General features: G+C 42.4%; 2 protein-coding genes across 6 annotated transcripts in view; one reads left to right on the forward strand and one right to left on the reverse strand.

Annotated features, from left to right (window-relative positions):
- The first annotated feature begins 10,272 nt into the window (after positions 1–10,272).
- On the forward strand, positions 10,273–39,555 carry mybpc2a (myosin binding protein Ca). The gene is made up of 29 exons (XM_077525735.1): positions 10,273–10,276; positions 11,363–11,521; positions 13,101–13,115; positions 14,088–14,171; positions 15,187–15,335; positions 15,811–15,928; positions 16,109–16,157; positions 20,475–20,531; positions 20,605–20,777; positions 20,843–20,975; positions 22,557–22,681; positions 25,053–25,158; positions 25,237–25,406; positions 27,907–28,072; positions 28,756–28,862; positions 28,942–28,971; positions 29,564–29,703; positions 29,775–29,934; positions 31,328–31,432; positions 31,512–31,700; positions 31,859–31,993; positions 35,921–36,088; positions 36,163–36,251; positions 37,074–37,269; positions 37,598–37,737; positions 37,803–37,962; positions 38,140–38,276; positions 38,340–38,526; positions 39,420–39,555. Exons 1-29 carry the CDS (start codon positions 10,273–10,275, stop codon positions 39,449–39,451), a joined length of 3,483 nt encoding a protein of 1,160 aa, XP_077381861.1. The 3' UTR covers positions 39,452–39,555.
- A 14,543-nt stretch (positions 39,556–54,098) lies between these two features.
- lrrc4ba (leucine rich repeat containing 4Ba) overlaps positions 54,099–72,089 on the reverse strand; it is a 47,745-nt gene continuing 29,754 nt past the window's right edge. The window contains exons 3-5 of one of the 5 annotated variants that reach the window (XR_013284918.1): positions 63,139–65,890; positions 55,905–55,995; positions 54,622–55,819 (exon numbers count right to left, since the gene is read on the reverse strand). Coding sequence is in view for 1 of the 5 variants with exons in the window: in XM_077531787.1 (XP_077387913.1) it covers positions 63,962–65,890 (1,929 nt within the window). In the remaining 4 variants the exon portion in view is untranslated. Of the gene's footprint in view, positions 54,133–54,621; positions 55,820–55,904; positions 55,996–59,931; positions 62,499–62,758; positions 65,891–72,089 lie in introns of those variants that run through there. The other 4 variants (XR_013284920.1, XR_013284921.1, XR_013284919.1 and 1 more) reach the window with 4 other exon arrangements.

The following is a 72,089-nucleotide window of genomic DNA, read 5'->3' on the forward strand; positions in this document are numbered from 1 at the left end:
CCCGAGACGACGGAGACGCTTTGGAAGTGACTGTGACAGACATGCCTGAGCTCCAGGAGCCTGGTAAGATGTCGCACCAAAGCTGCCGGCATATCGACACAAAGGAACAGCTAACTGCTAACGTAGCCTGTCAATCACCTTCCACCGCTCGACTCACGACAGGCCCACCAGGAAGCGCGCAGCTTAAGAGAGGATTGGAATTGTACGTTCTATTCTATGGTTTAATAAACCATCAGAGCTTAGTGTAAGGGATTCAGATGGCTATGAAAAGTAGACGTTGAATGCATTTGAATGAATGCAGATGATGACTGGTCTCGTCTGTGGTTGAATTTTTGAACTTTTCTTGAATTAATTTGCTTGTATTGTAGCGTTTCTGCCAAGGTAATCAAACAATTTTTTTTTTTTGTAATTTTGTGTCGTTTAATTTTCGATACATGTGTCTATGTATTTTTTTTGTAATTTGTCTAATTTTTCATCAAAATTTTATTTGCCCAATTTTGTCAAGTCAAGTAGTTGCACGAACCTAACGATGACAAGTATTGAAAATGGATGGGTTTGCATTGTCAGAATCATCATTTTTTTTGTGTTTTTTTTTTATGGTCCAAATAGTTCTCTTCTTTCCCTGTATTTGTTTTTGTCTAAAGTTTTCATCTAATTATATATTTTTTTCATCTATTTTGTAATATTTTTCCTAATATCCTCCTGACTACCAGGAATTCTTTTTTTATTGTCCATTCATGTTTATTTTGATGCTCCCCAATCTTTGTGAAGTAACTGGAATACTGCAAAATAATTTTTTGGGAAAAAAAAGTTTGTATTTTTAAACTATGATGTGTCCACTACAGAGGACATTTTTTTTTAAACTTAAATGATCGTCTCAAATACAGTTAAAATCATTCAAACAACACTTTAATGTGTTCTTAAGAATCTTATAGAAAACATGATAACGACATTTAAAGCCTAAATTTGTTGAATAAAAAGTGTTATACACTTAGTTTTCCTCTTCCCTAAAAAGTGCTTGCAATGAGGGAAGCCATTTCCTTTTATGATGCATTCAAAGGTAGCAAAGCCCCACCCACCCGACCCTACACATCTGGTATCATTGGAAAGCTCTGAATGTCTTCTATAGAGCACAAAAGGAGTTTATTCAATCGTATGCACTTGGTGGGAGATATTCAGGTTTAAAAAGGTCCACTACAGAGGACAAATTTGAATTGCTGGTAGTTAGGAGGATATGTGGTGATCCCCCTCCCACCAATATCCTAATGTACATTTCTTTTTTGCCCAATACAGTGGTATATTTTTACATATTTGGTTATGTTTGTTGCTTTACTGCTTTGGCTCTGGTATGCTGGCATACCATGACTTGTTGCACTCCCAATGGGAAATCCTTGATGTGTCATGTTGCAGTAAATTAAATCTGTTGCATTTCTTCGTCTTTGTGGTCATAAAGCGTGAGGTGTCGCGCTCAAGAATAACTTGGTGTGTTGTGACATCACGCCGCGGGGGCTGTAACGCATGTTGGTGCTGTCATGGTGACTAAAATATGGGCTGTCACCGCCTTTTGTCAACAGGCGCGTAAATCACAGCTTGAAACCTGAGACGAGATGCCAGCTCAGGAGGAGAGAGAATGGATAGGGAGGCCTCTGGCCGGGCAGGTGCAACCACCTTGTCCTTGCTGCCCTTTTTGTGTAATGTCCAGTAGTTGGTCACGCCACCTTTTCCATGAGCTAACTTCGTGCCATGTTTGTCAGTGTTTTTGTTTTTTTCATATATATATATATATATATATATATATATATATATATATATATATATATATATATATATATATATATATATTAGGGGTGAGACAATACGGGTAAACCACGATTCGATACTGTGACGATATTTGACTCACAATATCGATAATATCACGATACACGATATCTACAATTTTTGATATATTGTCAAAACAATTTAGCAATATATCACGATATGTGACTGAAAAAGCCAAACAAATGCCCATAAAAAAAGGAAAATGTCTAATTATGCATTTATTCAATGCCAAAACTTGTACAATGTACAAAGTTCTGCATTGTGCCTCACTGCATCTTAGCCTTTTAAGTATAAACATTGTAAAGTGAGACAAATTAAAGTGCATAAACATTTAGAACATAACAATGCACAACAGGACAAATGACATCGATATCTACTGTCAGTGTATCGATAATTTATTGCAACAGAGAGCGCAACAATATATTGCGATATCGATTTTTTCCCACCCCTAATTTATATATACAAAATCCAAGCTGATTGGTGAAAACAAAAAAAAAATTGCTGAATGCAAACATCATACGAAAACTGTAATTTATTCTAACCAAAGTCTACCAGCTTAATGCTAACGGGGCTAATGGAAAATAGCCTAGATGGTTGTGGCACAACTTGGTACTACATTGAAGGTGTCCAAAGCTAAATTCCCATAAACTCTCATAAAAAAAAGATTGCTTAAAAATCTGCGATAAAGCGAGGTGTGCAAATAATCAACCACCACATAGTGATTGTTCATGCATCCCACGTGTCAGATTACTGCCGTCTGCCAAGCAGGCACAGTATTCGAATATGCTTGAAGTTCATCACACCGTCTCAGTTTTGAAGCCCTCCTGGCCTCCTTGGCTTCAGCCATTCAATGTGACTCCCTTGTGCGTCTGGTGGTGGTGGGGGGTGGGGGCAATCTGGGAGGGGGCACACAGCCCAATAAACAGCCACCAGAATAGTTGACAGGAGGTGTGAGGCGAAAGCTTGGAAGCTGCTGTCATTCTATGGTTTCACCTCTCCAATCGGGCAGAGGATCATCATCCTGCCTCGCGACAGGTGAGAGGTGCGAAAGGCCTCTCGGATGGAGTCACTCGCCCAGTGTGGGGGCTTGTTGGTGTTTGCGGGGGAGCGAGATGAAGGCGTTTGGGTGCGGTGACCCTTCCAGGCCAAATAAGATGACAACTTGAGGACATTCACGTACTCAAAAACAAACAAACAAACAAACAAAAAAAAGAACTTAGTATATCTTCAAAAATGACCATCATGTAATGTTTTCCAAACACAACCCCCAAATCCAGTTTTTCTTCTGAGCATGAAATTTGGGTACACGTGCACATCATGATGACACCCACCAAAAAGTCTCAAGGTGCCACACCCAAAATTACAGAGAAAGTTATTTATTTATTTATTTTTAATTATTAGGGCCCGAGCAGCGACCGCTGCGAGGTCCCTATTGTTTCTATAAGAATTCTTCTTCTTCTTCTTCTTCTTCTTCTTCTTCTTCTTCTTCTTCTTCTTCTTCTTCTTCTCTTTATTCTCCGCAAACGATCGCGATTTTGGGTACCTAAACATTCACGAAAACTCACCGAACTTTGCACACTCTTCGGGCCCGGCGAAAAATTTGATATTCTGATGTTGTCATAACAACGAGACTCTATAGCGCCCCCTAGCATAAAAAAATAAAAACCAATCTCGGCACGTCTGACCTAGAGCTACGAAATTTGGCAGGCACTTGTAGCACCCCGGGACGCACAAAAAGTCAATTGGGACCATGTAGCAAAAATGTACAGGAAGTGAGTTATGAATTTTTGAATGTCCAATTTTGGCCCATTTTTGCACATTCACTGTGGTCATACTTTTCCCCCCTTTGCTAACAGTTTTAATCCCATTGACTTCAAACTCGGCATGTATCATCTCAAGACCTGAGACAACAACTGGGCAAAATATCTTGACTTTTCGGAATACTATATGACGGGGGCGGGGCATCAAATATTGGCTTTAAAATTTCATTTGTCCAGAAAGACAAAATGCTTAATAACTCCCATGTACAAGCTCCAAAAAATGTCAAACTTCTCATGCAACTTAATAGTCACGGCCTGAAAACATCTATACAATGAAATTCAGTTATACAGATAGCGCCACCTAGTGGTGACGATAAATGTCATACTTTACGTTTTTAGCTACTGTGCCAAGCTCGTTGAAGGGATCCAGTTGAAAATTGGTCAGAAAAGCCTTAAGATGTTGATCATGCCCCACACCGAATATTGTAACTTTTCGCCAAAGGGCATGGCCGTTACGGTGCCGCAAAGTCTGATGATTTTTCGTGACAATAAAAGCTGCTTTAACTTGACCCAGATGATCCTATCTTCTCAAAATTTCACACATTTGTATTTTTATCAGCCATTTCTGCTTAATAGTGTCTCCAAAATGTTGGAAAAGTTTCAGTTAGAAGACTGAAATTTGAAAGCCATGCCTGAAAAGAAACAAAAAGTCTGCCATTTTCATTAGAAGCAGTCATTTTGGGGGACCGGCGTGCCACCTACACCCGCCGGGTTGGGTGAGGCCCCGCTGGTCGCTCCTCTTACTCACTTCACTAGTTTTGCACTATACACTTTGTAAATATACACATAGGGCACACAACACATTTCTTGGTGGGGTGGGGAAGGGTGGAAACACCGTCTTGACCCTTCAACTCCCCTCCAATTTTAATGCACTTCATGTCCAAGGGGAGGGGTGAGTTGGGGCGGGGAGCCATCAGAGGGGATGGACTGCAGTGCCTGGCAGCGCTGTGGTCCCCCCCATCTGTGTCCCTGCCCCACCACTTTGTCCCTCCTTTTTTGGGGGGGGGGGATGCGGGTGTGTCGGAGTAGGGGAAATTTTTTCCCTCTGCTCCGACTCACCTGCTCCCAATTTTAATGCACCACACGCACACACTTGTATATACACCGGGTGGGGCCACATAAAAAAAAAAAAAAAAAAAAAAAAAAAAGAGAAGCAGTCATTTTAGGGTCAAAGCTCATTTGTCTCATAAAATGCCAATCATACTTTGTGTTGTAGCTCTGATAGCCTATGCCGTAAATATATTTTATTTAGCAGTTTATCAAAAAAGTGTAGCTGTTAGAGTTATACATGGCTGTGAACTACTACGACAATAATAAACTTGTTGTTAAATGAAGGATGTTAGCACAGTAGGCTAATTAGCGCCTATTTTTAGCCGCTGCTTGCAGCACTCCAAGTCCAATGAGATTCAAGGCAGCCTCTGCTTTTAAGTGGCTACAATTCCAAATGGAACTTGTTTAGCCACGGAATCACTTTGGAAGTGTCTCTCGTACCGCACCCCCACGGGGCAGAGTGGTTGTCACACCATGGCGTGACCGACATAACCCTTATTCCTGGTCTGATAGGGGGTGGGGCGGAAATTAAGATTCGCTTTGAAATGATCTATTCTTGAATATACGGACGGCTGCTTTCACTAGCAATAACGACACTTGGTCGGTGGCCATAACTTGACGAGGGGAGGGCAGCGCCATTAGGACCAGTACGCTTGACACATGAGTTATCTTGACATTCTCCCCATCGGCGCAAATGGTCACCAAAGAGATCAGCGCCTTCTATAAGAGGCACGCCGAGTCATGGATGAGGACACCTGTCCTGTCAGCAGTAATTGTTAATATTCTTGGTAATAACACAAGACTGCTTTCATTTCAAAGCTCTGGAACATCCCAAGATTTTTATTCCGGTGTAAGGGAATGGAACTAGATTAGAATGGAACAAGATGTTTGGATGACCTACTTTACAAATTTTGTCTCTGGGGGCCAAAAAAGTGAACATTTTCATATGTTTTTTTTAAATCGTTTCATGAATATTTAACAACTTTTGATAAGAGGAGGAAAGAAAAAAGGCAGTCATACTAATCAATTAAGACAAGTTTTATCTTTGAACTATGAAATGTGACAATTGGAACAGAATATGAAAGTTGATGAATTCATTCATCATCAGACTTCACCACCACCAAGTTTTCCCTCAAACCCCACAAAGTAGCAGACTTTTTGTGTTCTGTTGGACATGGCTTCATCAAGATTTTTTATTTTTTTGTCTAGTCATAATAGGCAAGCATTTCAAGTTTCATGAAATGGACTTCAGGGGCTGAATTAAGAAAAAAAAACAAAAAACAGGGTTTGTGATCCTAAAATGGAAACTTAAAGGTGTATTCAAATATCTTTTGTGGTGTCTTCCGGGTGGATCATCTTAACGATTGGTTGTCTCTCCCGTCAATCAATCTGCCGTAATAACATCTGTGTGCTCGTTCCTAGCTGCGCATGCACACTTCGAGTGTTTGTAGCATAGCCGCTGAGCTTCGGATTCAGCCATTCATCGTTGTAGCTCCAACGATCTCACCGCATACTTTGAAAATGCCTGAGAGCCTCAAAAAACATCCGTCTATATGACGTGAGGCCGGCTGCAGAGATTGATGAAGATGAAGATAACGATGGGCTCGGATGTTCCCAACATTCGACATCCGTGATGTCATGCTCTTCATCGCGGACATGTAATGTTAGCATGGGTACAACACAAATAGGAATATGGAAACTGAAAAACTCAAGAAGAGGCCAGCTTCAAGCACAGCCCAAACTCCAGCTCAGACTCCAAGAAAACTGAATTAAGTTTATTCAAGTGCACATACTCGCATGCTCACCATGCACAAGCTTGACACAGAGGCTGCACTTACTTTAAAAGACTCTTGGAAATGGCGCTTAAATGTCAGCTTTAAGCTAAAATAGCAGACTTCTTTATGTCTTTTCAGGCATGGCTTCTTGAATAAAAAAACTCATTAGAATTTTGTATTTCATGCTGAGTTATTAGTCTTTTTTTTTCACATTGTTTTCTGTGTCTACAGAACATTTGATCGGTACAATGTGTTTGTTCACTAACTATGGCAAAGACGCTAGGTCTAAATATGTAGGAAGTTACCCAAAATGAAAAGGCATCACTTCCATTCTTCACTGTTGTGTTCTTTCCACTGACTGTTTGATTAGGTTTGCCCCACCTCAGAAATGCGTTCGATAGTGACTGTGAGCAGACTCACTCGCTGGTACAGCGATTAGTCTGGTTACAAGGCTACATCTGTTTAGGACACCTATGGAAGTGATTTTAAAAAGTCACTTCAAAACAAACTAGCAGACTTCCTGTGTCTTTGCAGGCTAGCCTTCCTGAATTTTTTTCCCCCTGGTATACTCGTGCCTACCATATTCCATATTGCCAAATGAAGTTTAGATATTGTCTCATTTGAAATATTTATCATAATCTGGTGGTTTAGACCTGTGGTGCAAATGCAGCCTGGTTGTTTGACTGTCACTTCCTGTTTTGTTACCATGACAACCTTAACAGCAACTTCACACAGAGCTGCTAATATGAGTTAATATCCTGGGACTAATCACAAATCCAGTGTCCGTAAAGCACCAAAGTTGTTGTTTGTCTTGCCACAAACGTTCTTCCGGCCACGCTAACAGGTGCTAACGGTCTTGGATTCTCTCTCTCGCTGACATTCCGCCTCGGTCATGCAGGCATGCGATCCGTTTTGGAACGCCAAGGACGGGCTGTTTGGCTGCAGTGACAGAAATTACGGCTTGTTTGGATTTCGCCTGGGGTGTCTTCCCATGAGGATTTATGGGTGCACGAAGGGTATGCGGTTATAAGGCTTGTGGGATTAAAAGGTTGTGAAGTGAAGATTACATTTTATTGCCTGACTGTAAACAGATAATTGGAATTCCTCTAAAACGAATGAATGTTCAAAGCTACTTTGAATTGTCTCCATCCCCTGAGGAAGTTTTGCAAACTCTCCATCCATCAGTTAACTTGTCGTCCCTCGTTGTCCGTCTTTTGATTCTGCATCTGCCAGTCATCCATCAAGTGCCTGCTGCATACTCGCGGGAACTAGATGATGGCCAGGGAATGAGGTCAAGCTACACCGGAATGGCAGGAAGTGAGCGTCGGCCAAAAGGAAAGTGTCCATCTGCCGAGCCACAATGGCCTTGTGCTAATGGGAGAAGAGTATAAGATAGTGGAGATAAAGTACGCCACTTGTCAACTGTTAAGTACTGTAGGTTCTACTGTATTTCTAGTACATGCATGGTTGATTTTCGGAAACATGCATTGACCATACAGTAGGCTATACCTGTATGTCTCGTATACGTGGTTGCAATTAGGTAGAAATCCAACAAAATCACTATGAGGAATTTTGCCTTTGACGGCGCCATGGAGGCCGACCATAAACTAGCTTTTGCATTTTTTTTTCGGGATTCCTACGAGATGGGAGTGAACTTTAATCACAGGATTGGGACAGGACAGGATAAAAACTTCCCGGCAGCAGACGCGATCGGAGTTAATTCAACATCCGTTCGGGAAAAACCCTTGGACAGATGTACACTTGTGTAGCCATTTGTATTTTCCTTCCCTACGCTGTTGTGTTTTTTTTTGTTTGTTTGTTTTTTTAATGATGCAGTTGACCTCCATAATGTGAGCGGTACGGGAGTGGGAGTAATTCTGAATGAGAGCGGGATGAGACAGGAGTCATTTTCACCGGAAGTGGGACAGGACAGGATTTTTGTTTTTGTTAGCACAGGATTTTTCCTGTGTGAGTGGGATGGGACGGGAGTGAAAATCGATTCCCCTGTCACCCTCTACTTTCAACCAAAATAGTGGATTTCTTTTCAGGCATGGCTTTTTGAGATTTTTGTAGGTTGGCTCAGAATTCAAACTCAAACGCTTATTAGGGTTTTAGAAATCCCTCAACCTCTGACAAAGTGTCTTCATACTTTAGTGATGTGGTCCTGTTAGGAATGAGCAAACCTCTCGGCTGCTCTAGGTTAGACAATCTTGTATACGCCTGCTCCAATAAACACACGATGCTCGAAAAAGGCCACCACGCAGTTTAAGAGTTCAGGCGGAGGAGATACGATACCGCCCAATGGTCTGGCGCTCGGCCACGCCACAGACTGCTTCTGGTTAGCGAAGATTTGGACGGCTCAGGTGACATCATGTAAACACACGCACACACAGGAAACAGGTGTGTTGCCCCAGCTACAGTTACGTGACATACTGTACATGCATGATCAAATGTTGGACTTGGACGAGACGCGAAATGTCAGCAGAGATTAGGAAGGAACATTCCGGAGGGGTGGCCGAGCGGGACGTTTTATTGCCATTTGCTTCTCACGACCATCTAACTTGCTGCACATTATTAGATGATGACCAGTACATGAATTGTATCCCAAAAAAATCTTGTCTGTTGTGGAATTGCAGCCAGTGATGGTGATCCAGCTACAGCAGCGCCTCCTGCTGGTGAGTGGGGTCACTGAATTTAGAATTAATGTTAATGACATGACAACAAATGTTAATTTTAACCTGAAATCTTTTCTGTTTCAGATATCATAGGTAAGAAAATGAGCATTCAACCTGGTGTGTCTTTGCGTGTGAATCTTTGAAGAGGCAAATCTGGTCGTGAGCGTTCATCTAAGTCACCATTCTTCCTCATCATTTCACCTGCTTATGCACTAATTCATCTGGATTGACAGCATGCACACACACACCCACGCACGCGCACACTCTCATCCTCTATTAGACTTTGCCTGGCTAACACAAGCTCGTCTTAATCCGACAAGGTGAGCACACAAAAGGTGTTTGTGACTCTCGGGGGGCTCGTTAGCGATTAGCTGCTTCCTGCCTCGCGAGGCAAACATCTCCAAACATCTTTTAGGAAGCCTTCCTTCTATTTTACCTCCAGCGCCTCACACACACACGCTCACACGTGCCCTGCTGCTACTGTTGAGATGCCAGGAATAAAACATCTTGCTGGTGAAGGGGTGAGAAGGGGAATAAAAAAATATTTCCAGAAATACTTGAATACAAAATTCCCCTCCAGATCTTTTTAAGTTTCATACTAAAGTGATCAAAGGCCCGGACTGCAAACTTGCACAAAGGTAGCTGAAGGACACATGAAACATTCATCTGCTTGGCCCGCCATTAGGAAAACGCTCACAGACGTGCGTGCACACACATGGAGACACACTATATATGCATACACACCATAAACGTGCCTTTTTTCTGACGTTGTTTGCATTTATGATGCATCCCTGTGCTTCATTTTGTGTGACTTTTCAAATATTTTCCCTGCAAATGTGCTTCAAATGAGAATTGTTTGACTTTCATGGAGCTTGAAGTAAAACTTGAAAGTCACTTGTGATAAGACTCCGTGAGAATGTGGGTGTTTGTGTGTGTCTCTACCTGTGTGTCTCTATGTGTTACTTGCTAAACTAAAAGCATCCTTCTTAGGAAGAGTCTGGGGTTGAGCCTTAGGCAAAAAAATAATAATTCAATATAGAGGAATGGTTAAAATTAGCGGCAAAGTCGTTTGGCTTAAAATTATGGGCTAGTTTTAGGTTTAGCAAATGGGGATTAGGTTATTTTTAATGGGTTATGGGTGGGGGGTTAGGGGTTAAAGCATTATGTTTAGGGGAGGGGCTTAAGGTTAGTTAGGGTTATGATCAGGGATTAAAGGTATGTTCCGATGGATTTCTCTTGCTGTTTGTAATAACAACATTCCAAACTTGAGCGTGAAACCAGTCCACCAAACAGGAGTTCACGCAGCCGAATTTGTAAATGCAGACAATACAGGAATCAAACTCCTAACATGCCCGCGAAACCAGTCCATTCCACCAATCGGGAGCCGGGAGTTGGCACAACGATATTTACATATGCCACTGATAGTACCTGCAGCGCTTGGTTGGAGGGAAAATGTTTAATCTTCGCCCAGACAGGCCAAAACAAATCCGTCAGGCTATACCTTTTAAGAGATGGATTTGGGAGTTATATTATAAATTAATTAGGATTAGCAGTAATGATTAACAGTTAGGATTAGGGTTTATTTTATGGGTTAGGTTATGATTAGCAGTTTGGGTTAAGAGTTGGGGCGTTCAGAGCGGTTAACAGGCTAGGGTTAGTGGTAATGTAGTTTCAGATTAGAAAAATTGATAGGTTGGGTTATGATTAGGGGCTAGTGTTTAGATGACATATTTTGTTAGGATTAACAACTAGGGCTGTTTGAAAGAATTGAGATGAGGGGTAGTGGTGGTTATGGAAAAAGGTTAGGAATGGAACTAAAAACTGGAATTTGGGGTTTCAATTACAATTACCAGTTAAGGGGTTATGATTGGGTGTTAAAAACAAGTGTCAGGAAAGGTCAGAGTTAGAGTTTATTGGTTAGATAGGGTTGGCTCAAGTGACCCTAAAATTGGATAATATCAGGTTGCTGGCGAATCACGTGCTCATTTAAACACCCTTTAAAGCATGAAAAACATCCTTATTAACTTTGTATTATGTCAGTTGACAACCGATCTACACAGACATGAAGAAATTTTTTTTTTAGTGAGCAGCACATTGCAATTTTTTTGGTTGACTTGAAACATATTGAAAAATAATCACTGATGCTATTAGGCTAGCAAAATGTGATGCAGCTTTGGCTTTTGCTTGTCATCCATCAGCAGACGTCCAGCCCGCCTCAGGTAAGCTCGCTTGCTCTCTCGCAACGCACCAGCTCCTCCTCTCTCGCCCTCTCTTCCGTGTTTGTTTGTCACCAAATGTCTTCCTCCCGCTGCTGCTTTGCTGCCTCCACGCCTCATTGGCATCCATGTTTCCTCTCACTCAGCAAACTCTGAGCCAAGAGACGGTAAGATGGCGTCTGCCAACCACAAAATCAAACGCCCCCACCCCTCCAAAATGTCCCCCGCTTGCTGTTTGTCTGCTTGTTATGTTTGTTGTGTTTTGTGCTTAAGTAAACATGAGCGTCTGTCACTGTGTGTGTGCGTTCGTGTGAGACATTAGGAAGTGACTCTTTAGCTTGTAGCATTAGCAACGGATGGTGAGTCAGGTAAGTAATAGTAGCATAAAGTTAGAAATTGGCGTTAACAAAAGCACATGCTTATGTGACAGAGAAACCAAGTAGAAACATAGTTTGGCGCAAGTGTGCTTGGTGAATTTTGTGTTCCGTTTTCAATTATATTGACTCGAAGTATCTGCATAGTTTTTATTGTTATGAGGGTTAGTTTAGAATTTTAAGGTAGGCCTATCAATAAATGTATTCATTTGTAGAACTCAAATGAGCTGCATTGTGTTCTTTATATTTTATTTCATTCAGTTGACTATGTGGATGGCTGTTTTTAGGGACCCAACTTAACTGAATAGTTTAGATCAGGGATCTCCAAGTTCAGTCCTCGAGAGCCCCTATCCAGCCTGTTTTCCAAGTTTCTCTCCACTAACACACCTGATTCATGATCGGGATCGTTATCAGGCTTCTTCAAAGCTTGCTGATTGGCTGATCATTAGATTCAGCTGTGCTGAAGGACGGAGACATGGAAAACAGGCTGGATAGGGACTCTCGAGGACCGAACTTGGAGACCCCTGGTTTAGATTGTAGAGTGATTCAGACAACTATGGAAATTGCCACAGAACTGTAACCATTAGCCTCTCTTTATTTGGGTTAATTATCTTATTTATTCACTCAATTATTTATTTACTTATTTAGAAGACTATGCAGATGAATCTATAGTTAATTTTGAGTGACTATAGCAGTGGTTCTTAATCTGGGTTCGACCGAACCCCAGGGATTCAGTGAGTCCGTCTCAGGAGTTCAGGACACACACCTGACTCATATGATTCATGATGATACGCCCCAATTGGCCATCATACTAACTGTCGTGCAAAATGCAGAAAGTGGTCGGACGAATATGTGCAATATGAATTCACATGTATAACGGAACATGTGGTGTTCCACAGGGATCAATTCTGGGGCCTCTGTTGTTGGTGAAGGTGAAGCGAGCCAGATTTAATGACAAGGTCCCTGTTCATTTTATTCACCAGCACACCCTATACCTATGTCTTGAATTTGGAAAAGAAAAAACAAAACAAAACAATATTGTTTGTTTTTCAATAAAGGAGGGTTTGGTGAATGTGCATCGTAAACTTGTGTTTCAATACCGCAAACAACGTTAAGAACCACTGGATTATAGTAACTATGCGGGCAACGCATAGCTTCATCCAGACTGCATTTATACTGTACATGGGGTTCTTTTGGAAACCTTTTCCATCAACGTCTCTGGATAACGTGTGTATTTTTTGACATAATAACTCAGTAGTTATGAATTAATGTGTTGTTGGCCTTCTGACCAACAACGACAACGTGCAATCATTGATGCTTTTATAGAGATTGACATCCTTTCTCTTTCCCACCAACACGCTTTACGATGCAGAGTTGCCTGCTGATGGTAAGACTTTCCGAAGATCTGTCTGTTTGCCGGAATAAAGAACTAGACATTAAAAGAATAAAGAAATAGACATGGCTTCATTAATTCATTTGTGACATTGTCTAAAGGCTGATGTGAGTGCGCCAACTCTGGTCCGCTGCCAATTGTCCTCAAAGGACTATTGTCGTTAATCATAACAACTGCATGATATGTCACAAATTAGAGGTAACAGTTGGTGGAAGATTTTTTAATGATACAATCTATACTTACTGATTGCATCTCATAGGACTAATGCGGCACAAAGGAAAAACCTTCAAGGGGTATCACTGACAAGACATTGTACCCCTAAATGTACAATGATGGATTTGTATTTATTTTTTAATCTGCGATGTGGACACATGCTAAATGATGGATGCTTTCACACTAGTTATTGAATGGATTTCAAATGCACCTTAGTGTATTGGGTTTCACCCAGAACAGATTTTTTGCTGTCGTGTTTTTGCTGAATAGTGTTAGTTTTTGTATTTATATCGTGACAGCATCAGCAGCTAATGGCTCAAAGTTATTGAATCCTAATGCTTCTGGTAGTCCAAGGAGATAGATAAATAGGAATCTTAAATACAGATGCAACTTGTATGACTTTCTTTTAACATGTTATCAATTAACATACAGTCCCATTGTTGAAGCCAGCTAGTTAGCATGAAACCCTACTTTTGCACCATTTTTTGGTTTTGTGCACTCATTCGTATGCCACACCTCCTCCTATTTGCATTCTTGCGACTTTGATACGGCTTTTGGTACACTTGGTATTTTGCTTCGTGAAACATAAAGTTATCCTTTGTTTACAAAGCAGAACCAAACAGAGAAAGAATTGGTGTGAAAGCACTCGAAAAAATGTACAGTTTCCCCACTACTAAAAGATACATAGTTACAACAAGTATACTGAAAGTCCATTTTTGTGTGGGTGGATGGTAACGTTTATCACCTTGGCAGAGGTCGCCCCGGGTGAGGACCCTCAGCTGTCCGAGCTGACCGGCCTGTTTGCACTCAAGCCAGAGAGCGCCACCGCCATCAAAGGTCTGTACAAAATCTCCACTGCCACCTACTCAGTTGTCCAACAGACATTTGCGCACTTTATTAAAACTGGCTTTGTTTTATCTTGGCTATCTTAGCTAAGCTATTTTTGATCCTTATTAGACTTATTTTGTTTACATTTTTTTAAATATATTACTTGTTTGTTGTACATTACTTTTTATCTAACGCAATCCTTGAGTTTACAAATAATATTAATTTTGGTGTCACTGGTCTTGTATTTGGCGGTGGATGACTGGTTAGCACGTCCGCCTCCCAGTTCTGAGAACGCAAGATCGTGCCCAGGCTTCGGCCTTCCTGGGTGGAGTTTGCATGTTCTCCCCGTGCCTATGTGGGTCTTCTCCGGGTACTCCGGTCTCCTCCCACATTCCAAAGACATGCTTGGCAGATTAATTGAACGCTCTGAATTGTCCATAGGTGTGATTGTGAGTGTGAGTTGTTGTTTGTCTCTGTTTACCCTGCGATTGGCTGGCAACCAGCTCAGGGTGTACTCCGCCTACTGCCCGAAGACGGCTGGGATAGGCTCCAGCACCCCCACGACCCTGGTGAGGAATAAGCGGTTTAGAAAAAGGATGGATGGATGGATGGATGGTCTTGTAGTCATTCATTTCTTATGTTAAACCTTTTTATTGTGCATGACGGACACGTAGTTATCAGTTCGTTTGCCATGTAGACATAAATCTTGCAGTATTCTGCCTCACAAGTGAACATGTTCATTGTTAATATTCAAACTACATATAAAGTATAAAAAACAGTTATTTCTTGAGAATATCAATAGTCCCCCTGTCATCTTTCAATATATTAGTTTGTGTACACAAATCTCTGTCTTTATACAATGGTTCCTTGAGTTACGAATTTATCTTTACACGCTCATCTCAAGTTATCTTTCCCCATTGAAATGAAAGGAAATGCTATCTGCCCTAAAAAAAAAAGGGGGGGGGGGGTGCTGTGAAATACTATAGCGTACTGTTTGATTGATTGATTTGTGTTTTTTGAGCAGGCCAGGATGTGACGTTCTTAGCCAAAGTGGACTCGTCCACCCTGATGAGGAAACCCACCATGAAGTGGCTGAAGGGCAAGTGGCTTGACCTGGGCAGCAAAGCTGGGAAGCACCTTCAGTTCAAGGAGACCTATGACAGGAACACAAAGGTATGATAAGATTAGGACAGAAATAATTCTTTTGTTGACGCAGCTATTTTACATATTATTACAAACATTTATAAATAATGTGTGTGTATATATATATATATATATATATATATATATATATATATATTTTTTTTTTTAATTTATTTTATTATTATTTTTTTTTTATTTACCATGAATAGACTGGAACCTCATCTCATTGTTCGGGATTAATTTGTTGCAGAAAGTCTGACTAAAACTGAATTGTATGAAAACCAAAACTGTAATTCCTAAAGAAAGAATGTTAATCCAATTAATCCGTTCCAGAGTCTGTAAAACATATACCCTCATCTACAAATGACTTTACCCATCTGCGTGTTCAATCAATTTTGAATACATTTGTTTTTTTTCCCAGCTATGAATTGCTTAGCCTGCTGTGGTGATCTTTGACCGGGAAGAAAGTGTCTACTGTCTGACTTTACACTTGTTTGTTTTCCAGATCTACACGTACGAGATGCGCATCGTGAAAGTGGTGGACGGCGACGCGGGCGGCTACCGCTGCGAGGTGACCTCCAAGGACAAGTGCGACAGCTGCACCTTCGAGGTGTCCGTGCAGGGTGCGTCGCTTAATCGCCTCACTGTCGCCTTCCATCCGGCCACCTCCGCCGTGTAACCGCCTTTGTCAGACAATAACTGCTCGCGCGTTTCTTTCCATCATCTGGCGAGGTCATGAGCCTCTTATTGGCGTGAAGATGAAGCAGGAACCTCCACGGTCTTCTACTTTGTTTTGCTTTCAGCTGTGGAAGAGCAGCAGCAGGACAACATTTTGGAGGCCTTTAAGCGATCGTGAGTCTCCGCCGTCCATCTGTCCACCTCTTGTCTGTCTGTCAGGTGTTCAGGGTTAAACACGCTTCAAACCTCACACACAATGAGACTTTCAAGTTAGGTAAACTTTCAGTCCATTCATAGGCTAAGTCCCATCAGGATTGTGATGCTCACACCTAATCACATCTGATCAAACCTCGCAATGTATTACTAAATGACTCAAGGCACCACTGTATGTGAACTGTCTTGAAAGTTGTATTAAGTGTTTTAGCTGTGAGCTCCCCAGTCACAATGAAAAACTCGCATCCACCTTCAGCAGGCGTCCCGGTATCAGTAATCTGCGCGCGGAAGCATCATTTCCCGTCCTCGTTAGCGCGCCTCGTTGAAGACGAGCAGCGCAGCATGCAAAGCGACAGCGCGATATTGAGCCACGGACGCGTCAGCGGCGGAGTCGTCGTTTGCGCAAGGCTCATATCGCAAAAGGAGGAGGAGGAGGAAAGAGAAAGTCATAGCTGGTTGCTTGGAAGTCAGATATATTGGCCTGCAAGGTTAGATGATGATGGAGGATGATGATGCTCATAGACTCTTTGTGACCACTGTCGGAATCCATGCATGCACATTTTTGAGACGCAGACTACATGTGTTTGTTTTGTAATTTGTCGAAATACAGGTGCATCTGAAAATAAATAAATAACATGAAGCAGTGAAACTGGAATTAATAAAGTTGTTCAATTAAAACATTTAAACACATTTCATTTCACAGTGAAATAGTTAATGACAGAGGTGGGAGTAAGTCTTTGTTTTGCAAGTCACAAGTAAGTCTCAAGTCTTTGCCCTCAAGTCCCAAGTCAAGACTCACAAGTCTCAAGCGAGTCGCAAGTCCTACACTTTGAGTTTCAAGTCCCTTCGAGTCATTGTAACAACATTGTAGATTATATTATTTCGGGTGACCATCAAAGTAGGAGTCAGGGACTCTGGGAGTGAACCCAGAGTGGAGCAACAGATTGCTGTGTTTACAATGTATTACCAGCGAGTTTACAGTCTCATTACAGTTTTTTTTTTTCCTTTTCCAATTGCTAAAACACTAAAATGACTCGCAAAGCACAATTATTGAAACTGGCACACAGAAAGCAAGACCTCTTCTCAAGTCTCCAAAACTCTAAACACATTTTCTGCTTTTCACACCATTTCTAATTCAAAATGACACTTTTTAAATGCACAACACACCACAATCTGACATAATGTCACATGTTTGCCATTGCAAAACACTGCCATTCAAAATCACAATACATGAGCAAATTGGCTAATATATGTGCCGCCTGACCAAACACCTCAATGGTTAATTGTTAGCACCTCAATCAGGAAATATAAGCAGTGCACTACAAAAAGACCACAGATGAACACTTTTCAGAGAGAGAAGAAGAGAGGGTAGGGGTGGCGGAGGGGCGGGGGGGGGGGGGGGGGGGGGGGTGTATGGGTAGAGCTGGTTGAGGATTTCATGGCCAAGACAGCAACTGTCAAATGAAATCAAAGCAACCTTAGTTGATCATGTCATCAACCGTGGGCTGACAATGCGATACGAGAGACTGACTAGTTTTTGGTGCCTCTCTAGATAGATAGATAGATATTGAAATTTCAGCCTCAATTTCTTTTGTCCTCCATGAAAACAGACTAATTATCTTTGTGTTGAATCCAAATAAGAGCATTGCAAGCATCTGCTTTTAATTTGGAAAAACAACAATCAACTTTTTTGCCTCTTTTCTGACACGTTACAGAACAAACTAGTAACTGAATCATAATAGTTTGTTCGTGCATTTTCTGCACTGCCGAGGGATTAAAAACAACAACAACAACAACAATCTGATTCATCAGTCATCATCTTCATCAGGGATGAAAAAAAAACAATCTAATTCATCAGTCCAATGAAAAAATAATCATTACATGAACTGATTATTAAACAAATTGTTAGTTGCAGTCCAGATAACTTGTAATTGTCCTCCGTGTTGAGGATGCTCCATTTTTGGAATACGTGTCACAAAATAAGCTAAAAAAAAAAAAAAGCCAAACATTCTTTGCCAAACTGAGGAGCTGCCATGAGAGTCTAGATCCAGACACGAAGGTCAGCCAGAGTCTGTACAGTGCCGGAGGCTTAAAAGAAAAAAAAAGGCGCATGGATTAGTAAGCACAATGCCTTAAAATATCACCCTGGCGTCCGAATAATGTGGCTAATAAGTTGACGAAATAGTTTTAATTGCTTGCCATCCTCAGCTTAGTCAAGCGCCCGCTCTGCCCTCCTCCTTGCACGAAGGTTATCTGAGGTTCTCACAGGCCTTCGAGTACAGTAGGCCTCGCCGACGTTTTCACGCTCAGCCGACCGCCGAGCTGGCGCGTCCCGTCGACGAGGTTATTATCGCTCCCCGGGGAGGGTTTGCCCTCCTTCCGGGATTATACCACCACCATCAAGTGCGCGTGTTATCCTTGAGCGGAGCGCTCATCCGTGCAAGCACAAGTGAGGCTCGGAATTTATATCGCCGTTGAGGGTTTCTTTTATTTTTTTTGGTCCTCTGAGGCCAGTGGGGCGGTAAAACAAACACTGATTAACAAAGCAAAACATTCAACTGTATGCACTTGTCACCTTGTAAGAAGGTGACTGATGATCAGCCAGTCAAATGGTTTGCTCGTGGAGCAAGTGGTTGTCTGTGAGGGAGGTGAGCGGTGAGGAAAAAAAGTTGGACGTGATTGAATAGATTTTTTAAAAATGAGCATAGTAAAGAATAAGGGCAGCACAGTTGTTCAGCTGGATGCCTTTCTAGATTTGCGAGTGGAGCAAATTGGTGTTTGTGAGTCGGGCAAGTAGAGAAGAAGAAAATTGCGTGCCAAACATTTAAAAACTGTTTACGTTTTTCAGTTTAGATGAACACAAGTTGTTGTTTATGAGGCAAACAAATGGCAAGTAAGAAAGTCGTGCCTAAGTGAATAATGTTTTGTTTCTAAAGAAGAAAACTGTAGAGACAAAGCTATTTAGTTCCTAGGTGGAATCAGACGTCTTTGTAACATTTATGCAAGTGGTGCAAAGCTTGAGTGCAAGGTGGGCAAGAGATGAGGAAGTTCAGTGTAAATGAATAACGTCACACATTTAATGAAGAAAACTACAAAAAAAAATAGCTGGACTCAGATATCTTTATCGCTTTGCAAGTAAGGAAAGTTGGTGTGTTGAGGTGGGCAAGTGGTGATGAAGAAAGTTGAGTGCAAAACAGACAAAACCAATACTAAAAAAAAAAAAAAAAAAAAGTGCAGAAAATGTGGCACCTACAACTTTGTAAGTAGAGCACCCTTGTAGCCATGCAAATAGAGCGAGGTGTGTGCAAGGTGGGCAAGCGGTGATGAAGGAAGTTGAGTCCAAAAGCAAACACTGTTGATAAAAACAATCCTAAAACCAGACAACTGTGAAGCAAAATGTGGATTCAGACACCTTTGTAACTTTACGAGTGGAGCGAGTGGGTGGGTGGGTGGTTGGACTTGTGTGTAAGGTGGACAAGCGGTGATGAAGTTAGAATTCAAAACAAACAAAGAACCAATTTTCACCAAAACACTTGTATAAGAAAACTACCCCCCAAAATAAGAAGGGAAAAAAAGGAATTAAGACACCTTTGTAGTGATGCAAGGGGTGTGTGCGAGGTGGGCAAGCGGTGATAAAGAAAGTTGAGTCCAAAACCAAACACTGTTGATAAAAACAATCCTAAAACAAGACAGCTGTGAAGCAAAATGTAGATTCAGACACCTTTGTAACTTTGCGAGTGGAGTGAGTGGGTGTGCGCAAGGTGGGCAAGCGGTGATGATGTTAGAATTCAAAACAAACACAAAACCAATTTGCACCATAACACTTGTATAAGAAAACTACCAAATAATGATAATAAAAAAGGAATTAAGACACCTTTGTAGAGATGCAAGGGGTATGTGCGAGGTGGGAAAGCGGTGATGAAGAAAGTTGAGACCAAAACCAAACACTTGATAAAAACAATCCTAAAACAAGACAACTGTGAAGCAAAAATGTGGATTCAGACACCTTTGTAACTTTGCGAGTGGAGTGAGTGGGGGAGTGAGTGGGTGGGTGTGTGCAAGGTGGACAAGCGGTGATGAAGTTAGAATTCAAAACAAACACAAAACTAATTTTCACCAGAACACTTGTATAAGAAAACGAACAAAAATAACAATCCTAAAACAAGAAACCTCGAAAGAAAAATGTGGAGTTAGACACTTTGGTAGTTGTGAGTAGAACTAGCAGAAGTGTGAGGCGGGCAAGCGGTGAAGTTGATCATGAACATTCTTCTCCCACAGTGGCGACGCTGGCGAGGACGCCGGCGATCTGGACTTCAGCGCCCTTCTCAAGAAAAGGTACATCCGGCACTTGCTCTTTTTTGGCTCAGCCCACCAGCGGCTGACTGGACGGCCGCCGCGGCTGCTTTAGGGAGAAGAAGCAGCAACAGGCCCCCCGGGAGGAAGTGGACGTGTGGGACATCCTGAAGGCGGCCAAGCCGTGCGACTACGAGAAGATCGCCTTCGAGTACGGCATCACCGACCTGCGCGGCATGCTGAAGAGGCTGAAGAAGATGAAGACGGTGGAGCCCAAAAAGAGCGACGGTGAGGCAGCCGGGGGGAGCGGGTGGGGGACGGCGAGCTCCCCTAACTGGCCGTTGCGCCCGCAGCCTTCCTGAAGAAGCTGGAGCCCGCCTACTCGGTGGACAAGGGTCGCAGGATCCAGCTGAGCGTGGAGGTGGCTGACCCCAACGCTCCCATCAAGTGGCTCAAAAACGGACAGGAGATCAAACCCTCGGCCAAGTGAGTGCGGGGCCATCGCCATCAGCATCTATATTAATATTATTTTAGGTCAGGGAGCCATATTTGTGGCCAGCAGAAGCATGTGATCTCTTTCAGCCAATCAGCAAGCACACATGATGGCATAAAGGGAAAAAGTACAAATTAAAAGCAAATTCTTTATCATTTAAAAATTATTACTTCTAAATCTCATCAAGTGTATACAGTGTGCAAAATCTAATATTGATTAATAGTTTTGAAAAGTTTAGCTTAAAGAGGCATTAAAAATTCTTTCTGGAGTTAAAATTCGGATTTGGTTGCACTGTAACTACATTAAAATAATACTTGTATGAATTCATTTTTTTATTATTAGTAGTATCGTTTTTATTACAAATAAAATGCATGTAATGTACTTCATTATTCAGTATTAAAATTAGGGCTAGGCAAGTACCAGTACCAGGTCTTATTTCAAGGTATCAGTAATGGTGACGGCTGACCTCTAGTGGCCGTCTTACAACCAGGAACTAGAAATTAGAAATAAGAAGAGTAGAAAATTTCCATTAATTTTATGCCATTTTAAGGAAAAATGCTGTATTGGAATAAAGAGACTGTTCTCTAAAATTATCTCTCATTGTTTTTTGTGGGGAATTTTATGAATCTAAAGTCCTTGTGGTATTGGTACTTGGTATCGGTGACTACACAAGACTCATACGCGTACTAGTATTGGTCGTGGGGGAGCAGGGGAGTGGTGAAGGAGTATCGAACGTTCTTAATTAAAATAATAATAAAAAATATATAAAAAATGAACAATATAATACAATTTGCCAGTTAAATTAATTTAAAAATCCAAATGCAAAAAAAAACAAAAACTAATATAATAAAATTAATTAAGTATTAAAATAATGAAATTTAACTACAAATATTGCATACTGTAAAAAAAAAACGGCGTTCAGTCCTTGGAATATTTTACATAAAATTTCCTTTGTATCTATTATCATTATTATTATTATTATTATTATTATTATTATTATTATCATTATTAATATATCCTATATATACATTGTGTATATATATATATTTTTTTATACTTTCACTTTTCTACTGTCCCAGACTGGACTTGTTTTTAGTAGCTTCTTAAACCGAAACTAAGTAGAAAATTAATTTAGTCTAGTACATAAAAAAATGAAGAAGAGTTTATTTTGTTCATTAGTGTTTATTTCAAATGTAAGTGAAACAAGATGTAAATTGTTGTTGATGTTTTGTCTTCACTTGTACAAAATTCGAAAACAATGTAGAAAAACAAAGCACCATGCATATTGGAAAAAGAGTAAGAAAAAGCTTTGCTTCTAATTTAAGTATTTAATATAATGTAGGCTACATACATGTAATCCAATTTTCAAAATTAGCTGTCATACATTTTGCCCATTATTTTTTTCCTGTCCCTTGCTGATCGGCTTCCTGAAATCCCAGCCTTATTTCAAACAATTACTTTACTTTAGCTTTCTATCAGGTGAGCTGTGCACTGGCCTTACATCACCGTGGCAACTTGGCAAGCGCTGCTGTATTCCCTGTGACGTCACGTGTTGTTTTGTCCTTGTGAGGCAGGTACGTGTTCGAGAGCGTGGGCAACCGACGCACGCTCACCATTAACAAGTGCAACCTGTCAGACGACGCGGCCTACGAGTGTGTGGTGGGCGAAGACAAATGCTTCACCGAGGTCTTTGTCAAAGGTAGTTGACTCACCTGTTGTCTTTCTTCGTAACGCGCCATTGGAAACTCTTCCAAAGCGTTTATTCATCCAAAAGGGAATTCACTGTTCACTAGTCACCACAATGAAAACACAAGGCCAAACAGATGGGCTGTATTACTACTCAGGTTAAAAACATCAAAAGTATTAAATGTGACATTTGAAAGTCTTTAAAAGGAAAAGGAAAAGGAAACCATATTTCATAATGCTCTCTCCCGGGGTTGTATTGTGATCAGTTTGCAAAATGATAAGGGAACATGATACCAGCCTTTCCTGAAAGCAGTGTATAGTACATAATAGAAATTGTGAAAAATATAAAATACATTTAATAAAAATACTGTACAATAAATCAAGTACTTAGTACTGACAATAATAAAATGTGAAAAATAGACAATATACAATTACAAAAAATAAAAAGCAGCCAATCAGATTAAACAATAAAAAAAATATGAAATGAAAAATAATAACAATACAAATTACTCAAATGAATAAAATAAACTAGAAACAAATACTAGTCACTACTGTAAAAAATATATTTAAAAAAAAATCTAGGTATAAAAACAATAAAATTGTAGTGAAATTTAAAATGCAATTAAAATAAATACAATAAAAACATAAACATAATAGTGATGCAATTACAGCTCAATATGTTTACAAATGAACAACTTAAAATAAATGCTGTGTAATCATACTGATTTATAAATGGGATGTTTATTATTATTATTATTATTATTGTCCATCCATCCATTTCCTTAACTGCTTATTCCCCACAAGGGTCGCGGGGGGTGTTGGAGCCTATCCCAGCCAGCTTCGGGCAGTAGGTGGGGTACATCCTGAACTAGTTGCCGGGCAATCGCAGGACACACAGAGACAAACAACCATCACACTCACACACCAAGGGACTATTCAGAGCACCCAATTAATATGCTCATTTAAATATGTTATATAATAAAATTGAATGATGAAATGAAATTTAAATAAATACTATCAATAGTTAAAAAAAGATACAGAAATATAATTAAATTATACAAATAATACAATTAATGCATAAAATATAAGGCAAGAGCAAGGCAGTTTTATTTCTGTAGCACGTCTCATACACAAGGCAACTCAATGAACTTTACACAAGCAAAGACACAACAGGATCAACAGAACAGTTAATGACGTTCACAAGCAAAGCAGAGAAAAAGAAAGTAGCTTCAAAAAATTACTAGAGCAACATACATTGACAACGTTAAAAAAATTAACAGAAACATTTTAAAACATTTAAATGAAAGTAAAGAAATGAGTAGTTTTCGAAAATAAAAGGAAAAAGCATGATTTCAAAATGTTTAAAAGACCCTAATCAAAGGTATAGGATAAAAGCAAAGTTTTGAACCTGGATTTAAAAGCATTTACACTTGGGGCTGACTTCACTTCTGTTCTTTATACCATTTGTGTGCAGCATGACAGCTAAATGCAGCTTCACCATGTTTACTTCGAACTCTGGGTTCCATTGGCTATAATCCCACGGAAGAGGCGGGACTTCCGACTTCCGCGTTTTTGCACATGAGCTTTGATTCCGGTTCCGGGTTGCGACGTGTGGGCCGCGTTTCAATCCCCCCAAGCGCGTGCTTGCGTTGGGAGCGCGCAGGGCGCCTCAGCTCTCTGAAGTGCTTCGGACAACTCACACTACACATTCTCACCCGTCGACGGGAACGCGCAACCGAGGGGCACAAAGTCAGAAGCACAAGTATTGGGACGCAGCCCACACGTCGCGAACCGGAACCGGAATCAAAACTCATGTGCAAAAACAGTCACGCCTCTTCCATGGCATATACCCCATTAGTTGGCCCAAGTCTGTAGACCTCAGAGCCCTGCTGGGTTTGTATTCAATCAGCATTTCTTGCATATATTCAGGACCCAAACCATTCAGTGATGTATAGACCAGTAGCAGAATTTTCAAATCTATTCTACAGCTAACTGGGAGCCAGTGTTAAGCCTTAAGGACTGGAGTGATATGTTCTGATCTCTTTGTTTTCATAATCGAGTCTATTGGAGATAAAAGCATGGATAAGCTTCTCTTGGTCTGTTTGGAGCATGCAGTCCTTCAGTCTGGAGATGTTTTTCATAAGAAGTTTGTTTTTCAACTATTAAACTATAGAGTCCATTTATGGTTTTGTTGTGTTTGTGCAAGTGACTGAATGCGTCATCGTTTGTAGGCGTCTTTTGAAGGCCACTTTAAGAACTCAAGCATCCTATTTAGAAATACAGGCTATAGAAGGATTCCCCATCTGTCTGAAGCCACTAATTAAAAATACTTTCCACGACAAATACTCGTATACAACAGTCCGTTTGCACCTGTTGTCCTTTAGAGCCTCCGGTGACCATCACCAAGCTTCTGGACGACGTGCACACGGTAGTGGGCGAGAGGGTGGAGTTTGAGGTGGAGGTCTCTGAAGAAGGGGCGCACGTCAAATGGTGAGCCGGTTGAAATTTGTTCTGTCTGAACAGCCGCAAAATCACAACAGTCCTGAATGAGCGCGCCTTTGTCTTCAGGATGAAAGACGGCGTTGAGCTGACCAAAGAGAGCGCGGCTTCCAAGTACAGATTCAAGAAGGACGGCAAGAAGCACATTTTGATCATAAACGACGTCACCAAGGAGGACATCGGCACCTACTTTGCCTTGACCAACGGCGGAGAGTCCAAGGCTGAGCTGGAGGTGGAAGGTACTGTTGCACAATCTACAGGGCTTGGCAACTATCTTTCTTGTTTTTCTGGTTAATTCCTTGACAATCACGACATGTTTTTGTGGTTCATTAACAAATAATAGTGCACAATATGTAGAGCCTTAAATAGCCTCGATACAGGGTCACATTTTTTATTTGCAGCTGGCCAGAGGATGTGTGGCCAAGAGTCGACAACTGGATTTTACTTTGGATAAAATTGGATTTAAAAAAAAAATTAAATAAAAATATGTTGGGACTTGCTTAAAACTGGAAGTTTAAGACCCAAGTCTTATTTATAACTTGCACATATGTGACTTGCAGCCACTTTACTTTCCTGCAAATGTCTGAATCAAGCTGACAGCTTCCCGCGGTACTCAATGTTAAATGAAAATAACTCCAAATGGTCCATGAAACCAAAGTGAAAGCCGACGGGGGGCCGAGACGCAAATTAATTGGTCGTCAGCGTCGGCGGGGAAGTTTGCTGACAGGTATTTCAATTAGCTTAGCCGTCGCTACGTGTTGATGTTTTCCATTCGGACAAGCGTGGAAGCTCATCAATTAGTTACCGCCGTAATTAATACTGCTCAATTCATCTGGGAGTCCGTCTGCCGTGGTGCTATCAGTCAGGCTAATTTGCTCTACATGTCCAGAACTGATGACAGGGTCGCGCCTTCAGCTTCCTCGCTACACTGATGACTCTCTGGAATGTTACTTTAACATTATGTCATGAATGAAAGTGCGGAGATGAGGGAGGGTGGACCCAAATGCAGGAACACAGGAATCAGGTACAATGCATGGAACTTTTATTAAACATAGGGCGTGAAGGTGAGCAAAGGAAAAACATGACTTGGTGGGACATGATGACTGGACTGGACGTGAGTAGACTGGTCGCCCTGACCAGATGTGACGTGAATAGAGTGGTCGCCCTGACCGGACGGGATGTAAGTGGACTGGTCGCCATGACCAGAACGAGCGTGACAGGACCTGATTTGCCTTGACTTGACTTGCTGTGGAGTGACTTGACTTGACTGGGGCTTTGGCTTCTTGGCTGTGACTAGGACGACTTGGCGGTGACGAAGACAACTTGACTGTGACGAGGACTTAGCTTTGGAGAGACGAGATGCACGAACTTCCACACATATCGACAATGCTCCCAGCCTCCTACACAGACTGGACAAACACAAGAGACTTAGGCCCCATTTACACGAAAGGCCATTTCAGTGTATCTACACAAGTTTCTTACCGTTTAGGCAGTTCGTCCACACGGCGGCTTAGTTTTGGAGCTTGAAACCGATTACTGTTGAAACCAGGCTCCAGAGTAGAAAGATTTCAAACCGATACATATGTTCCAATGTGGACACCATAGCAGCATAACGAGTTCTCTTGTGACTGCGCACGAACCGCCAGTCTGTCAACAACAATGGCGGATAGCCATGTCTTCCTTGTTTTGCACAACCTCCTTAGCTCGTTTATGGTTTCACAGCAAAATGTTTTGCGTGATGTTGTGCTTGAATCACTCATTGTTACTTCTCTTGTGTTGTGGTTGTCTCACTGATCTGTATATATTACTGGATAGACAATAGCACATACACGCCAGTGCAAGCTATTGAAGCGACAGGGCAGCCATCTTGCAGGCAGATTACTGTTTAAACTACTTTGAAGACCCCTTTTCTTTTGCCGTTTAGTTGCTAGACCCCTGTTGTTTCTAATAAGTACTGGCCTAAATACACCAACACTAACTAGACACACCTGGGGATCACAGTTGGCAGAGGGCACTGATTGGTCACACACACTGGGAAGGGAAGAAACACAGGTGGACGTGGTTAGACATAACGAGACAAGGGAAGAAACCAGGAGCACATGACAAACACCAACTACAGACAAAAACAAGAACACCCATAACAAACAAAAACCCAAACCCCACAAGAACCGAAACATAATACATTGCCTCAAAAATGCCAAAAGGGTCAACAAACGGTGGAAAAAAAAACCATAGAAAGTTTGTACTGGCCCGGAAACAGCCTCTTGACTGCTTGACAAGACAAGGAGAGGTAGGACTCAGACGCAGGATTGAGGTAGGCCACCAAGGCAACAGGTTTATTTCCGGCCAACAGCTGTCTCCTCTCAAACTGAGAGGAGAACGGGGAGTCAAAAAAGTGGAGAACAAAAGGCGCTCCACTAGGGAGGAAAAAAGGCTCAAGGTCATGAAGACTGTGGGACGCTTCCATGCACTGAACTGTGACACTTCGGCACGGAGGGGAGAATGCAGATGGCTTTTATTGTGTGTCTTGATTGGTGGCAGGTGGTGGTAATCATGGGTGGGGACCGGTAATTAGGGAGCGGCAGGAAGGGCAAGTGACCTGGGGTGAGAAGAGAGTTAGAATTTTCAAAATAAAACGGGAAACATGGACACAAAATAAAAGCATGAGCCTTCACGCCGGTGGCGGCGTGACACTGCTAAGCTAATGGCTACTATGCGCTGTGTTTTTCTTTCGTGCAGATAAGGAGCTGCAGGTCCTGCAGAGCATCGCCGACCTGACGGTGAAGGCCAGCGAGCAGGCCGTGTTCAAGTGCGAGGTGTCTGACGAGAAGGTGACGGGCAAGTGGTTCAAGGACGGCGTGGAGGTGCAGCCCGGCGAGCGCATCAAGATGACACACATCGGAAGGTAGAGTCACACTGGAAGGTGTCTGAGTCAATATTGGAAGATATCCGAGTCGCCCTGGAAGGTACCTGAGCTGCACTCGAAGGTATGGCCGTCACACTGGAAGAAATCAGAGTCGTATTAGTCATGCTGCAAGGTTCTGCTGTAGCCCTGGAAGCTATCTGAGTCGCACTAATCACACCGGAAGATATCAGCGTGGCTCTGATGGTTATCGCAGTCACTCTTGAAGGATCTGAGATGCACTGCAAGGCATCAAGAGTCCCACTGGAAAGTGTCTGAGTCACACTAGTCACATTGGAAGGTAAAAGTCAACCCATGAATATAGTCAGTTTGTCATCTCCGCTCTCTTACTCCAAAACAATCAATACCAAATGATTCTCTTAGCATTCGACCCATTTTTGGATAGGCAGCAATCTGCAAAAGTGCAGCAGTCTCTTAAGTACAGACACGCACGCACACACACGCAGATAAGCACACATGCAGAAAGACACCCCCAGGGTCGTCGACTTCTTTGCGTAATCCCTCCATCGCAGACACGCCAAGGCGACAGCGGTCACGCAAGGTGAAAACCATTTGGGATGATTTTGTTGCCGGGGAAAAGAAGCAGAAGAACATCTCCTCTCTGTCGCTTAATTGCCGCTCAAGCAATGACTGTGGTCTCCATGGTAACCGTGCGATGTCTCCAGGACACACAAACTGACGATCAGCGACGTGAAGCCCTCCGACGTGGGAGATTATACCTTCGTGCCCGACGGCTACGCGCTCTCCCTGTCGGCCAAGCTCAATTTCCTGGGTAAGCCTGTGAATTATCATTTGAAGTATTATTAATTTTTGGCAAATGTGAGCTGACTCATGTGTTTCTTTATTTGCAGAAATCAAGATTGACTATGTTCCCAGACAAGGTGAGTCCCTTGTACTTACTTGAGCATACAGTAGTAATCACTATATTATTACATAGCTATTACGCAGTAACAACTAGATTGTTCCAGTGCAACTTATTAGTAAGCCCTAAACTTGATTTGTACTTACTAGATATTTACAGTATTATTATTACATTAGTATTTATGAGTAATTACTGGTTCATTTTATTGTTTTGGTTAATTTCATTGTTAAAGTGTTAATTACTAGATTATTACACACTTATTAAGTAATTATTACTAGAATGTTACCACACCATTGAGGAATTACTTGATTATTACAATGACTACATACTGGATTTGTTTAATAGCCATTAATGACAATTTGTGGGTCATTACATAATTATACCATAGAAATTACAGGATTATTACACACTTATCAAATAATTATGACTGGGTTTTTATTCAGTAGTAATTCCTTGATTATTACCCTAGTAATAAAGTAAATACTATGAATACGGTAAATATACCAAGTGTATTTTAACAGAGTTGAGTTATAAAGCATTCATTACTATCAAGCAGGAATTACTGGAGTACTGCAGTCGATAATGCAACACTAATACTTGTAATGTGACAGATCCTCCCAAGATCCACTTGGACACAAGCGGCACAGGGAGCAAGAACACCATCACGGTGGTGGCCGGGAACAAACTCCGCTTTGATGTGGAGATCTCGGGGGATCCCGCTCCAGTCGTGTGCTGGATGAAGGGTGACAAGGTGAGTGAGTACGTGGCGGGAATCATGTGCTTTCCAGATGCAGGTCACATGACAGGTGGGCTGCGTCGTAGACGGTGAGCGAGGTGGAAGGGAGGGTCCGCGTGGAAACTAGGAAGACCCTGAGCAGCTTCGTCATCCAGGGGGCGGAGAAGGAGGACGAAGGCTTCTACTCGCTCACCGTCACCAATCCTGCCGGAGAGGACAAGGCTGAGCTCTTCGTCAAGGTCGTTGGTTAGTTGGACGCGACGTGTTTATGTTGCTATTAGAGCTGTTACAAAATAATCTTTTTAGAATTACATTTCCTATCGATTTTCTTTTACTCGATTACTCAGGTAATCAATCATTTTGGTTTTAGGGGTTAGGTCAGGGGTCTGCAACCTGCGGCTCTGGACCCATATGTGGCTCTTTAGTCCCTCTATACTGTGGCTCCCTGTGGAGCTCTAAAAAAATTTGTAGAAATTACCATTTGTTTACATTGTCCTTATGTTTTTAGATAATATTCTTTAAATAAATTAATTATTTAGATTAAAAAAAAAATATATTAATTAAATCATGGTCAGAGCCGACATTTTTAAGTTGTCAGGAAAAGAGAGAAGAAAGGTAGATGGAAATTAGAAAAAAAACTAAAAATAAAAAATAAAAATGTCAAAAAAGTGACCATAAAATGTCCAAAAACGAAGAGGAAAAAAGAAAACTTAATTTTAAAAAAGGCAGAAAAGAACATGTGCAAAAGGTAATCACATAATGTCCAAAAACAAAATAAAAGCAGAAAGTTACCATAATTATTGTTAGATTTAAAAAAAAAAAAAGTCAGAACATGTATTTAAAAAAAAAAAAAAGCAGAAAAGAAAACATTCAAAAAGGAGCTCTAAAATGTCCAACAACAAAGGAAGAAATCACAAAAATTACCATAAATTGTTCAAGAAAATGTTCAAAAAGTAACATTAAAAATGTTGAAAAAAAACACCCACAAAAAAAATGACCATAAATTGTCCACAAAATTGCCAAATAAGTCAGCAAATTGATTCAACAAATACAGTAAGGTAAATATTCAAATAATAACCATAAAAATGTCCCAAAACAAAAGAATTCCTGAAAATTAAGTGTTCACAAAATTGCCAAAATGTCCAAAAATTGCTAGAAAAAACATCTAAAAAAAAAATAATAATCAAAAATAGCCACAAAATGTCCAAAAAGGAAGGAGAGGCAGAAAATTTACCATATGTGCATAAAACTGCCAAAAATGTCACAAATTTGACAGAAAGGCAGACGTATATGAAAAATGCCCCCAAAACAAACAAAAAAATGCATATTTCATAGCTATTGTGGCCTCAGTACATTAGACTAACAGAAACGCACTGTTTCAATCATCATAAATTCAGTGTTCAAATGTTTTGTGGCTCCAGACTGATTTTTTTGTTATTTATTTGGTCTAAAATTACTCTTTTGACAATAAAGGTAGTTGACCCTTGGGTTAGGTTAACATTGGGTTATTATGGGTATGGTTAGTTGGACAAACATACACAAACTCAAGAATGTTTTTCCTTGTTTACACATAACATAGTGTGACGTAATTCCACCTGCTATCTCTTCTACATGTGCCACTGGTTCCTTGGCACGCCAGATGTGCCCGACCCTCCTGAGAATGTCAAATGCACATCGGTTGGCGAGAACTGCGCCACCATTATATGGGACCCTCCTGCTTTTGATGGCGGCGTGCCCATTAAAGGTGACCTTTCCCCACCACTAAAACCTTCGTCTTCACATCTAACGTTGGATCACGTAGTGACGTCTTCGGCCTCCTCCAGGTTACCTGATGGAGAGGAAGAAGATCGGCTCATCCAGGTGGACCAAAGTCAACTTTGACGTGTACGAGTCCACCACGTACGAGGCCAAGAAGATGATTGAGGGCGTCCTTTACGAGATGAGGGTGTTTGCCGTCAACGGCATCGGCGTCTCTCAGCCCAGCGTCAACTCCAAGCCCTTCATGCCCATCGGTGCGCACGCACTCTCATTTGTTTACTCCTTACACATGGCCAGTCACATAGATGCTGGAATGTAATTGGACAGCAAATCTACACATGTAGAGGAAGCAGTGCATATCGAGAAAAATGTGCTTCCATGGTGTATTCATGTGGCTTTTGTCTTCTGCCAGCCCCCACCAGTGAGCCCACTCGCCTCTCGGTGGAGGACGTGACCGACTCCACCTGCGCTCTCCGGTGGCTTCCTCCGGAGAAAGTGGGACCGGGCGGAATTGACGGTTACATCATTGAGTACTGCAAAGAAGGAAGTGAGTTACAAGGAAGTTGGTCATACTTGACCCTGAATGGCATTCAAGGGGAAAAAATACATCTTGGAAGAAGCTGAAGCTCTGAAAACTGCAATGTTAGTGTGCAACTAGTCAAATTACAAAACAGCCATTTTACGCTAAATGAGGCCGTAATCCTCAGCATGAAGCTTTATTGAGAAGAATATAAAATGAAAACGATGGTAATAAAGTGAGAAATGTACTTCAATAATAATTAATGTTTGGTGCTGATTAGATTTGAAACAGAATTGCTGAATGAGATGAGTGCTGAGTGAGAGCAAGTGTCGAGTTGATTTAGGGTAGGGGTGGTCCGAGTTATCTTAGGGTTGCTTAAGTGCAAGAGTTAATGATTTGATTTGAGGCTCAGGTCCATGTGGGTTTGAGTTGATTAAGGTTAGGAGTATATCAGGTGTTATGCTTGCATTAGGCGTTAGTGTTAATGGGTCCTGGGGACTGGATTATGGCTCGGTTTTCTTGGCGGGAATAACATCAAATACTTTAAAGGGACAGCAACATGAAAAATCAACTTTTTGGAGCTTTTAGCCATTTTAAAATGCTAATTCCTCACCAAACACATGATGGAAGTGGTGTTTTCCTCCATTTGCCTCTCTATGAGAAATTCAAGGTCATTCTGCTTTCCAAGCACCAGCCGCTCCTAACCTGAGAAACTGAGTGAGTGCTCACTTTATGACGTCATAAGGTGCGGCCCAACCCCCGCACTGCCACTGCGGACTAAACGCATGCCCTGTTTCTCTGAGACCTCCATGGGATAGAGACAAAAGTAGCCTTTATCAGTAAACATTCTGTCCAAATGAATGAAAGCAATCAATTATCCTTCACATTTGCAATGCCAAAGTGCAATGATACTTGTGTAAACTACAAGTAAAACTTTGCACTGTTGAACCTAACTGAACGAATAGCATAGTCGCTTGTTCACGTCCCTCGTTCAAAACCAGCCCAGGTAATTTTTTTTCCTCCTTTCCTCTCTCTTCTTTCCGCTCCTCCTCTCCTTCTCCACAATTTCTTGCGGCAAGGAGCCATTCTGTTTCAAATGTTTATTGAAGAATTGGCTTGCATCAAGTTGCGTGGCGTACTTAGAGTGCTCAAACGCAGAGCTCCAACAGCAGACTGCAGTTGGCTCGCCGGGGGGCGCGGCAATCACACGGAGACAGGCGAGTTTTTTACTGAACCGGGCGTTTTACTTCTGCGTTACAAAAATAATCAGCAAAACACCTAATATTTCATTTTTTAAAAATTACATTGCCATGGTGTCAAAGGTAATTATATGCCTGTAGTTAACCGTTGTAAGGGCTTAAAATATCGTGGTGTAATCCCTTTAAGTCTCCATTTTTCACCAAAATGGGTTACACTGAGAGAGAGAAAAAAAAAACAACCTTTAGAATTGTCCCAATATATGTAGGGTAACAATTTGCGCCCTACTTGGGTAAATATAAATTATACAGTGTGGTTATTAGGTTAAATATCATACTAATTCAGTAATTATGAAATACTTAAATATGTTGGGTAGAGTTTACCTAAATTTCTGATTACATTCTACCACCAATTACTAATCATAATTGGGTAAAATATATTCCCAATTTCTTAGTGTGCTACTACTATTACTATTCAAAATTAATCACTGTTAGTTACCAGTGTTGGACGTAACACGTTATAAACAACAAATACATTATCACATTAATAAAGGAGAATTAAATGATTTCATCATAAACAAATTAGTTGAAACACTCTTCATGAGTGAGAAACCCTTCATATGTTACGTACGTAGGTACTTTAAAATATTTACGTACATAATGCGGTCACCCCTCTGGTGTTACTGTATATCAGTGGTCCCCAAACTTTTTACCTGTGAGAGCCACCTAACGTTTCCCTTTTCTGATGGAGGCCGGGGTCAGTTTGTAACAAAAAAAAAAAGTGCGGCGATTGCAGGGATGCCTAAACGTAAACGTTTATTGTTTTATAGAAAGCCACATATAACCAAATATTAACTACGTTTTCCGGGATCTTCACAAAAATAAAGTCCATGGAACATTAACTTGTTGTTGTGCCGTGCACAATCTTAACAGGTAAAAGTTAAATTTACCTGTCAAAGCAGAACCTCTCTTACTTAAATGAAGAATATGAGCAGTCTCTCCAACTTTTAGATTCCATTTGGCTTGTAGGCACCATTGTCTGCTACTCTCTCATCTACTTCCAAGCGAAAATCACAAAGCAAGCAGGCTAAGAAATCAAAGTTACGTGATACAGCACCTGCATGTAGCACAAAATATTTCACTACCTTCACCACTATTTGTGCTGTTGGATTTTATCACAGTAGATTTTTATTATATTTGTTTTCTAAAACAAATATAATAAAACATGACAAAATTTATAATCACAATTACTCATTCAAGTTTTTTTTTTTTTTTTTTTTTTTTTTTAAGTGCACTCACTCACACAAATACGCACACATACAAACATGGTCTCCCGAGTGTCGAAGCGAACCCACGCCGCCTGCATCGAGGCGACGGTACCACACCATCCCACCACCCAGAGCCCCTCATTCAAGTTGGAAAAGTGACCATACCTGTATGTCAGCGTGGTCAAAGTTGCACTAACTCCACGAATAAAGATAAGCAGCTGCGCTGTGGCCTGCACCTCCGTGGTCTCATCCAGTGCTGATGAAAAAAGGCGATTTTTGTTGTCTTGTCCTGCAGCTGGCAATATTGTGCGGTATAGTTGCATTCATAGCTGGGCACTTAAGTTTCCCGTCGGTTCCCGTAGTTGAGACACCCGTCTTTCACCGAGTGCTTCCGCATGTTCAGCCAATGATTTGACTCGAAAAATACCAAAACGAGAGGGACCGTCTTTTCTCATCCCGATCGACGGACAGAAACATTCAGTCGGTGCTCAGTACGTGTGTTTAATTGAGGCTCACGTAATTGCCTGTGTACAAATTCACAAGGCTGGGTCCTCCGAAGGCCGAGTTTGTCGGCTACATGACGTTACTCCCGGCGCAACTCGACAGCACGCACGGACTTACGTATGAATGGAGTGTCGGTCAATGGCAACTGACAAGCAGCATTGACAATCCATGACCATCAAGGAACCACTGTGTACTCGCTGAAAAGTGGGTGATGATAATGACGAGAAGCAACGTCAGACTGAAGGGCCGAGCTCATAGCCGATTGCGCATGTCAAAGATTTTTTTTTTTTTTTTGTCAGTTTGGGAGGGTGGGGACTGGTATTGTTCAGGGGGCCGGGCCAAATATGAAGGCGGGCCGGGTCCGGCCCGCGGGCTGTAGTTTGGGGACCCCTGCTTTATTTGAAGAACCTCTCTTCCTAGTATTCCATGGTTGAGAAGTCATTGTTTGTGAGACCAATTACCGTCAAAATTCCAAACAAGCAGGAGAAAATACAAGTAAAAAGCATCATTTGTAATTGTGAAAAAGTAAGAGTCATTGTACTTTTTAGATATGTTTTGTGCCATCAATTGCACTGTGCAAAATGGAGATTGCTCTGATTGGCTGTTAGCTAGTAAATGCAAATCCCTCCTCCTCTGGGACGTCATGCTACGGCAACTCCAATTGGACAAAACCCATTACACGTGAAGCCTCGTTAAACCTCGTGTAGACCGGCTGTTGTGTATATTTTTCTACATCTTCTCTGCATGTTTTATTCAGTTTTGTTAGTTGCACTTTTTATTGTTATATAATAGATAGTGTACGTTAAATTGACCCTGTATTTGATCATTCTTTTGCTGTGCCAAGTTTATCAGGTAAATTTTAGATGATTTTAGTGGATTCTATTTAACTCTCTCCAAAATCCTTTTTTTTTTTTTACAGTCCGGTGTTAGAATTTGTGACTCCAATCTGACATGAATGAGCTAAACATCCTGTGAATCACCATCAGGTGACGAATGGGTGCAGGCCAACAAGGAGCCAGTGGAAAAGAACCAGTACAGGGTGAAAGATCTGCCGGTGGGGGAGAAGATGCTGTTCAGGGTGGTGGCCATCAACATCGCCGGGCGCAGCCCCCCCGCCACGCTCTCCCAGGCCGTGACCATCAGAGAGATCATGGGTCAGATGAGCGACGTCGGTCCAGTCAGATGTCTACTTGATGATGTAAATGACAAACTTGTCTCATGTCTGCAGAACATCCAAAGATTCGCTTACCACGCCAGCTGAGAACCAAACTGGTGAAGGTCGTCGGAGAGAAGGTCAACTTGGTCATCCCGTTCCAGGTCAGCCTGACTCTGGATTTCCATGCTCACCATGCATACAACACCCGCACTCTCAGTTTCAATCATTTTATTCTCCTCTTTAGCAATCTTTTATTTTTACTTTGTAAACCACTGGAACGCGATAAGGAATAAAATCCACATCATTCATTCCAATATAATCATTTAAAAAGTTAGTAAGTGATACTGCATGTCCTGTATGACATAAATTTATAACTTTATCACATTTGTACATACAGCTTGTTGTATAAGCATTTGGCTTTTAAATGGCGTTGCCTTCCTCTGTTCTCAATTTCTTTACATGGCCAAATAGAGGTAAAATAAACAAAAAGGATTAGCGGTTCAGAAGATGGATGCATGGATGGATGGATCTCCTTTGGGCAGACTTAGAAGTAGGGTTACAGTTAATTAAGATTGTGAGAATGTAGCTTTTCTAGTAATCTCCTGTTTTGTCTTATTGTTGACTCCCAAAAAAACATGTTAGCTGTGATTTAAAACTAGAATGAAATAGCCAAAAATACCCCTTGGGAGAAAAAAAAAAAAATCAGTGCGTTGGCACGAAGTAGGTCAAGTGGCGGTGAAGTAACGACTGGCAGATTTAGAACTGCTGACTTGCCCATTTTAATATTTGATTTCCCGTCTTTTTTTTATTTTTTTGTGAATGTGCCAAATGCACTCAGGAGTCTTTGGGTTTTCAGCCGAGGCGGAGTTTTTGGCTTTTGGGCTTGGAAATGATGACATTGCAGGATTCAAAAATAAAATGTAGAATGAAAAGGTAAACAAAAATGGAGACTTGTCAGTTTTCTTGACCTTGGATCTTTCTAGGGTAAACCTCGCCCGGTGGCCACCTGGTCCAAAGACGGCAAACCCCTGGAGGACCGCAGCGTGGGTACTCGCTCCAGCGAAGTGGACTCCATCCTCTTCATCCGCTCGGCCGAGCGGGTCCACTCGGGCACGTACACGCTGGCCGTGCAGATCGAGAACATGGAGGACCGCGCCGACATCCGCATCCAGGTCGTGGGTGAGTCGCGGGTTCATTGCGCATTCTGGAAAGAAACGAGGCGAGGTGGGGGATGAGCGCAAATCTCTTCAACGCGCGATCACAACTCCTCATTCCCGACTTCCCAAAGTCATCAAAGCGCCGCTTTAATCCTGACCGCCAGCTCATTCCTCATCTCTTCACAGGTCAGCGGGATTACTCCACAGGATTATTTGTATGTAGACCAGGATTAGGTTCATACTTGACGCTTGAGAAGGTTGAGCTAATGAGAGGATGAACCCCCACCAGATCCCCGCGTTGGGAGTCATCTTCCAAAAAGTACATGGCTGTCATGTGTTCCTTGATGTAGAAAAGCCGGGGCCCCCTGTGGAGGTACGCGTCACCGACGTTTGGGGCTTCAACGCCTCGTTGGAGTGGAAGCCGCCTAAGGATGACGGCAACGCTGAGATCATCGGCTACACGATTCAGAAGGCTGACATGAAAACCAAGGTGGGCAACGGCAGCCATGCTGGAGTGGACGGACTGTCTTTTAAAAACACTGTCTCCAACTACAGGATTGGTTCACCGTGTACGAGCACAACCGGCGACCCAACTGCACCGTGTCCGACCTGGTCATGGGCAACGAGTATTCCTTCCGAGTGTTCAGCGAGAACGTCTGCGGCCTGAGTGAGCAGCCTGGCGTCAGCGGCAACACGGCGCTCGTCTGCAAAACGGGTGAGTAAAATCGCCACAGTTCCCCTTAAAAAAAAAAAAAAAAAAAAAAAAAAAAAAAACTTTTTTTTATATTGGGTCATTTGTGGAGGTTGAAATTGAAAAAAGTAAGGAGTAGAAAGTTCAAAGTCTGAAACATTTACGAATGAAGTATTTGCATCACTTCCGGACATCCTTCAGGTTTGGACTACAACCCTCCGCCCTTCAAAGAGATGGACCCGAGCGCTTCCCCCAAATTTACAGCGCCCCTAGTGGACCGGAGTGTGGTGGCGGGCTACACCACGGCCATCAGCTGCGCCGTCCGCGGCAACCCGAAGGTACACGCCACTTTTAGCGTTCGCTCCAGTCGTCAGGAAGTCATGCTTGTCCTCCCGCCTTAGCCCAAGATCATCTGGATGAAGAACAACATGATCATCGGCGAGGACCCCAAGTTCCTGATGCAGAACAACCAGGGCGTGCTGACGCTGAACATCCGCAAACCAAGCCTGTATGACGGCGGGCGCTACTCCTGCAAGGCCGTCAATGCGCTCGGGGAGGACGAGGTGGAGTGCAAGCTGGAGGTTCGAGGTAGGACCAAAAACTGTTTTGAATGTTCAGCACCAAATTGTTAGTCCATTTTCTTTTGGCCAATGAGGATCAGCAGTGACTGAGAAGTTAGAAACCAGGATGAGAGAATGAAGTAAAATGTGCAGCCAAGTTTGTGTTTTTTTTAAGCTTTTAAAAAAAAAAAAAAATTAAATTATTTTTAGTGATAGTGCTTTAAATTAAGTGAATTTCATTTTTATTTTAAAAAGCTTTTTTTAGATTTTAGATTTTTTTTTTTTGTAATTTTTAAAAGCTGTTTATTCATGTTGTTGTTTCAAAGGAAAAATAATTTTGATCTACATATTTGCTTTAAAGCGGTCTATTTCTTAATTTAAAATTCATTTAAATTGTTTATTTAAAAAAAAAAGCTTCAATTCTTCATTGTTTAGATCAACCCCATCCCCCCCCACACACACAGCTAACCCCCCTCCTTTAAAGTAATTTATTTATAAATTTTATCATGAATGTTTTTTAGTTCAATGTGTTGTTGATTGGGATTTTTTTTTTCTATTGTTTTGTTAAATTTCTAAGTAAGGGGTGGTTTTAATTTTATTTTTGGGGCATTTTTTTTTTTTACTTTTAAAACACATTTAAAAGCATTTTTGTTGATTTAAAAAGTGTTAAAAACAAATTTTAATTTAAAACGTTGTTAATACGTTTTGACTATTAAAATGTTAGTTATTTTTAATTCACAACACATTTGTTGTTAAAAAAAAGTTTTTGCTAGGTTGCCAAAAATTGCAAGTATAGTCACTATTGACTAAAGAATAGAATATACCACTGATATCTATAATATTATTAGTGGCTTGACTTTGGCTTTTGGCATTTCCTTCTTTTGCTGTGACATCATCATGTTTGCCATTTTTCTCCCACAGTGGTCAAGGAGAAAGAAGAAGCGAAGAAATGAGGACGGCCCGATTGGACGAGCTGCTGAGTAATTTAATTATGATTTCACGTGCCGTCAAATGTTAGTTTCACATCTTTCTTTGAGTATAAAGTCCTTCAAGTACATCTGCTGCTGTCGTCTTTCAGTCTGTCTGTCCTTTTTTTTTCTGTTGTCACTTAAAAATCCAACGATCCCACGAATCCATCGATTGTCACTTCCGATTCCACAGCACTTCCTTTTTTGTTTTTTATTTATTTATTTATTTATTTATTTATGAAAAGAGAGAGCTCAGAATTGTTAATTCGGCAGTCTTACCGATTCGACATCTTATTATCATTGCTCTCATGTGCTTATTTGTGTGCGTGTATAGGTTCGTGCGTGCGCGCGCGGATGTGTGCTTGCACGTGCAAATTCGTTTAAGTTTATACTCATTAGTTCACCTAAAACCTAATAAAAATCCCATTACGCTTCACCTTAACCGGATACTTCAGAGTCTCAGAGTCTTCAGAGTCGTGAAGTTCAGAAGGTCAGGAGACCAGAGGAAAGGTCAAAGAAAAGAAAGATAGATCAAAGTGATATCCAGCACCAACCAAACACCACCTGCCACCCACATGGTTATAAAACCAGAGTCTTACGCCAACCCCAGAAACCTCTAAATTCCAACAAATTAAGGAGATCTCAAGAGACCAGAGGAAAAACTAAAGTGGAAGGAGAGAAGGATAGATGAAGCAGAGTGAGATCCACGAACACCAGCACCCACTGATTCAACGAACAGTGGGAGGGAGAGGCAAATTCTGTTTGAATTGCAGTAGATGATGGTGTGATGGATCTGGCATGCATCAGGACCGCCACCAAAGAAAGGAGCCGTCGACCACGGCCCAGCAAAGCGAGCACGGCCCCCCCAGTATCCCCAAGCCGCGGCAGCACCAAGGCACAACCCCCCTCCACACACCCCGGGCGGCAACCGGCCGGAGAGCCAACCCAGACGCCCGGCGCGCCCCCGCCCCAGCCCAGGCCCCAAGCCCAACGCCGCAGAACGAGGCCCAGAAGGCCCCCACGGCTCCCCACCAGCCCACAGCCCCCGCTCCCACCACACCCACACCCGCCACCCACCACGACCCAGCCCCGGCCATCTCCAGGCCCCCAACCCTGCAGACGCCCCCCGAACCCCAGCCACCCACACCACCACCCACCCACAAACAAGCCGCCACCCCCACTCCCGCACCCCGCCAGCCCCTCCCCCGTCAGCACTTCCTGTCAGGTCAAAATTCTGCCAGGATTAAATTCATTCGTCAGAGGTGGCAAAAAGACTGGACTTGATTTTATAGGCCCTATTTTTGTTACCAGCGCAAGTCTAGTACGGAGCAAAGTATGCATGGGTGGAGTTTACTTTCTTTTTGGCATTTTCGTAGACGGGCGAATTAGCCAAAAATGCACTATTGTTTTGCACTATTATGTGGCTGACCAGTGTGGATGGTTGTTCGTCTCTGTGTGCCCTGCGATTGGTTGGCAACCAGTCCAGGGTGTCCCCCGCCTACTGCCCAGAGCCAGCTGAGATAGGCGCCAGCAGCCCCCGCGACCCTTGTGAGGAATAAGCGGTCAAGAAAATGGATGGATGGATGGATGTGGCTGACCACAGCTGACGTGATTCCCAGCAAGCAGAACGGCTGTAGATTGGCGCTTGAAACGTACGTTTGTGAAGAACTGCAATAAGGTCTCTCTCCACTTAAGGGTGATGTAAAGATGGCCTCTGTGAAGTGGGCACTTGGAGACCGCCTTTCCTTTTGAAAAGGGAAGTCAACCTTAAACATTTCTTGACAATGTTACCTCACTAGTGTAAACATGTTACATATGTTACAAATATTACATTTGTGGAATATGAGTTATGAAGCAAAATCTAGCCAATTTTGTCCATTTCAGGGGGCAACCATTTTGCCACTTTCTGTCAACTGAAGATAACATCACGGTTGCTCAGGGCTCAGGCAACAACCAATCACAGCTAACCTGTTTTCTGATGTTGAGCTGTGATTGGTTGGCACCTGAGACCTGAGCAACTGTGATGTCATCTTCGCGCGACAGCAAGTGGCAAAATAGCCGCCTTCTAATATTGATAAAAGCTCCTGGATTTTGACGCTTTACTCGTATTCTGCTAACGCAATATTAACCAAAATACAGTATTTTGACTAGTGCGACTGCATAGAACATATTATTGTCAATAATTTTTGGGGGGTTTGACTTTCTCTTTAATCAAATTTCCGCAGTCTAATGTTTATGGTGTCCCCAAATAAGAATAGGCCTACCAAAGAGAATACCAAAATGCAACACAGACAGTCACAGCTGCTCAGTAATCTCCAGTAATATTACCGGTAGTTGTTTTTTTGCGGAGGATAAAGAATATATCCCAGTGTGCGTTACTATATTGTCTGTCTGTACGTTATTGCACTATTTGCGTTGCTTAAAGGCGTACGACACCACAACACCGATGCTAGTTTTGTTAGCCTGTATATGGCATGTTTGTTGTTGTTGTTGTTGTGTGTCAGCATTAAGCTAGCAACTCGCTCAGATTCTTAAGTCAAGGGAGCACTGTGCTTGTACGCGTTTCCTTCCCACAGCTAATACGGCTCTGATACACACACGCGCACTTGCACACTCTATGTTGAGTGTTGACCCATTGGTGCAAACAGCGGGTATTGGGGTCTCATTAGCACGGAACACGAGAGGCTCATTAAGGCACCCCGACAACAGCAGCCTAATTAGCTTGCTCTATCTCTTCCGTTCTCGGGCTCGCTCTGGTGCTTTCTTTTTCACGCTCCTTGCCGCATCACCACTAAGCAAAGCAATTAGTGCTAATTCGCACGGCCGCAAAACAAACACAACGCAGCCAAGAGGGAGGACGGCGAAACCTCGCAGACGAGACCGCGCCGACCAAAAGAATGAGCTGATGATGAGTCATCGTTGGCAATAAAGAATAACAAAAAAACCAAAAACAAAAAACAACGTAAAATTCTGATCATTTGCGATGTCGACAGCATCACATTCACGTCAAAGGAAGCACAACTGGTTCAAAAATTAAATTCACTATAACATTATGGCGATATTAGAAATATAATTATTAGTGCTGTCAAAGTTAAAGCGTTAACTAATTAATTAATCATAAAAAGGGTAGCACAGCTTGTGTTTGAAAAATAAACATAACATGCATTAAAGTGAAGCATTTAATAAATGTTTGAGTGTGACATTCAGAATATTTGTTCATGTCAAACTATTTGGGGTCATTTTTCACTTTAAATTATGCAAGTAATTAACTGATTAGAAAATGAGGAGGATGAGCATGTGCAGTGGATCAAAACAATTTTGACGACGTCCTCTTAACATTAAATGCCAAAAAAAAAACACATAACAGGTGCATTTTAAATTTGGCTGGCAAAAAATGTTGATAAAAGACCTTTTTAATTAAGCGATTAATCGTGATTAATCAAAATTCTAAGATGTGATTAACTCATTCACTCCCAGCCATTTCCATGTTATATTGCTATCAAAACATGGAACCTTCAAAAAAAAAAAAAAAAAAAAAAAGTACAGGGAGAAAAAAAAATCCGGTATATTTTTTATGTTTTTTAGCAATTAGCATTAGAATTAGCTAAGTTTCATCATTATTCACAAACCTGTTGAAAATACTGGGAAAAAAAGAGCTTGTTGCAACATGGACCTGGTTGATCCCACCTGCTGGCCGTTTTTCATTTTTATTTTTATTTTTTAATATGTACCATCGCTTTAAGCGACCGCTTCAGGTCAGAAACTGCATCAAAACCTTCATACAAAAACTAGCATACAAAAACCTAAAAAAAAAAGTATAAATACGTTTTTGGGAGTGAATGAGTTAATCTGATTAAAAAATGTAATCGTTTGACAGCTCTAATAATTATGCATGTTTACTCTTATAAAACAACAAAGTTGTAAATAATATGCATATTGATTTTTTTTTTTTTAATTACCAAAAGTTACCTTTTTTTCTGTAATTTTCAGCAAAGTTGAGAGAAAGTCATTGTTTTGCACACCACAAGTCTCAAGTCTTTGCCCTCAAGTCCCGAGTCAAGACTGGCAAGTCAAGTCGATTTGCAAGTCATACACTTTGAGTTTCAAGTCCTTTCGAGTCATTTTAACAACATCGTAGATTATATTATTTTGGGTGGCCATCAATAGGAGTTAGGAGTGAACAGATTACCGCATGTGCTACCAGAGAGTTCACAGTCTCATTAACTACGCAGCTAGCAAGCAACAATAATTAGCTGATAAACTGACATGAGCTGAGCATTATGTTACTTACGGCTCTTTGTGCAACTTCAGATATTGAACAAAGTTTGAAGTTGTTGCCTCTCCATCAGTGATCTAATCTTCGACCCGCAGGTTTTGCACACTGCAATTTGTTTTGCATTGACCACCTCATAGTTTCTGTACCCAAACAAGTAGTGCAACGGATCACAAAAAGTCACGGGTCGGATTCTTTTTCGAATCAGAAAAGATATCAGATGAATAGAACTTCATTGATTTTACAAAAGGCTTTTGACGATTAAATTAAAAAAAAATATATAAAAAAAAAAAAATATATATATATATATATATATATATATATATATATATATATATATATATATTAGGGGTGTTAAAAAAAATCGATTCGGCGATATATCGCGATACTACATCGCGCGATTCTCGAATCGATTCAATAATCGGCAGAATCGATTTTTTATTTTTTTTTATTCATTTTATTTTTTTTAGGGTTCACACCTTGAGCATGGAAGAATGTTATATGAACGGCACATTAAGCCTTAATATTTTTATTTTAATGCTGTTCAAACATGAAACAGATTACAACCTCTATAAGACTGAAATTTCAGATAAATAAATAATACATTTTCATATAAATCTTACACTCTACAAGCTTACTGATTAGTATTTTCTAAATATGAATGAAAAAAAATCGCAACAATCGACTTATAAATTCGTATCGGGATTAATCGGTATCGAATCGTGACCATTCGTATCGGGATTAATCGGTATCGAATCGAATCGTGACCTGTGAATCGTGATACGAATCGAATCGTCAATTCACACCCCTAATATATATATATATATATATATATATATATATATATATATATATATATATATATATATATATATATATAAACTCAAAATGTCTAATATGGCCATTAGGATTTTAGGAACACAACTTTGTTTAAACATGGAGCGTGAATTACAACGTAGCATCGGTCCACAATATTGAAAACAAAGTTAAACAAATAAAAACAAACAAACAAAAAAAACAAGCCAAACAGCTGTCAAATTACGAGAGATTGCCAGAGTTTGGCTTTAGCCACAGGTGCTTCTCATAATGACCTCGGTTGCCTGCCGGTTGAGTACAAGCACCTGTAGCTAAAGCCAAAGTGTGGCAGGGTTTTTACTTTCTGGACCTGGATTTCCCATCTCTGCAAACACAGTAAATTCTGGAGTGTAAATTTGACTCTATTCAGAGTAAATTTGACTCTGTTCAGAGACGGACCAAATAGATTCAGTTTTAGAGTAAGCTAATATTTACACTTGGAAGACAGTAAAATTAAGAATTGGAAAAAAATAAAAGTGACTCAAGGGTGGAGGAACGAACTCATGACCTTTAGGTTGGGAGACAGTTAATCTACTCCCTGAGCCACGCAGCTTCTCTCTTCAAAGTGTGAATATTATTCTAAAACGGAGTCTATTTGGTCCTAGTCAAACTTGCTCTCCAGAATTTACTGTATACTGTTGCCTTCAGCCAGGCTTTCGTTGCCAACGCTAATCGCTCACTGCTAGCCGCAAACACCGGAGATTTGTACTGTATCATACAATGACGCGGCATAATTAATTGGGATTCTTCGCGTCCTGAATTAGATATTACTATTTTCAGTATTTCAAAATTTGGTTTGAAATGTCAATTATTTATTTACATTAATTGCTTTATTTCCATCTGAAAAAAAGTCACTTAATTTGATCGAGAACATACTGTAAAGTAAGAAGGCTGTTTGATGTGTATGATGTCCATGCACGCTTTTTTTCCCCTTCACCTGAAAGCCAGTGGGGGGCATGTTCCTCAGATGATTGACACATAAAAGTGCACGTCTACACACACACACACGCCAACACCCCCCCACCCATACACACACACGTGCACGCACGCACGCTTGTCATGGATGCACGGTTGCTAGGCATCCGCATCTCTGTGTGCACACACACACACACACACACAGAGGCAGGCATCACTCGAGACCGACAGCAACTTTCACCACACACACAAATTATCTACACTCAAGTAATCAGAGACACAAAAACATTTCACGTTTACACCCTTTACATTCATGCACTCGCATGCATTCATAGACATGATTTAAATATTCACACAGCTTTCAACAAGTTCCACACTAATTCAGACGGTTGCTCGCACGCGCACTGTCAGATAATCACATCCACTAAAATTCTAACATATTGTGTGCATCGCTCCACCTTCGTGGAACGTGTGTTGGTGTTCAAAGGATTCTTGCTCCTGCGGTGCAACTTTGCTTTTATTTCCCCTGATTTTGCGCGGCCACATAATTGTGTTGTTTTCCTTCCACCGGCAAACGCTGCCAATTGCCGCACACACTTTGATCTGCTTTTGTGTTCAATAATGACATTACCATTATTACTTGCATCATTACTTCAAGCTTTGCTTTGCTTTACTGCTGTTTCTCTCTCTCTCTCAACAGAGAGTGAGAAGGTGAAAATGGCTTCAGGTGTGCATTCACACAATTGGGCTAACTTCGCATTAGCATATATGTGACATTTTTGTCCTTTCAAAGTAGAAATAGTAATTTTCAAGGGAAAAAAGTCATCTTTTGAGAGGTTGCATTTTGGTGAAGGAGCAATCATGCTTTTGTAGAACATTTTTATTGATTTTTTATTTTTATTTTTTTTGGCTAGAAAATAAGTCAGATCAAATTTGTAAAAAGTTGCAGGGAAAAAAAAAAAAAAAAAAGAGTCTATCCCTGTCATACAGTAATTAAAGATGATTTTCTTTGGAGTGTTGTCCCGAGAACTCGACTTGTGCAGGTGCGTTCACAGCATTCCATTGACGGTACAGCAACTTGATGATGTCGTCACGTGTCGGCCCCGGCCGACGAGGGGAGAGACGATGAACGAATGCGAGAGTGAGTGAGCGAACGAGGTATCAAGTGGAGTGTGGCGCACTTGTGTGAGAGCCTTTGGCTTGATTCAAATGGTTGCCATGGTTTCCGGATGTTTCCATGGAAATGCTGCCTGCCAATAAAATGAATTCAAGAGAGAGAGCGAGCAAGTGGCGGCGGCGGATCTTTGCGGCAGGTTGGCAGGACAGTGAGATTGGGGTGCAATAAATGGGGATAAACAAGTGAGCTGGTCACCATGGCAACGAAACAGGTAAATCCAGGAGGCTGCTGATCAGCCTGTCCTTCAAGGAAGATTTGCACATTTCACATTTTCTTTGCTTTTTTTCCCCTGAGCTTTCCCTCTTTCAATCCTTCCTCACTTCCTTCTATCCTTTAATCCCTCCTTACACGCATCCTACCTTTCTCCCCCCCCCATCCGTCGCCTTCCATCCGTGGCCTGTCGTCTCTGAAGGACGGAAGTGTTCCCGCATTTCTGCGTCGCCACGGCAACACTGCAGCGAGCGATGGCCGCAGGAGAGAGGCGGTGGGGGGTGGGGGTGGGGGGGGGGTGTTGGAGTCTGGGCCCGTGTGAACAATACTAATGCCACTTCACTCATCAAAGCCTCTCCCTACCCTCAAACCTCGCCGTTAACCCCCCACAAGCTTCCCGCATTTGCTCCTCGTTAACGTTCGACTTGGCTTCCCGCTTGCTCTGCAACCGACATTCAAAGATGGAGAGGGAGAATGACACCTTGTTTATATATATATATATATATATATATATATATATATATATATATATATATATATATATGTATGTATGTATGTATGTGTGTGTGTAGGTTTACTTTCTGATTTACTTACTTGGTGCTTGTTGGAGAGTTCTAAATTGATTTGCGCACTTTACAGAGCCAAATTCATATTTCATATTTCATATAGCAGGGTTTGGGAATCCATGTCCAGAAAGTAAAAACACTGCCACTGACTGGCTTTAGCCACAGGTTGTTCTCCTTAACTGGCAGGTAAACGAGCTCATAGAAGCATCTGTGGCTAAAGCTAAAACTGTTGTTGCAGGGTTTGTTCTCTCTGGACCTGGATTCCCAACCATGCCTATTAGTTGTATGCCTTTGGTGTATCTTCTCAGAGCAAAATTTCCTGCTTGAGGTACCTCTCCGGGGCCACACCAATAATCATGAGCACAACTAAACCTGTAAGCGAGAAGTTCTGAGAATTGGTTGAGTCCATTTTGACTTTACTCAAGTAAATATCTGTTACAAGCTTTGAAGAAAAAAGTAGAAGCAGAAGTAGATTTTTTTTTCCAGAAAATTATGCGATTAATTAGTTCAAATATTTTAAGCACAATTTTTAGTTTTAGATTAAAATTACAAATTTTAATCTAATTAATTACAGGATTTTTAATTAATCTAATTAATCAATTAATTCTGTACAGCTACAATCTGATACGCAACTGACATCTGCTAAAGTTCTCCAAAAAAGAATTTGAATTCTAGGACAAAACTGTAGTGCATGACTAATCAGTTGAATACACCAAAAAGTACGGAGCCTCTAAGGTCACATGGTAGAAAAAAAAAACCTACATTCCCTCGCAAAACATCTTTTTTTTTTTTTTTTTTTCTACCATGTCACCTTAGGGCTCTGTAAAAAAAAAAAAAAAAAGAGATTTGAAATCAACATTTCTATTGTTGAAGTGTGCTTCATAAATGAAATTCAAAAGAACATGTTTAAGCACATCAACAAACCAATTAGGCCGTGCATTATATTAAAAGACAATCTAAACTTCAATTTTGTAAAAAAAAAAATAAAAAAAAAAATAAAAAAAAAAATCAAAACTTCCACAAGCTGACATTCCAAAGACATGCATGGCAGGTTGATTGGGCGCTCCAAATTGTCCCTAGGTGTGCTTGTGAGTGTGGATGGTTGTTCATCTCTGTGTGCCCTGCGATTGGCTGGCGACCAGTCCAGGGTGTACCCTGCCTACTGCCCAAAGCCAGCTGAGATAGGCGCCAGCAGCCCCCGTGACCCTTGTGAGGAATAAGCGGTCAAGAAAATGGATGGATGGAAAAATGGATGGATTTATGTCTCCAAACAATCTGACTTGATGCTCAAAGAATAAGGATTTATTTTTCTTCGGAAAAAAAAAAAAAAGTCTCTTTTCTTTAAGGTAAGTGAGATGCAGTCAGCGTGGAGATGGGCGGCTCCGTTGATTTCACGCGTCAAGTGAACCATCAAGAGGACAGTCAGCATTCTGTGTTTGTCATCACCGAAAGGAAAAATCTTCTTCCTTTTGGCACAGTCCCGTCACACGTGGGAACGCCGCGGCAACTGATCCCAGCTTAGAAACATATGGTCACTCTCAAGGCAGGAAAAAAACCACTTGGTGGAGAGTCGGGCGTGAAATGACCTTCCACCAGTCAATGTTGTTGTCGCGCAGCTCACACATTGCCTTCTTTCTATATGTACAACATCTGATGTCATGCCTGTTCTGCATCCTGTCATACATGTCCTGATGTTGTATTGAAGCATGTACTGTCATATGTTTCCTCCTCAAACATGTCCTGATGTCAGTCAGTAGTTTGTATCATACGTGTCCTGGTGTCATATGATTTCTTGAATGTGGTCATACATGCCTTGGTGTCATTTGTTTTCTTGGATGTTGTCGTACATGTTCGGATGTCACACAATCAGGCCCGGACTGACACGGCGAACATTGAAAACAAACATAGAAATGTGACTGAAACTAACTTTTGCATTTTGTACCCAATTTTGTAAATCCTGCCCTTGATAATAGTAATTCTAGCACAAGGAAGTAAAAATGTGATTGCAGTTCATTATTTGCCTTATTAACTCCTTATTTAGGATTTATGTTTAGAAAGTATGGCAGGTGGTCAAAGCAATTTCTTTAGCACCCTTGACTTTATGTTTTCATTATTGTTCAGATATACTGATTGTGATCTAGTAAGCTGTTTTCATAACTATTGATTGGAATGTTTCATCTATTTTCTGATACATGAATACATAGGAAATATACATCTTCATTAAAACACTCCAAACTAAAGTGGGCTGGTCTGAGCCATGAAACTCCCGGGCTCAAAATGGGTCCCAGTCTGGCCCTGCATACAAATGTTGAAACATAGTCATCATAGGTCATATATGTTCTTCGACATGTGTCACATGTATCCTGCATGGTGTCAATCATGTCATGATGTCATAAATGTGTTTGCCGTGTGTGGGTCATGTCTTGGTGGGAAACGTCTTGGCATGTTATATTGTATGTTGTCATAGAATTCCTAGTGTCATATATGTACTCAGACCCGTCACCAGAAAGAAATTGTAGGGGGGGCATTACCTTTTTTTGGGGGGGCACACTTCACCAACCTAAATCTAATGTTCATCAGGTTGAACAGCGGCATTGTGACAACTGCAAAAGTGCTCATAAATATTTTCTGTCACTTAAAAGTGGAAATCTGAAATCTAAAAGACAAACTGGAAAAAAAATGTGTAGTTCATTTTGCATTTATTCAACTCACAAGTTCATTTGAAACAAATCCACTCTTCACTTCTGTAAACAACGATGTCCGAATGAATGACTCTGTGACCCAGCCCCTTCGATCTGGAATTGGCTAGCAGTTGCCTTCATTTGTGTGTTGGATTACGGCTGTACGATATGGACACAATTTCCTTTCATTTTTGACAGACATCTCTATTCTTTGATCTTTGACTCAGCATGAGACTTCACATCATTTTACTTTTTTTATGCTGCCTTCTGTATTTTGTGTTATTTTATTTCTATACTTGTACAGATTATTAATATATTTTTTTTAGTATTTTATTTGCGTGTATACTTATCTCTAAGGCACGTCTGCAGAACGCGCGTCTCGCCCCACCCCACCCCATCCCTCCTGATCCTGATTGTCATTGGCTCGCTTAGTTGTCAATCACAGCCAAACTTGAAAGGAGGTATGTGGTTGGCTGGCACGCCATGCTTTACTTAAAACAGAAGGCGCAAGTTTACGTGACTGATAGGACGAATAGTTGGTGAGTCATCTTGCTTGGGCGGGCACGGCTGACTGACAGGGCGGGCACGGACCCCCAAGGCCCGCCCATGGCGACGGGACCGTATGTACTGAAGTACAAATCCTGAGTTCATACATGTTACGGTGGCATGTCCTGATGTCACTCAACACGTGTATTGAACTGACAACAGATCAAACACAGCGCATCATTAGCTAACCGCTACTGTTAGCCTCTCGCCCTCGCATGTCATTAGACATGTGCAGGAGTACCTAATGAAGTGTCTTGAATGTGTTAATGGTGCGTTACATCACATGGGTGTGTTGTATTTTGCAAGTTTGTGTGTCTGTCACATAAAATCAAAGTCTCTCGCTCTCCTCTGCCGCTCACTCGCTCGTCTGTCCAATCGTCCGTGTGGCATCATGTCGTCGTCCTGCTGTCTAATCAATAACTCATCTCTCAACGTCCGCCCCCCCCCCTGCGCGTCCCCCACAGGAAAACAAACGTCCTTCCAGCGGACACACAAAGACGATGAGGAAGGATTGTATACTCAAAAAAGAAGACAAAAAGACGACAAGGGAAGGATGGACGAATGGATGCGTGTGTGTGTGTACTGGTCCGGCACGTTGACGCCCACAATTGACGTCCGTCAAAGACTCCCGACGCCAACCTTGACCTCCAGACGATCTCGCCGCCTCCCCAGCCTCCTCCTCGTCTTCTTCGGCTCGCCGGCCGAGCAAATGGTCGCAACGTGAGAAATCACTTAGACTCCAACCATGTGCAAGAATTGACATTTCCATCACCCCCCGCTGGCCAATCACGCGTGTCCAAGTTATGCAGCAGCGGGACAAGCGACTTTACGATTGAACTCGCTCGCAATGTAACACTAGCCTGCCCTGCTTGGTTATTTTGCATTCGGGGCAGTGCCCCACCACACCCATTTGGAGAAAAACTAACTTTTTTTTTACCAAAATGTTCTCAATATATATTCATCCACCACACCTGTGGACAATTCTGTCTTTGGGGTATTTCTGCTTCAGGCCTCTGAAATCTGCTGAGCAACAAATGGCCACACACGAATGAAAACTTTTAGGTTAGGCGTAAACGTATGCATTTGTGTCTAGCAAAAAGCGACCATGCAGCCATGAGGTCATTCGACATGATCAGGAACAGGTTAACGCTGCCGCTAGTTGAAGTTCACTCACTGACTTCCGTCATGTTGACGCAAATTTGCATAATCAAGTTAGCGTGTGGCGTAAAATTAGCCTTTTGGCAAATGTCACATGGATTCGTGTACACAAGTGGAAACTGGAGGCGTAATCCACATACCGGTGTAACCGGATTAGGACAACCAGTTTAGAGAGTTTGCTGAATGTTTGATGGCAGCCCACATGCTCAGGTGAGCACGCGACATTTACATGTGTGGTGGCAGCAACGTTCTCAAACGCATTTAGTGAGTTACACAAAAAAAACAAAAAAAAACAAAAAACAACAACAATAAACGATTTCCGGGAAGGGTTTTTGGCACTTCAAATCCGCTTTTCCATTTTGTCATGCTCATTACTTCCACCTGCAGGACTGGAGTGGAACAACAAGGATGATGCGAAGGCATGTTGTGTGTTCACGCGTGTGCGAGTATTAACAGAGAATCAAGAGTTGACGCGATGCTGCAGGTGGGCGGAAAATGGCAGAAGAGAAAGAAGAAGGAGGGGGTGCAACAGCGAGCATGCGGACGTGTGTGACTCAGGGAGAGGGAGGGGAGGGAGAAAAGTTGCCCCCTCCCCCCCTCAGTGGGGGCACGGAGAAGAGTCATTGGTCCTGGGGCGCTGGCTGACATATAAGCGAGGCGGCGGCCTTCTTCCTTCGCACACACTTACATCACACACATTCATAGCAGTCACACACAGAGATCTCACACACACGCACACGCACACATCCATCCATCCATCCATTTTCTTGACCGCTTATTCCTCACAAGGGTCGCGGGGGGTGCTGGCGCCTATCTCAGCTGGCTCTGGGCAGTAGGCGGGGGACACCCTGGACTGGTTGCCAGCCAATCGCAGACACGCACACATGCAGATCACATATATAGACTATCACACTCACATATACATATCTATTTCTCACACACAGAAAACAAACACGTAGTTTACACACAGACACACAAAGGGCCTGGTCTCCTCTCTCACTTAAATGACAAGCAAAGGGTGAAAAGACGGGATATCGCGCCACAGGAGGCCTTTCTGTGTTTTCTGGCTTATTTGTGCTGTCAAGATGGCGTCTGTTCAAGTCTTTTATTTTGCCGCTCGTCTGTTTCCGTCCTCTCCATTTGTGGATGATTGCCTTTTGTCCACGTCTCGCTGTCCTGCCCGACAATTGGCTTTTTATGGGGTGACTGTTGCCTTACTCCAAATTTTGATTTCAGTTGCTTTTTCTCCATGCATGGCTCTTTTAGATTTCTGTTGTCTTATTTTTTTTAGTCCCACTCTTTCCTCTGTCCATGTCAGACTTCCTGTCCAATGGTTGACTATCATCATGTGTGAGTGTCCCGTCTTCACTCGTTCAGCCGATGCATTGAGGGGTTCCGGTTTGGTGGCCTCAGCATTACATCTCTGCTTTTTGCAGATGATGTGGTGCTGTTGGCTTCATCAAGCTCGGATCTCCAACTCTCACTGGAGCAGTTTGCAGCCGAGTGTGAAGCGGTTGGGATGAAGATCAGCACCTCCAAATCCGAGACCATGGTCCTCAGTCGGAAAAGGGTGACGTGTCCTCTCCGGGTCGGGGATGAGATCCTGCCCCAAGTGGAGGAGTTCAAGTATCTTGGTGTCTTGTTCATGAGTGAGGGCAGGATGGAGCGGGAGATCGACAGGCGGATCGGTGCAGCGTCTGCAGTGATGCGGACTCTGTATCGGTCCGTCGTGGTGAAGAAAGAGCTGAGCCAAAAGGCAAAGCTCTCGATTTACCGGTCGATCTACGTTCCAACCCTCACCTATGGTCACGAGCTGTGGGTCGTGTCCGAAAGAACAAGATCCCGGATACAAGCGGCCGAAATGAGTTTCCTCCGCAGGGTGTCCGGGCTCTCCCTTCGAGATAGGGTGAGAAGCTCGCTCATCCGGGAGGGACTCAGAGTCGAGCCGCTGCTCCTCCGCATTGAGAGGAGCCAGCTGAGGTGGCTTGGGCATCTGGTTCGGATGCCTCCTGGACGCCTCCCTGGGGAGGTTTTCCGGGCATGTCCCACCGGCGGGAGGCCCCGGGGACGACCCAGGACACGCTGGAGAGACTATGTCTCTCGGCTGGCCTGGGAACGCCTTGGGATCCCGCTGGAGGAGCTGGTTGAAGTGGCTGGGGAGAGGGAGGTCTGGGTTTCCCTCCTGAAGCTGCTCCCCCCACGACCCGTCCTCGGATAAGCGGTAGAAGATGGATGGATGGATGGATGGATGGATGGATGGATGGATGGATGGATATCCATAAAACCTGCAAAAATATTTGTGTTGTATTGTATTGAGATTTTTTTCAACAAGCATTTTCATATTTGAGATTTAATGTAATTTATTTTTGATAAAATCACCGCATTAAGAATTTATTTTTAATTTGAACAAAAAAACGAAAAGATTTGTCATTTTATTTTATTTTTTTTAGTTCATCAGAAACTTCAAAAACTTTATATTTGATGTATGTTTTCGATCAAAACAAAAAAACTGGTAATTTGCATATTCATGTATTTATTATTTAATACGTAAATTAATCTTCAATCAATTTTACCACAAACAAAATTCACATAAATCTATAAATGAAAATAAATGCAATAAAATAATTATATTAATTTAATTGATTTATTTAGTTATTTTACAAGGAACTTAAAAAATAGATAAAGTATGTATTAAAATATTTTAGAGAAATAGAGAAGAAACATTATAATTATTATTATTATTATCGGTATATTACTTTTTTCCCACTAAAAATAATTAACCCAAATCATTTGTTTTCCAGAAATTTGAGTGTTTTGTTTTTTTTAAAATTTTTTTAAAGAATTGTCAGAATTGTAAATGTGCAGGTAGTATATATACACACTACATTTAAGCCATCGGGGGTGGGGGGTTCAATGCTACTTATTATAAATTTAATTAAAGCTACTCAATGCAAGAAATTGAATTTCGAATTACGACTGTCACGTGGCCAAAAAATGAAACGCACTCTCCCTTCTTCACACACATTGTACACGTGACGTCACATCTGCAGACAGACAATGGGAAATTCAAACACAAATTCTGTCTGAAAACTATTGGCCAGAGGCTTGCAGGAGTGCCCATTGTGAACAGCTAAGGTGTTAATCTGCCTAATTAGAAGATTTTTCAATCATAAACCGTCAAAAGGCAATTATCAAGATATTTTTGGGATAACACGAATCAGCTTTAAGTAAACAGTCAAAGGGCTCTTTTTTTTTTTTTTTTTCTTGTTTTAAATCCTTTTATCCAGCAAGTGAGGAAAATGCTGCCTGCACCTGACTGGCCGACCCGCGGGGGCGTAGACAAAAGGAATTAAAAAAAAAAAATCAATACGGTCTGTCAAAGTTGATTTCATCTTGATGTAGCTTTACAACTGTTTCCTGTTTGCTTTCCTCAAAAAAAAAAAAGAAAAAAAGAAGCAAAACCTGAATAGCTGGCAGCATGCGGCGGGATTTAAAAGCTCCTTTTGGCCTTTTGTAGCGCGCGTGACCTCGGCCTCAGCAGACGGCTCCATTATCACTACGCCGGCTTACATCAACGCGGCCGGCGGAAGCTTCCGCACGGCGCTCCGCCACATCGCAATTTACACTTCAAAGCCCGAAAAGGCGGCGCCAGCGTTCCCGCGAAGCCGAAGCCGAGGTGGCCGCCGAGAGCAAAAAGGCCGAAACGGCTTTTCTGGAGCGGCTGGCTCAGCACATCCGAAAGCAGTCATGGATTCTTCACCGCGTTCCGGCACACAAAAGCGCCACTTTTCCACTTTCAAGCGTGACGTCCCAAAGCGGCAACAGCGGCGGGGGTGGCAGCCATTTCCAGGGAAAACCTTTCATCGCCCACGTCCGATATCTGTAGAAAGCCCCGAGAGCTTCGTCACGTGGCCCCTTCCTGATAACTTCATAATTACCAAGTGCTGAGGCTAATTCCTTTCCTAGCACCTCCTGGGAAGGTTTCAAAAAAAAGAAAAAAAAAATTAGCCCCTGAACCCGGTTTCACCAATTTATATGAAATTGCCTGGATACGTACAACATAACACTGCGCGTGAAAATGTCTCAATGCCCGGAATGAAAGTGGAAGTCCGCCATTTTGGTTTGGAGCGGCAATTTGTGGTGAAATGCTGCAAAGTTTGAAAAAGTGAAAATTGTCCCCTGTACTAGCTGGACAGATAAACATGAAATTCGCTGCACATGTTTATCATCACATGATACACACAAAAGTCTCAAGAACTCAAGCCCCAAATTGAACAGGAAGTCAGACATTTTGGTTTGAAGTTTGTCGTTTTGGGAAAATTCACTTATTAGTGCCGCTTGGAAACTTAAAGGGATACTTGACTCATTGAGGCATTTTCAGCAGTGAAAAGATTCATATTTCGTCCAGAATTCATTTGATAACGACATTATTTTTCATGTACAATCAATACCTTTAAAAAGTTTTTTTTCTACTTGCTGTCAACTGATGATGACATCACCTGTGCTGAGGTGTGCTGATACCAATCATGGCTCACTTGTTTTCTGGGTTTGGTCAACAAACTGAGCCATGATTGGTCGTTACCTACTTCCTCAACACAGGTGATGTCATCTTCAGTCGACAGCAAGTGGGAAAAATAGTATTTAAAATATTAATTGTACATGAAAAATAATGAAGTTACCAAATTCATTCTGGACAAAATATCTATTTTTTTTTGCAGCTGAAAATTTCTCAATGAGTCAAATATCCCTTTAAAATAGCCTCTGACACCAGTTACACCAATCAATATGACAATTCATGGCTATATTCATAACTGGACACACACACAAAAAAAATCTCATGGGTCCATGCCTAAAATTGAACAGGAAGACAACCATTTTTGTTTGAAGCAGCCAATTTGGGGAAAAGTTGTGTGCTACTTGAAATTGGTAGGGGGAAAAATAGCTCGTAAGAGTTTCATCAATGAACACATTTGGTAGACCATATCTATTATGATTGCACAAAAAAAGTCTCAAGAACCCATGCTCCAAACGGAACAGGACGTTGACCATTTTGGTTTGAAGCAGCCATTTTAGAGCAAATTATCTCCGTCATGCCACCTGGAAAGTTCAAAGATAATCAGCCCCTGACACCAGTTTCACACATGGACACAAAATGGGTGCACATGTCCATCAAAACAAGATGCTCGTAACATCGACGGGACCCATGCCCCAAACTAAACATAAAGTTGGACATTACGGATTATTCAAGGTGGCCACTGGGCCCAATTTGCTCAGTTGCACATCTTAGAAAGTTAGAAAAAAAATGACACCCCAACACCAGTTTCACCACTTGACATTCAATTTGGTGGACATAAAAAAGTCTCAAGGACTTGAGTAAGAAGTTCGATATTTGTTTTTATGTGGCCATGTTGGGGGGAGAAATCCTTCAGTGGTGCCCCATGGAAAGTTATGGGGGGGATCAGCCCACTATACCAGATTTCACTGACAGATGTAAAAATGGTTGCACACCTTAATGAAAACAGGACACATGAAAATGTCCTGTGACCAAAATTGAACAGGAAGTTGTCCATTTTGGTTCAAATCAGACATTTGGGGTGAATTCGAGGACTGCTACTTTGACAATCTCCTCTCAAGGGAGCACACCCATATGAGAAACAATCACAAGCAGATGGCTAATGCTAAATTGAAAAACTTTTGATGATCATTTATTTTAGACGCTTGGGCCTTTTGACAGTGATTGATGTGCACATAGATTCATCAACCTATTCTGCCTAGCAACAATACACACTCGAGCCACCTTCAAGCTGGCAAGACGACCGGGATGGACATGTGGTTGCCGCTGGCGCGCCGTAACCAAGGCGACAGCCAGCTAAGCCGCATGCTACCGCGTCAGCCCTTCCCTAATGGAGGACACCTTGGCAGGAAGTGAGGTGACGGCTTTGCGCTGACCTCTGCTGACAACACTCCCACTTCATCATTATTCTATTGCTGCATGTGCGTGTGTGTGAGATGAAAGACAAACGTCAACGTGCATCAGCTGAGTGTCATTAGTGAAAAGAAACATCCAGAAGCATCAAATGTGACCAATGATAATGATGATGATGACACACTGGCTTGTCAGGGTGCTCATTGACCCAGTGGCACACAAAATTTCGCAACAGATGTCATTGTTTCATGGATCATGGAATCAGTGTAGTAAAAAACATCTAATTCTTTTACATCCATCCATCCATCCATCCATCCATCCATCCATCATCCATCCATCCATCCATCCATCCATCCGGCCATCCATCTGTCCATCCATCCGTCCATCCATCCATCCATCCATCCACCCATCCATCCATCCATTCGTCCATCCATCCTTCCATCCATCCATCCATCCATCCATCCATCCAGCCATCCGTCCATTCGTCCATTCGTCCATCCATCCATTCATCCATCATCCATCCATCCATCCATCCATCCAGCCAGCCATCCATCCAGCCATCCATCCATCCATCCATCCATCCAGCCATCCATCCATCCAGCCATCCGTCCATTCGTCCATTCGTCCATCCATCCATTCATCCATCCATCCATCCATCTATCCATCCGGCCATCCATCTGTCCATCCATCCGTCCATCCATCCATCCATCCATCCATCCATTCGTCCATCCATCCATCCATCCATCCATCCATCCATCCATCCATCCATCCATCCATCCATCCATCCAGCCATCCGTCCATTCGTCCATCCATCCATTCATCCATCCATCCATCCATCCATCCATTCGTCCATCCATCCATCCATCCATCCATCCATCCAGCCATCCAGCCATCCGTCCATTCGTCCATTCGTCCATCCATCCATTCATCCATCCATCCATCCATCCATCCATCCATCCATCCATCCAACCAACCACATTTCCTCACACAAATGTTTTCATTGTATTTTGGATAAATATAAATTAATAATGACAATCAGTCTGGATACATATGATTTCATTTATTAAATAATTTATTTTGAAAACATTGAAGAAAAAAAGCTTCCCGAATTTGTTTTTTAACCAATTTAAGTTCCTAATTTTCCATTGAGTTAATCTAAATTACATGTATTTAAATTTGATTGTTTCTATTCTATCCCTGAAAAATGAAAGAAACCACAATTGGGGAACAAATATGTATCTCCAAATGCTATAATTAAAAAAAATAATAATAATTGAATTTGCAGATTAAAAAATATGTTTAATATACTGTATTTTATAATTTTAAAAGTTTTGTGACCATTTGTTCCTTTTAACATTAGGCCTATAGACTACAAATATAACACAGATATACAATTTTTTTATATATCTTAACAAAAACACAACAGTACATTTTGTTTTTCCTGATAAATTAAAAAATGAACTAAATAAACTAAGTAAACCTGGGGGGGAAAAAAATCATTATTTTTACTTAACTCATATTTGAATTCCATTCAATTTTGGATAAAAAAAAAAAGCCATAACTTTTGCAGAAAAAAATATGTATCAACAAATTTCCATCCATCCATTTTCTGAACCGCTTGTTCCTCACAAGGGTCGCGGGGGGTGCTGGAGCCTATCTCAGCTGGCTATGGCCAGTAGGCGGGGGACACCCTGAACTGGTTGCCAGCCAATCGCAATATCACCAAATTTGTATTTCATAAAATTTAACTCATTTTGAAGTTTTAAAAAGGGGCAGGTTCATCTTAAAAAACATATTAGTGCTGTCAAAGTTAAAATGTTAACTCATTGATTAAGCACAAAAAATCACATTAATCATATATTAATGCAGATTAATCACACTATTAATTTTGACTACAGATGATCCTTTAGTTTGACAGCAGGTGGTTACATTAAAGGTAGCACAGGTTGTTTGATTTGAGCAATAACCACAACTGCATACATCAGAGTAAAGCATTTAGCGTATGACATTCAGAATATTTGGTCTTGTCAAAATATTGGGGTCATTTTTTACATTTTAAATTACGCAAGTAATGAACTGATCAGAAAAATAGGAGAATTAGACTGTGCAGTCAATACATTTTTTTTGAAGACCTCATAACATTAAATGTAAAAAAAAATTAACACAACAGGTTCTTTTCAAATTTGGCAAAAAATGTTGATAAAAGCCTTTTTAATTAAGTGATTAATTAATTCCAAGATGTGATTAATCTGATTAAATTGTACTGCATAGTTTATTGAGCTGAGAAAATAATTTATATTTTATAGAATATCAAATGAAATGCTGGGGCCCGTAACAGGGCTGACACAGATCTGTTTAATATACCCCAGAACCCTGTCTTAGCACCATCCCTTAACATGCTCAGGAAAATGTGATGTGATCGTACCAAATTAATCCCTAAAGCTAAAAAGGGTCAAATGTGACTGCAAAGATGTGAAGTTGCTAGCGGAAGGCTGAAGGTGGAGAAGCATGTTGATAATGGAGAAGCTCACCCAACAGGTGATAGCTCACGTTCACGTTTGCTTTCATGATTTTGGCTCGCAGACAAAAAGTGCAGCACCTGGCGCCTGCTGGCATTTTTTTTTTTTTAACACCAGACGGCTGTGCGACATATGTGCAACATCGCCTTCGTCGGCACGCACACGCTCATGTCCACTATTTTTATACAAGCAAAGCAATCACATGGCACTTCCTGTCCCATGACTTTTATTAGCAAAGATGGAGCTACACAGAAATCTACATAGCGACAGTTAAGCCCCTGCAGCATTTTATTTGGTCGGCTAAAATATATTTTCTCAACCCCATCACCTATGTATCAGTCAAGCCCCACTTTAGCCATGGGACACAGCAGAGCGGAAAACAACAGCGACAACAGATTAGCTTAGCATTAGCTAGCTAATATGACACAATGACAAAACAGATGGATTTAATGGACGAAAGCAAAAAACAAACAAAGAAAACACGCTGGATTCTAGCACTGGCTAGGCTACGAGGAGGGATTCTGGAAGTTGAAGTAAGCTATTCTAAATTAAAAAGGAAAACTTTTTTTTTTTTTTTAAAGATCGACACTGCAGTATTAACGCACCGTTGTACACTCTGGTTCAATATATAGATACGTCTTTAAATAAGTGAGTGAATGAGGTTCTGTAAAGCGCTTTAAACACCGTATGGCGTAAAAGAACTACATAAGTGCACTCAATTTACCATTTTGATCAAACTGGATTTCTCGTTGGTTGGACTATGAAGCATTTTTCATGGAAAGTACAACCAATTCAAGTTCATTTCGAACTGGCTCTTTAATACTGTATGTGAACACGAATAGCAAATGCAGATTTGGGATGCAACAATAGCCAATCAACTCGATTTAATTTACATTTTTAAGAATAAATAATCCATCCATCCATCATCTTAACCGCTTGCTCCTCACAAGGTTCGCAGGGGTGCTGGAGCCTATCCCAGCTGGCTTCGGGCAGTGGTACACCCTGAACTGGTTGCCAGCCAATTGCAGGGCACACAGACACGAGCAACCACTCACAAGCACACCTAAGGACAATTCGGAGCACCCAATTAACCTGCCATGCATGTCTTTGGAATGTGGGAGGAGACTGGAGTACTCGGATAAGACCCATGCGGGCACGGGGAGAACATGCAAACTCCACCCAGGAAGGCCAAAGCCTGGATTCAATCTTGCGTCCTCAGTACTGGGAGGCGGACGTGCTAACCACTCATCCACTGTGCCTCACAGAATAAATAATAATTAATAATAATAAAAAATAAGTGTCAACAAATATCCAGAATACCTTTTGTTTTTATTTTTCTCTAAGAAAGACCAATAAATATTATGTGGCTTTAAAGCTGCCCTATTGAGGAATTTAAAAATATAATCTTTAATCTTTACAATAGCCTTTTCATTTGACCATTTATGACTCAAAACATCTGCTCATTAGCAGATTAACACCTAAGATGTTCACAATGGGTACTTCTGCAAGCTCTGGTCAATCGTGTTCAGACTGGATTCGGGTTTGAATTTCCCTCCCTCTGTCTGCGGATGTGGCGTCATGTGAGCATTGTGTACGTGAGAAGGCAGTATGCAGTTGCATTTTTCAGCCACATGTGGCAGTAGCGATTCGAAAATTCAATTTCCTGCATTGAGCAGTTTTAAAAATACAAAAACAAAATTCTTTTTTATCGCTAAGTTTGAAAGGAGAAATGGAAATTGAAATAGCAAATTAAAGTACACACATACACACGCCATACTGATGCATTGTGGGTAAAAAAAAAACCATACAGACACAAATGTAATATGCAAATAAGTTGAGGGCAATATGATAATAGTTAATGTAGCACGAGTGGGCACTGTTGCACAACGAGGCACTAAAAAAATGGCCGTCACTGCAAAGCTACAAAAAAGCAGCGAGTTCAGCCAATCAGTAGCCAGCAGGGCGGGCTTACGAATCTTTTTCAGAGTTTATGGAGCGAAGGGAGACACCTTGATGAGGACTGTCGCAGCAGCAACGGTTGCCAAGGAGACCTGATGATGATGATGATGATGGTGGTGGCTGAGGATTCGGGAGGGGGATGGGCGGCAGTTGAGGTTGATGCGGCAGAGTTTGTTAGCATGTCGTCATAGCGACAAGACACTGACGTTGCAGGCCTTTGCTGCCATGATGATTACAAAAACAGGATCTGCCATAAAAAACATATGTGGATGTTTTGAAAATTCAGCCCTGAAACCAGTTTCACATAGCAACTTGAAATTTGGTGGACCTGTCTGTCATAACAGGACACAGCAAAATTTCTCAAGAACGCATGCCAGAAATCGAAAAGGAAGTCAGCCGAGCTCAGTTGTCAAGCTCTTTGACTTAAGACCACTGGCCGCCTGACAAACATATTCTGTACACCACATTTTACAAAAAAAATAATCAAGAAGAAAAACTCCACGCAAATCCAAATGCCGCCATTTTATGTGCCAGTTTTTGTTTTTTGTTTTTTTTTTAATTTCCAAAGTGACCTGGGCTATAACAGAACAATTGTCGGCATAATTAGAACCCGCGAATCATCTAATTAGAAGAACAAGAACAAGAAGAGTACAAGAAGAAAGAACACTTAAAAAAAAAAAAAAAAAAAAAAAAAAAAAACAAGAAAATTAAAATGGAAAAAAAACACTCAATAATCATCATCGTAATATTTTGTTTCTTCTTTTAAAAGATAGCTAGACGTTTCTACATTTTTTCATTGATTTGTCCCCTTTTTTTTTTTTTTTTTTAGAAATAAAAAAAATGTCTGTTTTTAGTTCTTTTTTGTCCCACCGACGAGTTGCGCTTACCTTCGGAAAACCGCCATCTGAGAGTGAAATAATCCTTCCAAAATCTTCCAATCCTGACATTTTGCTCCTGCCGCTGTTTTTTTGTCCATTATAAAAGACCCTCAAGTGTACAAAAAAAAAAAAAAAAAAAAGAGCCAATGGCGTGATAATAACAATGCTAATGCTAACGCTAACATGTGAATCCAAAGATGGTGATTAGCGAGCAGCCTTTTGGGACTATGTACACTGTGAGCTTATGATGCTTATTATTGTTATCATTATTATTATTGTTGTTGATGCTACACAGCCCGCCGCTGTTGACCCTGTTGGTGTGAGCGCTGCCCCACAAAAACGGGTCTGGATAGAAAAAGAAAATAGATTCATCCAGCGGCCATCTTGAAAGGCGGACAAAAAGGACAATGATTTTTTTTCTTAGATTGTTTAAATATACTCTTTACACTTTCTACGTCGGCAGCTCATTAAAGATTCTTTATAATTTATATTTTCAGTGAAAATATATTTACCGTTTATATATAATAATATCAAGTACTTTATCTTCTTTTTTTCCTCTTATCTTTTTTTTGTTTATAGCTCTGTTTTGTCCATGAAGCCACGTGGAAACGCATCCTGCCCACCCGGCCGGTCCGTTGAAATAATCCACAAAACCTGCAGTGTTCTTTCAGTTGTCTTGACTTTGGACTTTGGCAAAAAGTAGAGCTGCTTGTCACCTGAATGTGGGTGGGAGCATGTGCTCGATGAGGCGGAGTGGGGGCGGCCGTCCACGGATGACGCCCCCCACCTTCCGCGGCGACATGAGGCTACAGGGGGGGTGTCGCAGGTTCTCTCAGATTTGAGTCTCTTGGACGTTCTCCTTGGAGCCGCTCTTAAAAAGCAGAGGCTCGTTCTGCCCCTTGGCCATGAGACCTTTGAGGGAGCTGTGCAGGCTCAGCTGAGGCAGTGGGACCGGAGTGGGCAGGGTGCCGCAGGTCCCTAGGCCGCCGCCGCCCATGGAGCTGGGCACTTGGGAGCAGGACATGGTCATGTTCTGGGAGCAAGGCAGCGGGTTATTGTTGTTGTTGACACCCAGTCCCACCATGTTGTTGCCGAAATGGTGGGTCTTGTAGTAGTTGAGGTGCTCCGAACGAGTCAGGTGCGGCAGGGCAACCACGTCCGAATGGTGCCGCCTCAGGCTCTGGCCGCCTCCGATTCCGCTGCTTTGCGTCAAGGCGCAGCCCCCAGAAATGCCGACTCCGCCGCCACCCCGTCCTCCCAGCTCGTCCTCCACGTTGATGATCTCTATGGCCCTGGTGGGGCCGTGGTGCTTGTGGAGCTGGTGCTGCTTCCTCAGCTTGTAGAAGACCACCAACATCACCGCCGCCATGAATGTGATGGCCACGAAGCAGCCGATGATGATCTTGGTGGTCTTCATCACGTCATCCAGGCCAGAGAAGCCCGGCTCGGTGATGGGCACAGTGAAGGTGGGCCGGGTGGCGCGGGGTGAGGATGACGAGGACCAGTCGATGGAGAGCGAGGAGGCCGTAGTTGGGACGCCGTCCGGCCACAGATTCCCCGAGGGGGTCGGCCCTGGGAGGACACGGATGAAGGTCTGGTTGATAGCCACCAGAGCGGACTCTTCTTCTCCTGGAGTCTCCACGGTTTCCACGGTGACCGTGGTGAAGTACGTGTAGTTGACGCTGACGTCGGCGGCAGTGACGTTGAGGACGGCAGTGGCCGTGGTGTTCCCGGCCGCGTTGGTCACCATGCAGGTGTACTGGCCCGTATCTCGCAGGGTGACGTTGGTGAAGTTCAGCGTGCCGTCGTGCAGCACCGAAATCCGCACCCGGTACGAGCCGTGGGTCATCAGAGTACCGTTGGGCGTGATCCAGTTGACAGAGGTGGTGGAGGTGCTCGTGCGGCATTTGAGCTCGGCCGCCATGCCCTCGGTGACGTTGAGGTCGGTGGGCGGCTCCACGATGACGGGCGCGTAGCAGGTGAAGTGGCTCTGGTCCAGCTCGCCGATGTATTTTCCTTTGAGGAAGGGGGGCGCGTGGCAGCGGGCGCAGCAGGTCGTGTTGCTGGGGACCGTCTCCTTCAGCCACCAGCTGAGCCAAAGCACGTCGCAGTTGCACACCCATGGATTGTGGTTCAGATGCACCCGCTCCAGCCGGTGCAGCGGTGTGAAGAGATCGTGCGGTAGCGAGTGTAAAGAATTGTGGGACAGGTTGAGCTCCTCCAGGTTCTTTAAATCGTCGAAGGCATTGCGTTCGATGACCGACACTTGAGAGTGCATGAGCCACAGCTTCCGGAGTGAAACCAAGCCTTGGAAAGAGCCGGGCCGGATGATCTCCAGCCGGTTCCCCGACAGTTCCAGCTCCTCCAGTCGCACGAGGGCCGTCAATTTGGGGATGTCCTTGAGTCCGCACATTCCCAAGTTTAGGTAACGCAGGTTGACCAAGCCCACGAAGGCGGCGTCCGAGATAAAGTCCAGTTTCTTGAGCTCACCCAAGTCAAGCCGACGCAGCGAGGGCACGCGGTGGAAGGCATAGCCCGGCAGCGTCTCGATGGGGTTGTTGCGCAGCCACAGCTCTCGCAACTTGCTGAGGTACTCGAAGGCGTGCGATGGCACCAGCGTGAGGCGGTTGTCGAACAGCTCCAGCGTGTTGAGGTTGGGGAGGCCATTGAACGCGCCCACTTCGATCTGACGGATCTGGTTTTTGGAGAGCTGGAGAATCTCCAGGTGCCGCAGATGCTTGAAGGTGTCTGACTTGATGATCTGCGGGGTGACAAGTAAGTGTTGCTTTTATTACTTTGAATTTTGAGGCCCACGAACTCGGCAGTCCTTTGTGTTTGTAGCTGATACTGACACTAGGGGCCTCGACATGACAGAGAATTTACCAGTTTGTTCAAAATATGCATCCTGTGGAATTGTTTTGTAATTTAGAAGTGGTGGAGTGGATAGGACTGCCCAAAAGTCACCTGGTAACTAAACTAAACTAAACTAAACTAAACTAAACTAAACTAAACTAAACTAAACTAAAGGTTGTTTTTTTTTGCCTATTGCCACCCAATGTAGTCACAGCATGGCATCAAAGTTGGATGATCCATTCAAGGATTTTCCATACACTGGCATTACAGAACGGATTGTGTTCCACTTTGGGGGTTTCTGTGTGTATGTTGTCTAATCTTGCCCCCCCCCTCCCAACACACACGCACGCACACACACCCCTTACACACACACACGCTCCTGGAATTGAGCCACCTCCGCCTCCAAATGTAGAGCAGGAAGTGGGAGGGAGGCGTTGGGGGCTTGTTGGGGGGGGTTGGTGGGGTGTGTTGGAGAGGGGGTGGGAACTGTCAAAGCTTCACCGCAAGGGTCCTCAGCAGAGCAAGGAAAAAAATAAGCCGGAGAATCTAGGATGCCTTCAGGTGTTAAAACATTTTTAGATTTTTTAATCATTTGAAGAGGAGCTCTAGGATACGAGCGAGCAAATCGGAATGTATCTGCTCCAAAGGAAAACTAATATTGTGCTTTTGATTTCTTGTAGGCGGCAGCTTGTTCAAGTCCCAGAAGAAGTTTTAAAGATGTAAGAAAAAAAGGACGTCAGTGTCAGACCTCACGTCAAAATTTGCACCATGTGGACTTTGGCTCTCATTTTGATGTGACAGTTGCCCTTTAAGTTTAAACAGTAGCTACAAGCAAGCTCATTATTTCCTATTTCCTTTTGACCAACATCAAAGGAGTATGTGTGTGTTTTCTCATCTTTTTGTTCTGATTTTTTTGGTGACACTTATTCCAATTAGGCGAAGGTTGTAAAAAGAAACAGGAAATTAGTGCGAAGTAAACAGATTCACAGTAAATGACTGCTTTCATCCAGTGCGTGCATTTGCAAAATGTAGATGACTTACTGAAAAAGATGGATAGCTAACCACAAGTTTTAGCTAGCGACTTGATATTTGGTGGACATGTCGATCATAACTGGACAGTGTTGGCGGCTTTTTCGCTAAATCTCAACACTAAACTTTCCAAAGCCTCTTGGCAGCTTTTTTGTTTTTGTCAAAAGCGACTAACAACAAAACTAGTACCTTTTGTTCTGGTGTTCTAGGAACCAATGCATAGCCAATGGATCACAGGAGCCATTAAACGGGTGAACAACAAGGTGGAGGATTTGTGATCCTCCTCATTGTTTGTGTAGCGATCACTTCATATCAGGTGAGTCAATTACGGAATCAGTTAGTCGTGTAGATGTAGCTCGATTGTATGGTTGTTAAATGAAGGCGAAAGACGTAATCGGGCACTTTGTACATGGTGGCTGAATCAGCAGATGCTGCTTCAGGCAAAGTTACCACACACAAATGTGGGGGAAATAATCTGTTTCATTGCTTTGTGCTGCTACGGTTGAATAGATATTCCACAGTTGAATTTATAACTGACCGACACCATAGAGACTGTTTACGAACTAGCAGATGCTAAGTTGCTAACGTACCTAAATAATACTACAAGACTTGCGTGAAACTTCTAATTTAGATGGCAATTTGACCACACATAAAGGGGAAATCAATCCGGATTTTACAAATTTGTAAATCCTTTGTATGATCAGATTTGAATGCACTCACCAGTGTATAATATGGGATAATTCCACATAGCAGCATCAGTGAGTTGAGGAAAAAAAAAAAAAAAGCACTCCTGAGACTTCATCGGCAATCCAACATGTCCACCTCGCGCATGTTTACCATGTCCTTTTCATCAAAGTGAGTGTCAATGCTCTTGGGTGCAAAATTGACGGATAAATGCTAGTTTTATCCCTCCTCGCCATTGTAAGTCCATTAAGGCGGCGCGGCTACTTTCCTGCCACAGGGGGCCTGTTCAGACAAATCATCACGTGACATCCGGATCTCTATACAGTGTGTATGACTACTGCATGCAAATTGAGGATGATGCAAATTAGGCAATGGCATCATTTAGGGACTTCTAGCGACTTCTAGAAAAGCCAATAGCTACTTTCCTAACTCGGGAGATGGCAACGCTGTAAACTGGATGCATGAAAATGTCTCAAGGACCCACGCCTGACATTGAAGTCAGCCATTTTGGTTTGAAAGAGCTATTTGGACTCTTGATTTCTAGTGTCTTCTGGAAAGTTAGAAAAAAGAAGGCGCCGACATCACATTTACTGGACAATGTGAAATTATGTAGACCATTAGAAAAGGACACATAAAACATGAAGTTGGACATTTTGATTTGACGCAGTCATGAACAAGTTAATTTAGGTGGAATCTTTCAGAAGTGCTCTTGGCAAACTTAAAAAAAAAGATGGAGCTGTTTACATCAGTTTGACCTATCAACACAAATATGGTTGGACATGTTTATCATAACAGGACACAGGGAAAAGTCCTGAATAGCCAGTGCCCAAAATTGAACAGGAAGTCGGTCCTTTTGGTTTGAAGCAGACACTTTTGGCCAATTCCCTCAATAGCTTCCACTTGAAAGTTAGAAAAAAATAAACCCCCCAACGCCAGTTTCATAGAGCAACTCAAATGGATGGATATTCTTGTACCTGTGTTTTGAGTTGGGCCATATGTGACGATGTTTTGGACTGGGTCGTGGGCTCATTAAGTGTTTATAGTCCTATATTTGTCCCTTGAGATGAATATGATGTCAGTTGCTATGGTCCTGTAATTTACACTCTAAATACTCCTGTATTTAGGTGCTGTATTTGTGGCTCGTATTTTGCCATATAGGCCTTTAGTTTGCCATATAGAATTAAGCAGAGGCCTAGTGAGAGTTGCTCAGTGACACGTTTGTCAGTACGTCGAGGTTTTCTCTCAGTACGTCGATGTTTCTTAACAGAGGTTTCTCTTCACCCAGCCCACTCAAGGTTCTTAGTGAAGGTTTTTCCATCAAATGTTTTCTTCAAGGCCATCTGAATCCATCCCTGCTTTCTGTAGTTACTTTGTATTTTTGTATATAATGATGCTGTTTTCCAACTTTCGTGTCTTGGGTTTTTCTTACAGAATGCCACAAAATTGGGTGGATATTTCTGTCATCCCTGGATGTACACAAAAGTTTTTTTAACATTAGCTGCAGTTGAAACATTTTGGTGAGCAAATCAGAAGGCCAAAACTCGCTGCTGCCTCCCGAGGAATAAGGTGGTACTACAATGCAAAAGAGCGAGCTATTGTCATGAATCACAACCTTTTTTTTTCTCTCTCTGTCGACATGTTTGTAATTACTTCTCTCGTAAACCATGAGTTGGTTTTTAATTGAAATCATCTGCAAGGTTTGCAATCAAGCGAGCGAGAGCAAGTGAGCCGTTTGTGAGTCGATATGTAATATATAAATCTTAATTGGAACATGTCTGACGTTGTTGTTTATTGCCAACAGTCAATAAGTGGCACAAATATTTCTCCTGGGGTAACATTTTTATGAGTGCGACCATAAACAAAACACACACAGAATTAAAAAATGTCTTTTAAACGTCATTGGGCCAGTTTGGGATTTCAGGATTAACTTGTCAGTGTTCACTTTTTCAAACTGTACTTGAGACGGGAGAACAGACCGAAAAGTAAAGCTGGAATAATGGATGAAAGATATTTAAGCTGCTCGAGAACGAAGAGAATATTTTATAAACGCAGAGTGTGGCGCATTTACGCGAGAGCGGGCTGCCAAGAAATTTGGAACAATCAATTCAGCTGGGTGAGAAAACTGATGATTTCGGACTGCCCCTGAAGGTACCACCTGACGAGATGAGATAAATAGTGTCATGGTTCGGTTCTCAGCCCTGTTGTGCCCTTGTGTGTGTGTTTTCAGTGCCAATTACGAGGGGGGCGTTTCCCAGCCCCACACCTGCATCAAGTTGGCAATCAAGACTTTAAAAGGACTCCTAGCAGCACTGCACGCTGTCGGATTATTATTTGCTCATCTTCGTGTCCAAGTGTTCTCCGCGTTTCCTTGTTGGTAAAGTTTTTTGAATCTGCCGTCGTCTTTAGTTTACTTATATTCACGTGTGTGTTTCCGCGTCGCCTTTTGTTGTTATTCTCGTGTGATTGATTCCGTGTACATTTCGTGTCGTCCTTGCCGGGTGCAAGTGATTTAAGTTTTTCTAGTCCTTGCTGTTAGCAAGTGTTTTTTGTTACGTTAGTTCTCCTTGCCGTTTGCAAGCGATTTTGGTTATGTCAGTTTTCCTTGCAGTTGCAAGCGCTTTTTGTTACATTCGTGTTCCCTGCCTTTTGCAGGAGTTTTGTGTTTTCCAATTCCTCCTTGCCTTTTGCAAGTGTCCTTTGTTACTGCCGTGTCCCTCGCCTGTGTGCAGGGGCACCGCTGAAAATTTCGTTGTCTTGCCTGCGCGCAAGCTTTGTGCTTTCGGTTTTTCCAAAAGAATAAATCGAGGTTGTTTTCCTCCTCCGAGCCTGCCTTTTTGGGATCTGTTCTTTATCGACTCGGTCGAGTCCTTACAGAATAATCCGACCATGGATCCCGCCGACTCGGAGAAGGTGAGACAGGCGTTGGCCAGCCAGGGGCAACGGGTTGGGCAAACCGAGACCACCTTGGTAGGACTCCAAGAGGTGGTAGGCAGGCTTGCTCACCGGTGCGAGCAGATGTTCGCGAGGCTCGAGCAGCTCGGTTCCCGCGGAGTACTAGACTCGGAACTTCTGCGAACGGACTCAGCCACGTTGGCTTCCCCAGCAGCTCCAAGGGAACCCGTTTTGCCCCACCCGTCGCGCTATGACGGACAGCCGGGTGGTTGCGGTCAGTTCTTGCATCAATGTTCGCTTATTTTCGACCAGCAACCGTATACCTACGCTCGTGACCCATCTAAGATTGCTTTTATTATGAGCCTCCTGTCTGGTCAAGCCGCTACATGGGCGATGGTGGTGAGCAACTCACGACCAGACCTCCGGTCCTCCTTCCCGATTTTTGTTTCTGAATTTCAACGTGTGTTCGACCATCCAGTCAAGGGGAAGGAGGCCGGAGGTCGGTTGTTAGACTTAGTGCAAGGAGAAAGATCCGTCGCTGACTACTCGATCATGTTTCGTATTCTGGCCGCGGAGAGCGGATTTGATGACTGTGCTTTGCGAAGTATCTTTCGTCGGGGATTGAATTCTGTACTCAAAGATGAACTGGCGGTCCGTGACGATACGAACTCTCTCGAGGGACTTATTGAGCTCACCATTCGGTTGGACAACCGCTTACAAGAGCGGCACCGAGAGCGAATCAGTGAGCGGCATGGGCCATCCGCCAACCCCCGCATGACTGGACTCAGCCTTGTCGACCACGCGGAAGCACGTTCCCTTCCGGGCACCCCAGCTGGCACAGGGGAGCCCATGCAGGTCGGAGGTGGACGCCTGCATCCCGAGGAGCGCCGCCGTCGGTGGCTCACGGGAGCCTGTCTCTATTGTGGTCAACCAGGGCATCGGGTGGCTTCCTGCCCCGCGAAACCACAACGTCGGACACAACCGACCACACGACTGGGGGGACGTGCCAAGGAGACCCAGGAGTCCGGAATTGACTCGAACCAGGGTAAGCACTTACCGGGGAGAACCGAACCCAGCCTTTCGTGTAGGACTAGTGGTGGGATTCGACGGTTAGAATTGTCAGGGGAATTGTCCGATGGCGGTATGAATCTAAAGATTAAGGCACTCATAGATTCGGGGGCCGACGATTGTTTCGTCGACCCGTGTGTGGTCGAGGCGTTGGGGAGCACGGTGGAACCATTAGAAAAGGTTAAGGAGGTTTTTGACCTCGATGGGCGGTTACTAGCACAGGTCCGTCATGTTACCGGTCCACTTACCTTGAGACTGTCGGGGAATCATGTTGAGAAAAGGAGTTTTTTCGTTATGCCATCCCGCGCTGCTCCGCTAGTATTGGGGCTCCCTTGGCTAAAGACTCATAATCCCGACATCGATTGGGATAAGCCCGCGTTGGAGAACTGGAGTCCTTTCTGCCACGCCCACTGTTTGCGGTCGGCAGAAGGGAC

Source organism: Festucalex cinctus, chromosome 1 (assembly GCF_051991245.1).
Source record: "Festucalex cinctus isolate MCC-2025b chromosome 1, RoL_Fcin_1.0, whole genome shotgun sequence".
NCBI classification, from domain to species: Eukaryota; Metazoa; Chordata; class Actinopteri; order Syngnathiformes; family Syngnathidae; genus Festucalex; species Festucalex cinctus.

What these genes read in the sequence shown, in the direction of transcription:
- mybpc2a (XM_077525735.1), top strand. An exon ending in TGAGTACTGCAAAGAAGGAA is followed by an intron (nt 31,994 to 35,920) that starts GTGAGTTACAAG and finishes AATCACCATCAG; the next exon opens with GTGACGAATGGGTGCAGGCC. An exon ending in GTGCAAGCTGGAGGTTCGAG is followed by an intron (nt 38,527 to 39,419) that starts GTAGGACCAAAA and finishes TTTCTCCCACAG; the next exon opens with TGGTCAAGGAGAAAGAAGAA.